This window comes from Chrysemys picta, chromosome 2 (genome assembly GCF_011386835.1).
Source record: "Chrysemys picta bellii isolate R12L10 chromosome 2, ASM1138683v2, whole genome shotgun sequence".
Taxonomy (NCBI): Eukaryota; Metazoa; Chordata; order Testudines; family Emydidae; genus Chrysemys; species Chrysemys picta.
The window spans coordinates 97,841,273-97,913,361 of record NC_088792.1 but is presented as its reverse complement, the minus strand read 5'-3'; the positions used below and the strand labels follow the sequence as shown (position 1 = coordinate 97,913,361).

Sequence of the window (72,089 nt, the reverse complement as noted above, 5' to 3'; positions counted from 1 at the left end):
TACTCAATAAACTTGTGAAAACATCCACCAAAGCTTCTTTATTTCTTACAGCCATTCTGTTTAGTGCTCTATAAGGTTTGTCGGATAGAAGACCTAGTGCTTGGTCCTTTGTAAGCCTTGGGGCAAATTTTTGACCTCAGTTACGATCATATCAATACAACGCAACTCCACTGCAGCCAGAGAAATTATACGAGAGTAATTAAGATCAGATTCTGGCCATCTCATATTTCAAGCAAAGTTTCTGATGCCGTGTGTAGCAGCAGCCACTGGAGTACCCCTGCCATGTGGTACAAACCTTTTGTAATCCCCAACCCATATTATGTGACTGGGGCCAAGAAAGAGGTCGATTTCTTATCAGAACTCTAATGTCACACCTGTATTACTTTACCTACCTAGGTTATTAATTTGCCATCTTCTGTCTTTATTAATTATATCCCAGATAACCTTAATTCTGCCTTGTCGTGGCACTATGATGTAGGCGAGGTAAGGGGGAAAAAATCGAATGTGTTTTAGCATGGTATCATTACAGGGCAGAGTTACAGTTTCTGCTGAGGGAGAAACTCCTATAAAAGAATATTTACACCTTCTTCATTGCTAAAGATGAATAAAATATAGCCGGATGGTGCTTCATCTAGTTCCTTAAAAAGAACGCTAATATATTTCCTACAGCTTACTAAAGTAATACAGTCTTAGGCCTGAGTTCTGAAACTCACTGCATAGCAATACACCTTCAGTGAAGTCATTGGGTCTCCATGGGATCTGTGCCTTAGCTGTGAAATTCTGTGCTAGACCACAATGTTTCAGTACATATTATTTTGGAAGGGGAAGTTTGATTTTCTCTGTTACTTTTTTATATTTGTGTTCACTTTTTTCTAATGATATACCCAGTCATCCAATTTGCCATCTCCTACGTGCTTTCTTTATATTTTGAATACCTTTCCATTCTTCTTTATAGGAGTTGTTTGCCTTTTATGGCCTTTATTGTCCTTCTTGAAATGCAAATATTATTTTTTTCAATAACAGTCACTGATTTCCAGTGACTTCAGTGGCTAATTGACTAAACACTTTTTTCATTTACACATGCATGAAACCAGACTAACTCTACCGAAGTCCATGGAATTACTCCAGTTTAATAGTAGTATGACAGCAGAATTTGGTCTAATTTGTCCAGAACTCCTTAGTGCTATTGTTATGCACAAGTCTTTCATTTGCTGCATTCACTGAGCTGCACAGGGAAATTTTAATATTAGTTGGAAATCCCAATTTACATAGGATTCCATAAGATGATTCTATTTTATATTCACATATATCCAACTGCTGTTCTTTCTCAAAATTTTGCCAATCTCCAGAAGGATCAACTATTAGCCATTTCTTTTTGAGGGTGAAAGTTTGAAGACCTAAATTACTTTTAATTCCTGATTACAGTCCAACCATCATAGGTCCTGTACTCCTTGCGCTGAATTTGGTCAAGTTTAAAGTTGCCCAATCTGGAAGAATAAAATAAAAGTAATTCTGAGTCTAAGGGTATGTCTACACTATGAAATTAGGTCGAATTTATAGAAGCCGGTTTTATAGAAATCGGTTGTATACAGCCGATTGTGTGTGTCCCCACATAAAATGCTCTAAGTGCATTAAGTCGGCCGCGTCCACAGTACTGAGGCTTGCGTCGACTTCCGGAGCATTGCACTATGGGTAGCTATCCCACTGTTCCCGCAGTCTCCGCCGCCCATTGGAATTCTGGGTTGAGATCCCAATGCCTGAATGATGCAAAACAGTGTTGCGGGGGGTTCTGGGTACATGTCGTCAGGCACCTCCCCCTCCGTCAGAGCAACGGCAGACAATTGATTCGTGTCTTTTTACCTGGGTTACCTGTGCAGACAACATACCACGCCAAGCATGGAGCCCACTCTGCTCAGCTCAGCTCACCATCACCATATGTCATCTGGGTGCCGGCAGACGTGGTACTGCATTGCTACACAGCAGCAGCTAATTGCCTTTTGGCAGTAGACGGTGCAGTATGACTGGTAGCCTTTATCGGCGATCTGGGTGCTGACAGACGTGGTGCTGGCAGACGTGGGGCTGCATTGCACACAGCAGCAGCCCCTTGCCTTTTGGCAGTAGATGATGTATTAAGACTGATATCCATCGTCGTCATATTGCATGTCAATCATGGGCACCTGGGCAGACATGCTCAGTCCTATCAAACTGTCTTGATGATGATGGCTATCAGTCTTAGTACACTATTTTCTGCCAAGCGCCCAGTATTTTCTGCCAAGCACCCAGAAGATGCCGAGGGCTATCAGTCATGCTGCACCGTCATCTGCCAACTTAAGATGTAAAAAATAGATTTGTTCTGTATTCATTTGCTTCCTCCTCCCTCCGTGAAATCAATGGCCTGCTAAACCCAGGGTTTTGAGTTCAATCTTTGGGGGGGCCATTCTGTGTGACAGTTGTTTGTGTTTCTCCCTGATGCACAGCCACCTTTGTTGATTTTAATTCCCTGTACCTGTACACCATGTCGTCACTCGCCCCTCCCTCCCTCCCTCCCTCCCTCTGTCCGTCAGATACTAGTTTCGCGCCTTTTTTCAGACCAGACGCCATAGCACTGGGATCATGGAGCCCGCTCAGATCACCGTGGCAATTATGAGCACTATGAACACCACGCGCATTGTCCTGGAGTATATGCAAAGCCAGGACATGCCAAAGCAAAACCAGGACCAGCCGAGGAGGCGATTGCAACGCGGCGACGAGAGTGATGAGGAAATTGACATGGACATAGACCTCTCACAAGGCACAGGCCCCAGCAATGTGCAAATCATGGTGTTACTGGGGCAGGTTCATGCCGTGGAACGCCGATTCTGGGCCCAGGAAACAAGCACAGACTGGTGGGACTGCATCGTGTTGCAGGTGTGGGACGATTCCCAGTGGCTGCGAAACTTTCGCATGCGTAAGGGCACTTTCATGGAACTTTGTGACTTGCTTTCCCCTGCCCTGAAGTGCCAGAATACCAGGATGAGAGCAGCCCTCACAGTTGAGAAGCGAGTGGCGATAGCTCTGTGGAAGCTTGCAACGCCAGACAGCTACCGGTCAGTCGGGAATCAATTTGGAGTGAGCACATCTACTGTGGGGGCTGCTGTGATCCAAGTTGCCAGGGCAATCAAACACCTGCTGATATCAAGGGTAGTGACTCTGGGAAACGTGCAGGCCATAGTGGATGGCTTTGCTGCAATGGGATTCCCAAACTGTGGTGGGGCGATAGACGGAACCCATATCCCTATCTTGTCACCGGAGCACCAAGCCACCGAGTACATAAACCGCAAGTGGTACTTTTCAATGCTGCTGCAAGCCCTGGTGGATCACAAGGGACATTTCACCAACATCAACGTGGGATGGCTGGGAAAGGTACATGATGCTCGCGTCTTCAGGCACTCTAGTCTGTTTTGAAAGCTGGAAGAAGGGACTTTCTTCCCTGACCAGAAAATAACCGTTGGGGATGTTGAAATGCCTATCGTGATCCTTGGGAATCCAGCCTACCCCTTAATGCCATGGCTCATGAAGCTGTACACAGGCAGCCTGGACAGTAGTCAGGACCTGTTCAACTACAGGCTGAGCAAGTGCCGAATGGTGGTGGAATGTGCATTTGGACGTTTAAAAGCGCGCTGGTGCAGCTTACTGACTCGCTCAGACCTCAGCGAAAAGAATATCCCCATTGTTATTGCTGCTTGCTGTGTGCTCCACAATATCTGTGAAAGTAAGGGGGAGACATTTATGGCAGGGTGGGAGGTTGAGGCAAATCGCCTGGCCGCTGATTACGCGCAGCCAGACACCAGGGTGGTTAGAAGAGCACAGCAGGGCGTGGTGCGCATCAGAGAAGCTTTGAAAACGAGTTTTGTGACTGGCCAGGCTACGGTGTGAAACTTCTGTTTGTTTCTCCTTGATGAACCCTCCGCCCCCCCCCACCCGGTTCACTCTACTTCCCTGTAAACCAACCACTCCCCTCCCCCCCTCGAGCACCACTTGCAGAGGCAATAAAGTCATTGTTACTTCACATTCATGCATTCTTTATTAATTCATCACACAACTAGGGGGATAATTGCCAAGGTAGCCCGGGTTGGGTGGGGGAGGAGGGAAGGAAAAGGATACACTGCAGTTTAAAACTTTAACTCTTATTGAAGGCCAGCCTTCTGATGCTTGGGCAATCATCTGGAGTGGCGTGACTGGGTGGCCGGAGGCCCCCCCACCGTGTTCTTGGGCGTCTGGGTGAGGAGGCTATGGAACTTGGGGAGGAGGGCTGTTGGTTACACAGGGGCTGTAGCGGCGGTCTCTGCTCCTGCTGCCTTTCCTGCAGCTCAACCATATGCTGGAGCGTATCAGTTTGATGCTCCAGCAGCCGGAGCATTGACTCTTGCCTTCTGTCTGCAAGCTGACGCCACATATCATCTTCAGCCCGCCACTTGCTCTGTTAATCCCGCGATTCAGCCCGCCACCTCTCCTCTCGTTCATATTATGCTTTTCTGTAGTCTGACATTGACTGCCTCCACGCATTCTGCTGTGCTCTGTCAGCGTGGGAGGACATCTGCAGCTCCGAGAACATATCATCCCGAGTCCGCCGTTTTCTCCTTCTAATCTTCACTAGCCTCTGTGAAGGAGAAACATTTGCAGCTGGTGGAGGAGAAGGGAGAGGTGGTTAAAAAAGACACATTTCAGAGAACAATGGGTACACTCTTTCACGTTAAATTTTGCTGTTCACATTACACAGCACATGTGCTTTCGTTACAAGGTCCCGTTTTTCCTCTTTTATTGAGGGCCTACCGGTTTGGTGTGAGAGATCACTCACGCAGTGCCAGGCAACAGATTTCGGCTTGCAGGCAGCCATGGTAAGCCACAGCCTTTTGGCTTTTTTAACCTTCTTAACATGTGGGAATGGTTTCAAACAGTAGCGCCCTCATTTCCCATACCAAGCACCCGTTGGGTTGGCCATTTAAAATGGGTTTGCAATGTAAAAGGAGGGGCTGCAGTTTCCGGGTTAACATGCAGCACAAACCCAACTAACTCCCCTCCCCCCCACACCCAATTCTCGGGGATGATCACTTCACCCCTCCCCCCCACCGCGTGGCTAACAGCGGGGAACATTTCTGTTCAGCCGAGCAGGAACGGGCACCTCTGAATGTCCCCTTAATAAAATCGCCCCATTTCAACCAGGTGACCGTGAATGATATCACTCTCCTGAGGATAACAAAGAGCCATAAGGAATGGATGTTGTCTGCATGCCAGCAAACACCGGGACCATACGCTGCCATGCTTTGTTATGCAATGATTCCAGACTATGTGCTACTGGCCTGGCGTGGTAAAGTGTCCTACCATGGCAGACGGGATAAGGCAGCCCTCCCCAGAAACCTTTTGCAAAGGCTTTGGGAGTACATGAAGGAGAGCTTTCTGGAGATGTCCCTGGAGGATTTCCGCTCCATCCTCATACACGTTAACAGACTTTTCCAGTAGCTGTACTGGCCGCGATTGCCAGGGCAAATTAATCATTAAACACGCTTGCTTTTAAACCATGTGTAATATTTACAAAGGTGCACTCACCAGAGGCCCCCTGTGTGCCCTCAGGGTCTGGGAGCACGCCTTGGGTGAGTTCGGGGGTTACTGGCTCCAGGTCCAGGGTGATAAACATATCCTGGCTGTTGGGGAAACCGGTTTCTCCGCTTCCTTGCTGCTGTGAGCTATCTACATTATCTTCATCCTCATCTTCCTCGTACCCCGAACCCGCTTCCCTGTGTGTTTCTCCATTGAAGGAGTCAAAGCACACGGTTGGGGTAGTGGTGGCTGCACTCCCTAGCATGGCATGCAGCTCCGTGTAGAAGCGGCATGTTTGCGGCTGTGCCCCGGACCTTCCATTTGTCTCTCTGGCTTTGTGGTAGGCTTGCCTTAGCTCCTTAATTTTCACGTGGCACTGCTGTGCGTCCCTGTTATGGCCTCTGTCCTTCATGGCCTTGGAGACCTTTTCTAATATTTTGCCATTTCATTTACTGCTACGGAGTTCAGCTAGCACTGATTCATCTCCCCATATGGCGAGCAGATCCCGTACCTCCCGTTCGGTCCATGATGGAGCTCTTTTGCGATCCTGGGACTCCATCACGGTTACCTGTGCTGATGAGCTCTGCATGGTCACCTGTGCTCTCCATGCTGGGCAAACAGGAAATGAAATTCAAACGTTCATGGGGCTTTTCCTGTCTACCTGGTCAGTGCATCTGAGTTGAGAGTGCTGTCCAGAGCGGTCACAATGAAGCACTGTGGGATCACTCCCGGAGGCCAATAACGTCGAATTCCGTTCACACTACCCCAATTCCGACCCGCTAAGGCTGATTTTATCTCTAATCCCCTTGTCGGAGATGGAGTAAAGAAACCGGTTAAAGGGCCCTTTACGTCAAAAAAAAAAGGGACTTAGCTGTGTGAATGTGTCCAGGCTTAATTCAATTTAACACTGCTAAATTCGACCTAAACTCGTAGTGTAGACCAGGCCTAAGGCTATGTCTACACTATGAAATTAGGTTGATTTTATAGAAGTAGATTTTTAGAAATCGATTTTATACAGTCGATTGCGTATGTCCACACTAAATGCATTAAGTCCGCGGAGTGTATCCTCAATATCCTGGCTAGCATCGACTTACAGAGCGATGCACTGTGGGTAGCTATCCAGCAGTCTCTGCTGCCCATTGGAATTCTGGGTTAAGCTCCCAATGCTGATGGGGCAAAAACATTGTCACGGGTGTTTTGGGGTACATGTCGTCAATCACCCCTCCCTCCATGAAAGCAACGGCAGACAATCGTTTTGCGCCTTTTTTCCTGGGTTACCCATGCAGACGCCATACCATGGCAAGCATGGAGTCTGCTCAGCTCACCGTCACCACTGCGGTTGTGAGATTTGTAAACACCTCGTGCATTATCCTGGACTATATGCAGAACCGGGCTAAGAGACGCAAGCACGAGGAGGATTTTGATGAGGACATGGACACATATGTTCCTGAAAGTACGGGCTGTGGCAATTGGGATATCATGGTGGTTCTGGGGCTGGTTGGAATGCTAATTCTGGGCCAGGCAAACAAGCACAGACTGGTGGGACCGCATAGTGTTATAGGTATTGGATGATTCATAGTGGCTGCAAAACTTTCGCATGCATAAGGCCACTTTCCTGGAACTCTGTGAGTTGCTTTCCCCCACCCTGAAATGCAGGAATACCAAGATGAGAGCTGCCCTGACAGTTGAGAAGTGAGTGGTGATAGCCCTGTGGAAGCTTGCAATGCCTGACTGCTACCGGTCAGTCGGGAATCAATTTGGAGTGGGCAAGTCTACTGTGCGGGTTGCTGTGATCCAAGTAACCAATGCAATCGTTGACGTTCTGTTATCAAGGTTAGTGACTCTGGGAAACGTGCAGGTCATACTGGATGGCTTTGCTGCAATGGGGTTCCCTAACTGTGGTGGGGCGATACACGGAACGCATATCCCCATCTTGGCACTGGATCACCTTGCCAACCAGTACGTGAACCGCAAGGGGTACTTCTCCATGGTGCTGCAAGTACTGGTGGATCACAAGGGATGTTTCACCGGCATCAACGTGGGATGGCCGGGAAAGGTGCATGACGCTCACATATTTAGGAACTCCGGGCTGTTCGAGCAGCTGCAAGAAGGGACTTACTTCCCAGACCAGAAAATTACCACTGGGGATGTTGAAATGCCAATAGTTATCCTTGGGGACCCAGCCTACCCCTTGCTCCCATGGCTCATGAAGCCATACACAGGCAGCCTGGACAGCAGTAAGGAGCAGTTCAACTATAGGCTGAGCAAGTGCTGAATGGTGGTAGAATGTGCCTTTGGACATTTAAAAGCTTGCTGGTGCTGTTTGCTGAGTAGGTCAGACCTCAGCTAAACCAACATTCCCATTGTTATTGCTGCTTGCTGTGTGCTCCATAATATCTGTGAGAGTAAGGGGGAGACGTTTATGGCGGGGTGGGAGATTGAGGCAAATCGCCTAGCATCCGATTTTGAGCAGCCAGACACCAGGGTGATTAGAAGAGCACAGCAGGGCGTGCTGCGCATCAGAGAGGCTTTGAAAACCAGTTTCATGACTGGCTAGGCTTCGCTGTGACAGTTGGGTGTGTTTCTCCTTGATGCAAACCCGCCCCCTTTGTTGATTTTAATTCCCTGTAAGCCAACCACTCTCCCCCCTTCGAAAAAAAGTAACTATTGTTTTGAAATGATGCATTCTTTCTTTATTAATTAAAAAAAATGAGATAACGGACAAGGTAGCATAGCCCAGATGGGGTGAGGGAGGAGGGAAGGACAAGGCCACATTGTTTATTGTAGCCACACTAAAAATCAAACTGTTTGAATGATAGCCTTCTGTTGCTTGGGCCATCCTCTGGAGTGGAGTGGCTGGGTGCCCGAAGCCTGCCTCCCTGCATTCTTGGGCGTCTGGGTGAGGCGGATATGGAACTTGGGAAGGACGGCATGTGGTTATGCATGCGGATGCAGCGGGGGTCTGTGCTCTTGTTGTCTTTCCTGCAGCTCCAACAGATGCTTCATCATGTCCGTTTGCTCCCCCATTAGCCTCAGCATCGCATTCTGCCTTCGCTCTTCGCGCTCACTTAATTCTTTCCTGGCCTCTGCCACTGAATGCCTCCATGCATTAAGCTGTGCCCTATCAGTGCGGGAGGACTTCATGAGCTTGGAAAACGTGTCATTGTGAGTGTGTTTTTTTCGCCTTCTAATCTGTGATAACCTCAGGGAAGGAGATGATAGGGGAAGCGTAGAAACATTTGCACCTGGGAGAGATAAAAAGGGAGAATAAAATTTAAGATGATACATTTCTGAGAACAAAAGGGAGACTCTTTCACAGTGAATCAAGCAATTCACAGCAGACAGCACATGTGCTTTAGGTACAAGGTCGTATTTTGCTTTTTATATTGAGCGCCTGCCAGTATGGTGACACATCACACACAGCTGGGCAACAGAATTCACTTTCCAGGCAGCCATGGTAAGCCTTTTGGTATGTGGGATTGGCTTCTTACGCCTTCATAACATGTGGGAATGTTTTCAAACTGCAGTGCCCTCCTTACCCAGAGCAAGCAATGGGTTGGGTTTCACATTTAAAAGGAGGGGGCTGCGGTTTTTGGTGGATGTTCAGCACATATCTACCCCCACCCCACAGCGTGGCTATTCTCTGGGATGATCCCTTCTCCCCTCCCCGTGCTGCGTGGCTATTCTCTGGGATGATCCCTTCACCCCTCACCCCTGCCACATGGCTATTCTCTGGGATGATCTCTTCTCCCCTCCCCCTGCTGTGTGCAGGGCCGGCTTTAGGCCGATTCAGCCGATTCGGCTGAATTGGGACCCGCGCTGCGAGGGCTGCGAGGGCCCCACGCTGCAGCTCTCCACCCCGCCCTCAGCTCACTTCCCTCTCCTCCCCTTCCCTGAACGCTCCGCCCCCTCCCCTGCGGGCCGGCAGCACCAGGTAAGCTGGGGTGGTGGGGGCGCGAGAAGGGCTCCGGGGAGGCGCGGCCTGTTCCCGCCGAGCACGCAGGCCCCAGCGGCTCTGGCCCGGCTTGGCTCCAGCCCGGCCCCTGCGGCGTGGCTCGGGTCCGGCGCGGCTCTGGCCCGGCCCGGTCCCCACGGCCCTGGCTGTGTGGCTATTCTCTGGGATGATCCCTTCTAGCCAAGCGCAAACAGCCCAGCATGAATGGGGTCCTTTTACTGTTCTCTTTAAAAAATTCCCCTATTTCAATCAGGTGACCATGAATGATATCACTCTACTGAGGCTAACACAGAAAGATATAGACCGAATGTTGCTTGAATGCGACCAAAACCCAGGACCATTCGTTGCCATGCTTTGTGCTGCAATGATTCCAGAATACTTGCTACTGGCTTGGCATGGTAAAGTGTCCTACCATGGAGGACGAAATAAAGTAACCTTCTGCAAAGGCTTTCAGAGTACCTCCAGGAGAGCTTCATGGAGATGTCCCTGGAGGATTCCCGCTCCATCCCCAGACATGTGAACAGACCTTTCCAGTAGCTGAACTGGCCGCGAATGTATCCCAATTCTTCAGGGAAAATCAAACATTAATACTATTGCTTTTAAACCCTGTACTGTAGTTACAAATGTGCACTCACCAGAGGTGCCTTCTCCGGCTTCAGGGTCAGGGATCTACTGTATTTGACCTTGTTTGGTCATTTACAAGGTCAGTTGTGCAAAGTGAGTACAAAGTGTAGTTGTAAAATACCACCAAGTAGTGCAAAGCAGTGGAGAATGCTGATTTGGTAGCATTTTACATTCACTTTGCCCCGGTATAAATTACTATACAAGGTGCAGGGTAGTGGAAAATCAGGCCCAGAATTCTCAACCAGTCTTTTCAACAAACAGAGTGAAGACAACTCTCACAAACCACCACCCTAAAGTTTACATAAGATCTAAGGCATGCTGGAACGGAACACTTTGGGGAATTTTAGATAGTTCCAGATTGACTCCTGGATATATCCAATGAAACTGCTTAGTCTTTATCCTAAAACACTAATTTATTTTGTTCAAGGCTCCTGCGTGTAGTGATTTGTTTTTTCATCTATTAAGCCAACTCTTGCATTGATTCAGAATTTTCTTCAAAATCCCCAATATACATATTTAGATTAGATTTTTTTCTTCCTCCTTCCAGGAACTGAATTGAGCGAAATAATACCAGGGAAGAGGCCTTCATGTGCCTTCCTATTAATGCACTGCATACTATCCACAGCCACTTCTTCAGAGAGAGTGAGATCTGCTTTGGGATTGTATCCGTATGTAGTGTTCCAGCGTCCAAATCCTCTTTTAAGAGGCTCCCTGAATTTGGGATGGCCACATTTTCTGTTACTAACCGTTCCAAATTTACCATCTGGTTGTTCTCAGAACTGGAGAGTGAAGATTACTGCCAGTATTAATGCAAATCATGGTTGTTTTCTTAAAACTAAACTCTAGTATATCCCAATTTTTTTCCTAACCGAATGGGTATGGATAATAATGTAAACACACATGCAAACACATATAAAATCTCAGCCACATCCCAGAGTCCTTACTTAGTTTTCACTGACTCCTCTGGTAAAACTCCAGTTGAGTTCAGTACAAATTCTGGTGGCATAAAGGCTGAGTAAAATTTGAGTAAGAACTTTGATGGAGATTTTAAAAGGCACAAATGGCCGTATGGCGTCTAATGCTCTTTAGTGTCTAATGTTCAACAGGAGTTCCATGCTGATCTGCCATTTGTGCCTTTGAAAATCCTTCCAGGATTTAGCCCCCTCTTTTCACATCATAACTGTTGAGTAACGTTTTAATTGCTAATACCTATGGGTGACATCCTGAAGGTCTTACTCTGGGACCCGCCTGTACTTGTTTAAATCAATGGGAGTTTTACCATTGATTTCCACAGGGGCAGGCTGTATCTTCACTTGGACAAAACTCTACTGAATTGAAATTAATGGGAATTTTGCCCATTTAAGGACTGAGGGCCTGATATGTTAAGATTTTTGCATAGTGAAAAGTGAAATCAACAGAAGTGGAGGGTGTTCAGCCTGTTGCACAATAAGATCCTAAACAGAGACTTCAGGATTTGGCTCTTTGCTAATAAAATATTAATAACATGTGTTGCTTCTTTATACACAAAAGGCAAACAGCTGCTTTCAGTCTGAATTAATTATTTTAAATATAGGCTAAGCCTATACTACAAAGTTTTGAGGCATAACTATGTTAGCTAAGAGTGTGAAAAAAATCACACCTTAGCCAACACAGACAGCTATGCTAGCAAAAAAAAACTCAATGTGGACAAAACTATATTGACAGAAGAGGGCTTCTGTTGGCATAGCTAATGTCATTCAGGTGGTAGTTTAGCTATACAGGCAGAAACACTCCTTCTGTTGGCTTACACTGCATCTGCACTAAGGGGCTCTGCTTGTATAGCTATACCAGCAAAGCATTTGTTTAGTGTAGATGAGCCCTAGCAGAACAAAGAAAGAAAGAACTAATGTAAAGACTGTCATGAAGTGTGTGTCTCTTCTATAACAGCCTGCACACAAAATGGCTGCTAGTCTCTAAAACAATTTTTAGAGATTTTGGGCTGGTCTACACTGGGTGGGGATCGATCCAAGATACGCAACTTCAGCTACGCAAATAGCGTAGCTGAAGTCGAAGTATCTTGGATCGAATTACCTGGGGTCCACACGGCGCGGGATCGATGGCCACGGCTCCCCCGTCAACTGCACTACCGCCACTCTCTCTGGTGGAGTTTTGGAGTCGACGGTGAGCGCGTTTGAGGATTGATATATCGCGTCTTAACGAGACACGATATATCGATCCCAGATAAATCGATTGCTACCCGCCGATACGGCGGGTAGTAAAGACGTACCCTTAATGTGCAGTGCACATCCACAGTCACAAGTTACATAGCTAAATGCATCATAATAGGGCCTTAATGATATCTCAGTTCTTAGTGATTTTTGATCAGTCAGCTGCATATTGTTATGTTTAATTAGTGAATCAATTCAATTAAGCACCAAAAAGTTTGGATACTAATCTGATATGCGAAATTGGTGTGAAAATCTGGAGAACAGGATCTCTCGCCAAATTTCTAGTATCCTTGTTTCCAGCACACATCGGGGGCTGCCATCAGTGACATTCTGTGAAGTAGATAGTTAGTGATGCTGGAGAAGGGAGGAGTTGCCACCCTTCTTCCCTGAGATTGTCACCCTGCAAATTTCTGATCTACTTCTACCTAACAGGCAAATGAGATCATTTTTCAGAGATGAGTTTTTGTCAATTAGTAGCATAGAGATTTTTTTAAAAAATTAATAACAAAACAATCTTGCAGAAGAGAGTATGATAACTGTGTCAGAGGAGCAGTTAAGGATCTGTTGGAGATCTTTGAAATTTCTTTTCTCCAGGATTTCCACGGTGATAAAATCTAACACTTTTTTTTACTATACACTTCCATTCTGCTAAGATATCCAATTTATCAATCTCTTGATTATAATATTCATGATACTCAACCAGTCCAAAAACAGTTCCGAAAATTTAATTTAACTTAACCATTTCTATTTCAGTATTTCTAAAGTAAAGTTGCTGATACAGTAATTGATTTCCTCTCTTTATCTCTTTTTATTTCAGAAAACTGTATTGGTACATCACTGTCTTCAATGTTTTTCTCTCTATCTGTTTTAGAACTTTGGGCCAGATTCGGATCTAATTTAAACTGGTGTAAACCCAGTACTGCCGTTTGATGTCAGTACCATGGTCCCAGTTTGCATTTTGTGTAATTCACAACAGAATCTGACTCTTTTTGTGGAGGAATATTTTTTGTGGTGGGCCGGAGCCTCAGCTGCTTTAAGTTGGTGTAGCTCCAAATCTGGCCTAGTGTTTCAGATTTGTCCACTCCGTTGTAAGGTCTCCTACCTTCTTTTGGTGATCAAAGTCCATTACCAGAAAAACTGCTCCTTGGCTGCAGTCTCAGTTTATTCCTTTATGTAATCTACAGAAGACTACTGGAACTCAGTCCCAATAGGATTACTGGAATTTTCCATCATGGAGTTCCAATTAGTTCAGAATACAACTGCCAGATTGCCCCACCACCCACCTAAAAAAAACAAGGAAGAGAGAGAGCCAGAGGTTCAACAGCACCACGCTAATCTGTCAACACAATCTCATTATAGCCCTATACTGTGAGTCTCTCGTACTGCTAAAACAAGCCTATTCTTGCCCCCACACTGCCTACCAGAACGTTCTCCCTTCTATTACACCCCTTAAAGATTGCCCTGCTTTGCTTCACATTTCAGGCTAGATTATTACAGCCTTATGCAGCTACTCATGGGAGTAAAGTCCCCCATACTCCCCTACCTGGCTCTGCTTAAATTGTGACTCTAGCCAGGAGGGAGGAGGGGAGCCAGTCAATCTGAGTTTAAAAGCAAATATGGTATAGAAACTGCATTCTGGCTTTGTTTGGGTAACTCTTAATGCAGGATAATGCCCAAGGTTTCATGCTTTTGCTGGATCTATCAGCTACCTTTAAAACTATAGACAACAAGATGTTGACTCAATTGTGGATAATAAAAGGAATGCATTCAGATGCTCTTCAGTGGGGGATTATCTCTGACACCAAGTATATGCTACTGCGTTGCAATGCTCCATCTTGTCACCCATTTTAGTTTTCAGTATGTACCTAGGTGATTGGGAAAGCTAGGACCTGATCCAAAACCTCTTGAAATCATTAAAAAGACTTCCTCTGATTTTAGTCAGCTTTGGAACCCCGTGGCTAGGCAGCAGTTCTGCAGAAAAGGACCTAGGGGTTACAGTGGACGAGAAGCCGGATATGAGTCAGCAGTGTGCCCTTGTTGCCAAGAAGACCAATGGCATATTGGGCTGTATTAATAGGAGCATTGCCAGCAGATCGAGGGAAGTGATTATTCCCCTCTATTCGGCACTGGTGAGGCCACATCTGGAGTATTTCGTCCAGTTTTGGTCCCCCCACTACAGAAGGGATGTGGACAAATTGGAGACAGTCCAGCGGAGGGCAACGAAAATGAGTAGGGAGCTGGGGCACATGATTTATGAGGAGAGGCTGAGGGAATTGGGCTTATTTAGTCTGCAGAAGAGAAGAGTGAGGGGGCATTTGATAGCAGCCTTCAGTTACCTGAAGGGGGGTTCCAAAGAGGATGGAGGTAGGTTGTTCTCAGTGGCAGCAGATGACAGAACAAGGTGCAATGGTCTCAAATTGCAATGGGGGAAGTCTAGGTTGGATATTAGGAAACACTATTTCACTAGGAGGGCGGTGAAGCACTGGAATGGGTTACCTAGGGAGGTGGTGGAATCTCCATCCTTAGAGGTTTTTAAGGCCTAGCTTGACAAAGGCCTGGCTAGGATGATTTAGTTGGGGTTGGTCCAGCTTTGAGCAGGGGGTTGGACTAGATGACCTCCTGGGGTCTCTTCCAACCCTAATCTTCTACGATTCTATGATTCCTGGCAGAATGATCAGGTGAAACTGCAAGAAAAAATCTCATGGAGTCCTCCTCTGCCATAGCTTCCTCCTATGAGTTTTGCCATGAGAGGGGGTAGACTGGCTCAGTGTGATTAAAAATATAACTGCTCTCAGCATAAATGTGGAGAGATTCTAGCAGCACAGGGAAGATATAGGGATTTGGCCCTATATTTGCATGTTGATTTGTACCATTGATTGCCAGCAGATTTTCACCCATTACCAAGTGCAGTTGAACCTGGGGGTACCATGGGAGAAACTGGTACATCTCTTCATAAAGGATCAATGAGTGGTGTTCTTATTTAAGCTTCAGAAGAATCAGGTTTAGTAACTGAACACATTTTTAAATGTCAGCAAAGCACAAGAGGAAATAGGTTAGCAATTTAAAAAAACAGTTAATTTGTCTCATTCCAATCATGGTCCAACCAACCACCTGATGATGAGGGTAAACAATGGATGAAAACAACTCTTGCATATTACATTCAGTGTGAAAAGGTAATTGCATATTTTATTGGCAGTGATGCTAAAGAAAATATACAGTATTCTCTCTAATTCATTTAGGGTAGGGATATATATATTTACATATAAAGTTTCCTGGGTTTCACAGCTAAGAAATGTATGGACTGAGGGTTGCATTAAAGGATTTGTGTTTATGAAAGAGGCAGTGTTTTCTGAACTGTGCATTACATAACAGTTGCAGCTAATCTGGTACATTACTAGGCATGGCTACAGCCAAAAATAAAATGATTTTGTGTCTGACCCTTTTGAGAAGGTCGATTATTTTGGGGTGGGGTGGCAGTGCAATACATTGTATAACAAAATCTAATTTTGCAAGACTCAAAAAGGTATTAATTTTGGTTCTAGGACTGCTGGGGGTGTTTTGGGTTCAAAGTAAAAAATGGAGCTGGAATTTTCAAAACAAAGCTCCATATCTTGCTATGCAAACAGAAAAAGGGCCTAATGGATGGATGTTTAGTTATTACACTTTAGTTAAACTACCCAGTCATTTTTAAATTCAGTCTCACTGTGCACGCATTCAAGAGCCTTCTTTACTGTGCATCTGCTTGTTTTAAGTAAAGCACTACATCATCTTAAAATGTGTGCCCTTAGTTCTTAGGCCTTTATAGAGAGGAAATAAAGCAAAGCTAAGATTCTCTTGACCAAGGTCAGTAGAACTGGGAGTTTACTTTGCCTGTTCTGTTGTACCAGAAAGAAACCTGTATCTAAAGCAACTTGTCTCTCTACCCAACTGTTAAAACAGGCTCATTTGTCAGCATGCTGACTCTACAATCTGCAATACTATACCTAAGACTTGACCAATCAGAGCTACATGTGGAGTGTGAGATAGGAGATGAATGCTATGGTAGAGTGCAAAAGGGTGTTCCCCTAGCAATACAGAAACTGAGGCTTGAGTCTGAGATCACTTTTACTAGGGTAAAATCAAAAAGTAAATATGTCAAACTCACTGGAGTGGCCACCACTGTTGGTGGTGTGAGATTCAAATCAGGTCCTGTGATTTCAAGGGCTGGAGGTAAGACTTCTGTAGTTGAAGGGTCTTTGGGACTCTGTCAGTGAGGGTTATTTAAGGGACTGCTTGAACAGTGATTTGGAGGCAGATTCTCTGCACTAATACACTCCCTTTTGCTGTTCAAATGGACCGGATACCTCTCATAAGTTCCCAGTTCGGAATACTCCTGGATTTGACGAGTCCCCAGTGGGTCTAGAACTGGCTCTTAGGCTCCCTCCTCACATCCAGCAATACAAAGAGTGTATTATGGGAGTGTCCAGAGGGTTCAGCTATTCCCAGCTGCCATATGGTGCCTAGACCACCATGCTCAGATGGTACAAATTAGAGCGGTACCCAGGCTTCATTAAGCTGCCTTGGAAATGGTCCGAGAATCAGGGAGCGACAGTACTCCCCTGTCTATCACTGGCCACTCTGCTACACCCTTCATGTGTAAGGATGGGTGAATAAATTTGGATGTAATAAAAAAATCCCTAAAGTACAACAGAATCCAAACAAACATTGTGAGGCTCAAAAAATTTTGATTAACTTTTTTTTTCTTGTTCTGTTTCATTTTTACATGCCTAGGCACTTTTGGAAGCAGAAGTACCAAATTATCACAAGGAAAGTTGTTCCCATGGTGGTTTTGGTCGAGACAAAAGCCCAAGGCACAGGCAATTTAACGAGAAAGCTTGTTCTCACAAGATTGGCAATACAAGAGTCTGATTTTGCAGTTTTTAATGGGACTACTCAGATAAGGATCTCATGCTGAATCATGGTCTGATTTTGCAGACGCAAGGAATCAAATAAGTGCTATAAATGATGGTGTAAGTTCCACATCAGTAAATTGGCAAGATTGTGAGTGCAAATGAATCACATTCTACTCTCTTATGCTGATGTAAATACAGGGCAACTCTATTGACTTCAGAGTTTAACTCAGTGGGCATAACTTACAACTTGCAATGGTGGGGTGATAGTAGGAAAAGCAACCTAGAGGAGGTTGAAGGAAGGTGTAAGATAAAGAAGCATGGAGAGGTTTGAGGCCTAAATGCACCCCTCCAATTTGAGACCGGGGTATGGGACCGCAACATAGTTCCCAGTCCATGAAGTTTTTCAGTATAGGGAAGAATGTTGGCTACAACATGTCTACTCTACTTGTGCAGGATGTTAAGGCTCCTGGATCTACATAATCATGGATCTCATACCCTTCCCCCAGTGTGCCCCAAATGCCACCCTATCCCTATCTCCATTTGCAGCCTTGCTTTAGACCCTCCACCCTGAGGTTGTAGGTACAGTAGCCAGGATACTGAAAGATGTCCTTCCGATTTCTGTGTACTGCATCTTTAAACAGAGGAGGTTCCTTACTTGCTGCAGAGACAGCTGTGAAATAGCCACATTCTGAGCTAATTTCAGATGCAGAACATCACAGTGACTCAACACCAACTTGCACTGTCTCTCAAAATGCAGGCTTTATATTTGTGCTTTCTTGCTTTTTCTTGTTCTAAACTAAAAAAATTCTAGACGGAAAAACATATGCTTTGGTCTTTGCATGTGAGTCTACATAGCCCAAGGGTGAATTTCACTCTTATTGGTCAAGACTTCCGTTTCCAGAAGTGCTGCTTTGTCATCTTATTTGTTCTGCTTCCCCTGGCTGAGGCTGCTCTGAGGAAAAGCCTTTTTATGGGCTACATTACTTATGCAGCAGGCATGAAACTGCAAACACCTGGCAGAGTTTCCCTGGTGTGAGCTGCAGTTCACCTCCGAATACTCTCCAAACATCTGAAACTCATTTTGGAGCTCTCGAAGGCCCTTTCCATCACTGATTGAATTTTTCTGTGCATTTCATTATATAGCAGCTGTGATTGATACTGGTGATCAGACAATGGGGGTCATTAATGTTTCAGATTGTGGTCACTGTCATCCAGAAAATTAATAAATGAAGATAAATATAACATGCACCCACGTCCCACTCAGATTACTCCTGCTCTTGGCAGGAATCTTCTGGGTGGGGGGTAGTGCTGGTTGTTTTCAGGGCCAGGAACGGCCAGAATACTGGCTCACTAATGTTTGCTAGTGAACTAAAAGAAGTGAATTAGCTTAATATGCTTCTAAATCAATATCAGACTCCGGAATAGCCAACCAAGAGCTGACTGGACTGCAGAACATTTCCTCTTGTGACTATCTGTCTATTTATTTAAATGCTTTCTGTGCAGTACAGGGAGAACTACTGATTTCTCACCCAAGGTATCTGCAGTAACTGGTGGTATCTCCCTATACTTACAAACTGTGGCACCAAAATTACAGTAGTGTGGAAAATGCTGAGTTTTTTCTAGGTCCCCAGTGTATGTCTTTTTCATTGTCTGATAGAAACACAAGGAGAATCCTGGCCAAATTCATACCTGGTGTAAGCAACAACTCCATTGACTTCAGTAGAGTTGTGTCTGTTTACACCAGATCTGATCGAGTGAGTATAGTCAGGCATTTGTACAACAGCAATGCTAGAGAAACCGGTCTTCATGTTTTGATCAACATGGGAGTTTCTTGGTAACTTGGAGATGAACGGTATGTGCTGGAGCATAGCCACTAGGAATTGAATAAGGCACCTTGGCACAGATGTCTGATTCGAGTGGCATCCTATGGAAGTAATACCCTTTGAAGGCATTCCAGGCCTGCTACCAAGAAGGCATGTAGTATTTTCTATAAAGAGGAAGTGAATGATTTGAACCTTTTCTTACTTAGCACCCCCAATAATCTTCAGTGAGTGTTACGCCTTTGATAACGATAACTACATTGACCAATAAAAACACAGTGTTTTCTAATGCTATTTTATCATTTTAAACTGCTTCATTCCTGGTAAGTAGGACCTTACCAAATTCACGGTCCATTTTGGTCAATTTCACGTTCATAGGATTTTAAAAATCGTAAATTTAATGATTTCAGATATTTAAATCTGAAATTTCATGGTGTTGTAACTGTAAGTATCCTGACCCAACTCTGAAGGCAGCAGCGCAGAAGGGTGGCATGGTATGGTATGGTACTTCTGCGCTGCTGGTGGAGCACCACTCTCCAGCCACCCAGCTCTGAAGGCAGCGCAGATGTAAAGGTGGCAATACTGCAACCCCCATACAATAATCTTGTGATCCCCACCATGACCCTCTTTTGGGTTGGGACCCCCAGTTTGAAAAATGCTGGTCTCCCCCTTGAAATCTGTATAGCATAGGCTAAAAGTGCACAAAAGACCAGATTTCACGGGAGAGATCAGGTCTCACGATACATGATGCGTTTTTCCTGGCCGTGAATTTGGTAGGGCCCTACTATATAGGAGAGACCCCAAAAACATCACCATGGTAAATTTTAGCAGTACAGTGTAAATCCTGTTGCACAGCACCATTCATTTACAACACTCTGGTCCAGATTCTCAAGGTGGTATAAATCAGTATAGCTTCAGTTCAGTGGAACTAGGCCACTTTACACCAGATGAGGCTCTGAACCACATGTCTTTATGTAGTGGTATCTGGTATAGAAATATCTCTTTTGTTTCAAGCTGCTTTGGAACTTTCCTCATTAATTTAGTTTCTTCCTCCAGAGTTTATTCTGTCCATTGAATCATGTTCTTTAAAAGTTAGTTAACAAGATAAGACCCTATAACAAACCATTTTTAATTATAAAAAGGAGCAATGAGAGACTATATTTTCCAAAATTCTTTAATCAGCATTTTTTTATAGGTAGACGATCCTCTTCTTACTGTTACCTGCAACCTACAGGCAAATAGGACTTCAAAGTCAAAGGCAATGTGATCAGTACTCATAAGGTGGGAAAAGAGCCGCCACTACTATAATATTATATTTTGCTAAGCAAGCAACAGAACAAATCAACTCTTTCTGGGTTTAATATTGGGACAAATTCTCCTTTCAGTTACAACACTGCACCCACATTGAAGTCAATGACATTTCACCAGTATAAAAGAGAATTTAGCTCATATCATATATATTTTATAAACGAATGAAGTATTTTACCAGGTACTCCTTTTCCACCCACTTGAAGCAGTCACACAGTACATAAAGAGACTCGCTACATCTGGGACTTTACATACTAATCCATAGTAAACATTGACCAATGTCAAGTTTATATTAGAAAAAATCTTTAAACATTCAACAGAACAGAAAGTCAAGGTTCAAGGTCAGAGAATTCATCTTTTTCCAGATGTAGCAAAAGTTGTTCATTGTAGATGCCATTGATTTATGCAGCTGAAAGATGAATTTATTGAAAGGGCAGCTCTGGCTTAAATTTTATATTCAGCTAAATTAAGGGTCCCATACTTGGTCTCTCCTCATTAAGAGGTGTGTTACACGTGTGCCAGGGGTAATGACACAGTAGCTAACACACTAGATTTTTCAAGTACAGACAAGGCCTCATTCTGCTGAAATTAAGAGCTAACCCATGAACTCATTCCTTGTAGGAAATTATATCAATCCGTTTCTGAGCATTGGTGGTAATAGATTGGTCATCTCTGCAAGAGCACATATGTTGAGTGGCACATGTTGAAATTGCCACTCCATTTATTTGATGTTTCATCCATTCCACAATTTTTCTAAAACCATGGATTAATGTAAGTCACAATGGTGATGGGATATGATACATTCTGTAGCAACCATATAACTTAATTTCATAAGGCTGTATGATTGCCTAATCAACAATATCCATACAACTTCACATTCCCCACCCTGGCATTTCTAACTCACCATTATTTGCTAGATCTGACTGCTTCATACATATGTACTAATGCTATAGATGGAACAATTTCAACAATATTTAGATTGGCCTATCTTGCAATATTACAAGTAGCTTGAGCACCTACTGTGTTTTCAAAAAAGTAGTCTTTACTTTTCTCTCCAATTTTGCTTTGAGGTTCATTAACTATAACATAGGATAAGTGTATTCTAAGATCATATAGAACCGAGAGATAATGGACAAGACATATAAAAGCAACTAGTAATCCTAGGTGCCTCCGTTTTTTTGGATGTCTAATTTGATACACCTTAAAGGAGCCTGATTTTCAGGTGCTCAGCCTTTTGGAAGATCAGCCCCTGTTGGGCTTGGAGTGAAGCTTAATGACATCAAAAGGAATAGGGCACTGAAAAACATAGGCCTTCAAAATCACTTTTGAAAACCTTGGTCAATGGCCCTGAACCAAAATACCCTAAAATAAGTGGGAGTCTTTTCATTGATGTCTATGGGCTTTTGTAAGGTTCTGTGCCATTTATACGTATGTGATCTGTAAAGTAAAGAGGAAACAAAGATGGCTGGAAGGGTGTCTCTGTGCATCTAATCCTGAGAGGTACTGAGCATTTGCAACTCCATGTTGGCTGTGAGTGCTCAGTACTGCTCTGGCGGTCCCATGCTACCATTTATACACTGCTGGATCTGAAGATACCTCAACCTATGCTGATAAGGAACGTGATATTATTGCCAGTTTTTTCCAAGCATACTTCCCTACAAATCCAAGCCATGCTTCTAAAACCTCCAGATTTTAATGTGTAGGTTTTTCTAACCTAATTACATTTCAGAAAGGATTTCTTAAATTACCTGAGATGAGGTCATATCCACAGCAAATAGATAGGAAGAACTTGCTTTTCATCATAGCAACCGGATGCTTGAAAAGAGTTCTCTTTCAGTCATCATTTCAAAAATCCTACATAATTTCATACACTTGTGTCAATTAACATGAGAACATAAGAATGGGGTCAGACCAAAGGTCCATCCAGCCCAGTATCCTGTCTACCTACAGTGGCCAATGCCAGGTGTCCCAGAAGGAGTGGACCTAACAGGCAATGATCAAATGATCTCTCTCCTGCCATCCATCTCCATCCTCTGACAAACAGAGGCTAGGGACACCATTCCTTACCCATCCTGGCTAATAGCCATTAATGGACTTAACCACCATGAATTTATCCAGTTCTCTTTTAAACGCTGTTATAGTTGTGTAATTCTACTTAGTTATGTGCCTTGTTAACATGATTCATTTATTTTTTGTCTTATATTATATGATTCAAAGGGAAACACAGTGCTGAATAGCTGCAGATAACCTGGTGAGGCCTGATGGTGCACACTGCAGCATGCCTCTGAGGGTCATGTTGAGTTTGAAGTAAGATTCACACTCCCTGCAGAGATGAAATTCAGCTATAACAAAAACTTTCTCTTCGTTTCACTCCAAAAGTCTAAGATAAATGCACATCGAGCAAGGACATTTGGAGTTAAGCATGCAAATCAGGCTTACCCTTAGCCTTAACGAAAAAGAGAGGTATGTGGGGATGCACAACAGCATGAGTTAAGGTTTTGTTAGTGTCAGGCCTGATTTTCAGCCTTTCAGTGTCTTTATAGCTCTAAATCAGACCATAATGTTGCTTAAGTATATTTTGTTATTGTTACTTAGGTTGTGGCAGTGACCTAAATGTGCTATGTACTGTACAAACACAGAGGTAGACACAGCTACTGCCCCAAAGAGCTTATGTTTTGTTGTTGGTACAACTAGAACAAAACCCCCTCACATTCTTGTTGTGATATATTCCTTACAGTTTAAAAAGACATCCTTTGAAAATTGGAAGTCAAATCTTACTGAGAAAAATACAAAGGAGCATAAACTCTAGCAATTCAAGTGTAAAAGTATAATCAGGCAGGCCAAAAAAGAATTTGAAAAGCAAAAGACACGAAAACTAACGGCAACAGCTTTTTAAGTACATCAAAAGCAGGAAGCCTGCCAAACAGTTAGTGGGGCCACTGGACAATTAAGGAACTAAAGGACAGGGCCAGCTCCAGCTTTTTTGCCACCCCAAACTCCAAAAACAAAACAAACAAACAAATAAAAACGATGAGCGGCGGCACTTCGGTGGCAGCTCAATCGCGCCACTTCTTTGGCCACAATTCACCAGCGGGAAGAGAGGGAATGAGGGACCTACTGCCAAATTCCTGCCAAAGACCCGGACATGCCACCCCGATGTCGGACGGAGTGCTGCCCCTTTTTATTGGCTGCCCCAAGCACCTGCTTCCTACGCTGGTGCCTGGAGCTGGCCCTGCTAAAGGAGAACTCAGGGAAGACAAGGCCATTGCAGAGAAGCAAAATGAATTCTTTGCATCGGTCTTCACTGCAGAAGATGGGAGGGAGATTCCCACACTTCTTTGTAAATGACAAATCTGAGGAACTGTCCCAGTTTGAGGTTTTGGAACAAACTGATAAATTAAACAGTACTAAGCCATCAGGATCAGATGGTATTCACCCAAGAGTTCTGAAGGAATTAAAATATAAAACTGCAGAACTACTAACTGTGGTATGTTACCTATCACTTAAATCAGCCTTTGTACCAGATGACTGATGGACAGCTAATGTGATACCAATTTTTTTAAAAGGCTCCTGATGCAATCCTGGCAATTACAGGCTATTAAAACTGACTTCAGTACCACGCAAATTGTTTAAAACTATAGTAAGGAATAGGATTATGAGACATATAGATAAACATGGTATGTTGGGGAATTGTCAACACAGCTTTTGTAAAGGGAAATCATGCCTCACTAATCTATTAGTATTCTTTGAGGGAGTCAATAAACATATGGATGAGGGTGATCCTGTCAATATAGTGTACTTAGACTTCCAGAAAGCCTTTGACAAGATTCCTCACAAAGGATTTTTAAGCAAAGTAAGGAGACATGGCATAAGAGGGAAGGCCTTCTCATGGATCGGTAACTGGTTAAAAGATAGGAAACAAAGGGTAGGAATAAATGGTCAGTTTTCACTGTGGCAAGAGAGGCAACCCCCTCTCCTGCCCTTCTCCCCCCCACCCTCTGGGGTCTGTATTGGGACCAGTGCTCTTCAACATATTCATAAATGATCTGGAAAAAGGATTAAACAGTAAGGTGGCAAAGTTTGCAGACGATACAAAAGCATTCAAGATAGTTAAGTCCAAAGCTAACTGTGAAGAGTTACAAAGGGATCTCACAAAACTGGGTGCCTGGGCAAGAAAATAGCAGATGAAATTCGATGTTGATAAATGCAAAGTAATATATATTGGAAAACATAATCTTAACTACATATACAAAATGATGGGTTCTAAATTAGCTGTTACCACTCAAGAAAGAGATATTAAAGTCATTGCGAATAGTTCTCTGAAAACATCTGCTAAATGTCAGCAGCAGTCAAAAAAGCGAACAGAATGTTGGGAATCATTAGGAAAGGGATAGATAATAAGAAAGAAAATATCATATTGCCTCTATATAAATCCTTAGTATGCCCACATCTTGAATACCACATGCAGTTCTGGTCTTCCCCTCTCAAAAAAAAGCTATATTAGAATTGGAAAAATGATTAAGGGTATGGAACAGCTTCCATATGAGAAGAGATTTAAAAGACTCGGACTGCTCGGCTTGGAAAAGAGAAGACTGAAGGGGAAATTGATAAAGAGCTGTAAAATGGAGTAGAGAAAGTGAATAGGGAAGTGTTATTTACCCCTTTCCATAACACAAAAACAAGGGGTCACCCATGAAATTAATAAGCAGCAGGTTTAAAACAAACATGAAGAACAAATGGATATAAACTGGCCATCAACAGGTTTAGGTTTGAAATTAGGCAAAGGTTTCTAACCATCAGAGAAGTGATGTTTTAGAACATGAGGGTTTATATCCTTCCCAAACTTTGTTATTCTTTTAATATCTATAATTAAAACATTGACTAGTGTTGTTATCCATATAAGTGTCTTGTCCTTTTTGAATCCTTTTAAGCGTTTGGCCTTAAATATGTGAGTTCCACAGGCTAATTATGCCTCATGTCAAAAAAGTATTTTGAATTTGATGCTTTTCAAGTCAATTGTCTTTCCACTGGTTTTTGTGTTATATGAGAGGCTACATAGGAGTTCCCAAACTACCTTCTCTGTACTGTTCATTATTTTATATAATTGTATCATATCATCTTTTATTAGTCTCCTTTTGAGGTAAACAGTAGAGCTAGTAAAAATTCTAATTTAAAAAAACTTTCAATGGAAAAATAGGGGCAAATTTTTTGAAGAGCTCTAGTAAACACCATCAGTCTTTACAGTCTCCCATGATGATTTTTTCCCCATGCCCCAATGCATTCCTGTTGCCTGTCTCTGAACCCTGTCTAATTACGCTATATCTTTTTTGAGCTAAAATGAGCAGAACCGAGCTCAGTATTCTATGTTGAGGTTTCATTGATTTACATAATGGCATTATAATACGTTCCATATTATTCTTCATCCTATTCCTTATGTGTCCCAATATTTTGCTTGCTTTTTTTTACTGCTGCTGTATATTAAACAGAAGTCTTCATCGTGCTGCCCACAATGTCTAGTTCCTTTTCCAGAGCTGATGAAGTTAATTTAGGACCCATAAGGTGTGTGAGGCATATTATGAATGCATTTTTAAAACTACATTGAAACACATGCAGACAACTGTGCTGGAAATTTTGGAACTCAAAAACAACTCTTATATCCTAACAGCCTTCCCATATAAGCTGTATACTGTGAAAAGAATGCATCTTTTAGCACAGGGGTGGGCAAACGTTTTGGCCTGAGGGCCACATCGAGGAATAGAAATTGTATCGCGGGCCATGAATGATCACAAAATTGGGGTTGGTGTGTGGGAGGGGGTGAGGGCTCTGGTTGGGAGTGCAGGCTCTGGGGTGTGTCTGGAGATTAGGAGTTTGGGGTGTGGAGGGTGCTCTGGGCTGGGACCTAGGGGTTCAGAGGGCAGGAGGGGTGGAACAGGGGTGCAGGAAAGGGTGCAGGTTCCGGCTGGGGGTGTGGGCTCTGGGATGGGGCTGGGTATGAGAGGTTTGGGGTACAAGAGGGTGCTCCAGGCTGGAATCGAGGGGTTTGCAGAGCAGGAGGGGGATCAGGGCTGGGGCAAGGGGTTGGGGCATGGAGAGAGGCTCGGGTGCAGGCTCCGAGCAACTCTTATCTCAAGCGGCTCCTGGAGGCAGTGGCATGTCCCTTCTCGGGCTCCTATGCCGAGGCGTGGCCAGGCAGCTCTGCACACTGTCCCATCTGCAGGTACCGCCCCTGCAGCTCCCATTGAAGCGCTGGAGGGGGCTGTTGGAGCATGTAGGAGCCAGAGGGGGCCCTGCTGCGGCTTCCAGGAGCCACGTGGTGCAGCCCCTGACCCAGCGCTCCATCTGGAGCGCCGGAGCAGGGCAAGCCCCAGAACCCGCTCCCCAGCGGGAGCTCACGGGCCGGCTTAAAATGGCTCTTGGCCCGAAGTTTGCCCACCCCTGTTGTAGCAAGAGAAATCATCAGTTTGTTATGTCCAAAGGCAGATGCTGAAGCACAAATTCTTACTTTATAATTTAGCAATAAGCAATATTCAATAGAGTTTTCCTTATGACAGTTTAGAATAGGACTGGTGATCTGCTACGCTGATAAATAAAGTAAGAGCAAAATACTGCACTCAGATGAAACAGCAGGTCTCTACTCCTATAGTCTGTTGTCACTACATATATACAACTCGTGAAGATTTTCACTTTTGCTCTCCTCTAGTGGCCCAAATCTGCAACCCTTGAGTAGCTGTTACATGAGTATCCCATTGTATTCAGTGGAACAAAACACATGAGCAAGGGTTGCAGAACTAGAAGCCCTATGGGCCTGATCCAGAGCCCACTAAAATAAATGGGAATCTTTCCACTGACTTTAATGGACTTTGGATCAGGCCCCATTTGCACAAAATAAATGACCATGGGAGAAGTATAAAGGTAGGGAGTGAATGATCTGAGAACTGAAATCCACTATGTGGGTCTGAGAACATAATTCTGCTCTCTGATCTTCAAGACAAGGTTCACTGATAATGTATGTGGGTCCTATGGGCCTGCTCCAAAACCTGTTGAATTCAATGGGAGCCTTTTTACTGGTTTCAGTGTGCTTTGGAACAGGCTCTATATGGTCTGCACACTACTGAGAAAAACCCTCTTCCCTAGAAAACAATTGATGTACCACAGAAAGTGTGCATTTTACACTAAATTTCATTTGGCATTCTCAAGCTATATCCTTCAATACAAAAATCAGTAAAATAAATAAATAAAATAATACAATAAGATACCTCTTTTTCTCCAGAAAGCTTAGAGTAATAAAAAGAACAGTGGGCAAAAGTGCTTTAAATATATTAACATTTTTAACTCTGCAAGCCTTTGTTCTAAAGAAAGAAAACTGCTGTTTCACTTCCCTGAAGCCATTGATAATATGATGCAAGAACATCAGAGAAAATCTAATCCAAGATAGGTGCAGTCCCCAAGGGAAAATGCTCTTCTTTGTTTTAGATTTCCACTGGAAATCTGGGAGATTTTGCATGCAAACATCTTATTTCATGGGGCTGCTTCTGAAATTGAGAGATTAAATCTAGCACTGTATAAAGGGCTTTTCAATAAAGAGGGTTTCACAGTCTTCTGTTTACAGAAAATTGATGCATCATCTGATATGTCTGAAATTGCTAACTTCTGTTTCACTAACACTGAAGGAATTTCAGCTGACCCATTATCTAATCAAGAAAAATATTCCCTTAGCATCTTGTCTTAACATGGCTGGTTGGCAAAGCAGTGTTTGAACTGGTATATATCACGATTTGTTACAGCAGCAAAATGGACTCTGATTTTCTTGAGAAAGTCATATTTACAGAACTATCCATCATCCGTTAAGTGCTCACAAATATATCAAAAGCTGTGAAGAAACTATTCTGTCCTAATTTCTTCTTCTTCTTCTTCTCTTTTTTTCCCCTATGAGGTTGATGCTTAAACATTTCAGATTGCTGAGAATTAGAGTCAGGTGAATATTGAAATACTATATTTCAGTGAAGACATTCTGTGCTAGCCAGAGTTGACTTCTCAATTCTCAAAACTCGAAAAGGGTTTTTTTCCCTGACATTTCTCATCACTGATAGATACTTCTATTGAAGCAGCAGCAGACTGATGTTGAGTGGATAATCCTAGACAGGCCTGGGTTTGCATTTCCTCCTAGACTAATATGTGACTGGACCACTACATCCAAGGAGCACTGCATTAACACTGGGACCACAATGGCCAGTATTTTCAAAAGGAGCTAGTGATTTTGAGTATCTCAATTTTGGGGTGCCAGATTTGAGACACTGTAAGGGAGTGTGATTTTCAGACAGTGTTGAACTCTGAAAATCAAACCCTTTTAGGGTGTTTCAAGTTAGGCACCCAAATCACTAGTTGCTTTTGAAAAACTGGGCCACTAATCTGTCGCTGTCAGAATAACTTCTAATATTCCAAAACTCTGAGCCTCTTTCAAACAGGCTACATTATTTAACAAAACAAAACAGCAACAACATGCCATAAAAATTCTTCATCCCAAATGTGGAAATTCCACCTAAAACCAGTAGTCAGTACTCAGCTCAATAGTTAGCCCACTACCATATTTAAGGTCAAATATCACAGGGCCAATTGGGATTACAAACACCTGAGATACAGCACTTGTTTCTAGCCCTGGCAAGTCTCTGGATATCAAATCTTTAATAACAATAAACAATACCTAGCTCTTATATAGGACTTTCCATCAGTAGATCTCAAAGTGCTTTACAAAGGAGGTCTGTATCATTAATGCAATTTTACAGATGGGGAAACAGAGGCAGAGAACTGCTGGGACTATTCAGAGTCAGGAATAGAATGCAGGGGTTACAGGTAGAGGGATAGAAAAAAATCATTACTCTTTAAAACTTTCTAAAATATGTTTCAGAGAAAAACTATGACAGACAAAATACACGGAGTGATGTATAAAGGTTTTATTGATTCTCATTCAGAGTGACTTGAATAACTCACTCATGCCTTCACCTTGTGTGAGTAATGTGGCTATTCAGAATTTATGACAATACAACCTTTATGCCACACCATCATGTCTCAGTCAACTCTGTCTCTCTGTCCCTCTCATATTTAATATCACTGAGTGATGTACATTGAGGTCCAAAGGCTACAAGTTCTGCCCTCATTTACATGGATGAATTCAATAAGAGGTTGCAGCTATCTAATTAAGGGCAGAATTGAGCCCCAGTTTTCCAAAGCCTTTATAGTAATTCCCATCATTTAGGGCAGGCCTTTGTTCAGGAAGGTACTTAGGTGCCTGTGTAATTTGAAGCGCGACTAGTTCCACTTAAGTGAATGGGACTACTTGTGCTTAAAGTTATGGGCATGCTTAAGAACCATACTGAATCATGGAAACTTGATTCTCAATGCACACTGCTCACTCTCATCAGATGGGGCTGTAGAACATTGCTTTAGTGAAAATGTAACCTTTGTTATCAATTTAAGATTCTTTTATTTGGTTAGAGAGCAAGTTTATGTGTTTGTTAGCCTAAAATTATTTGGAAATGAGTTAAATAGCTCCATGCCTCTTTAAAGATTTGCATTACTTAAGCATAAGTAAAATCTGAGAATATTTTCTTCACAATTGTTGGTAAAACAAGGGAAGTTGAGCAAGAAGACTGTAGGGGACCGGTTAGTATCCAAGCAAAATCACCAGTTGAGTTCAACTCATTTAAATTCAGGGATAATAAAACATCCCAAGTTTGGGACTAGAGGAAAATTCTAAAATTGGAGGTTTCTAGAAATACAGAGTGAGAATGTGGAAGTTATAAAGGGAATTGAGGGAACTCTTAAAAAGCTGGAAATTGGAACTCAGAGTTTGTACTTTATTCAGATTTTGCTTTAAGAAATTAAAAGCTGATCTCTTTTCTAAAATACAGAGACTAAAATTAGAATTATATGCACATCAGATGGCAGGCCTGCTAGTACCATCTTCATTTAAAGAGTATTTATATACCCATGCAAGACCAAGTGTAAAGAGATTACAAATAAATTGATTTAGAACCATGCTACTACAGTTGATTATTTTTATTTTAACCAGGGAAAAACAAAATTCACAAATTGCTGAGGTTTTTTTAATATTGTTCCCAAGATTCAGCAAGACTTAAGCATAACTGGAGACATTGAAGAATACGGAGATCCAAGCCTCCATCAATTCCTGTGACTCGTGCACCCGCATCAAGGCCCCATGAACCAAGCCTCTTGGCACCTTCATGTCCTTGGAAACCCCAGGATGTGGGCATCTATTACCACAAACTTCATTGTAGAACTCCATGAATCAAATAGTCAATCTATAGTACTCCCTGTAGTGGACCAGCTAACCAAGATGACATGTTTTATTCCTTGTGCCCAACTACCCTCTGCCAAGGTGACCATCCAGCTATTCATGCATGTCTTCCACCTCAACAGGCTCCCTGATTGCATCACATTGGCTCAAGGCCCACACTGTCTCATGTTGGTGGCACATGCTCCTCCAGCTGCTAAATATCCTCCTCTTTGTTTCATCAGTGTGCCATTCCCAGACAGATGGTCATTTTTTATCAAGTAGCACCAAGAAAACTGGTCTGCCCTCTTTTCCCTATGCTGAGTTTGCATATAACAACACTAACTATGCCTCTACTGGCCAAAGCCCCGTCTTTGCTAGCTTCATCCCCATTTCCACATCGCACTATCAATGGTCTCTCAAAATCCTGCAGCTCCCGATTTGATTTGGCAAAGCCACCAGAGCTAAAGGGTCACCTCAAGGATACGAAGGAGGCCTTTAAGCAACACACAGACTGCCAAAGACAAGAGGGTCTGGCCTTTACTCTGGGTTGGAAGGTATGGCTACCCATCAAGAGCCTCCACATGGCAGGCTGTCAAAAGTCACAAACTGGACCATCAATATGTTGGGCCAAACCAAAGTTGCCAAAAAATTAGCCCTGTAACTGTCAAGCTCCACTTACTAAGTCTCTCAAAATACAACCCATCTTTCACCTCTCATTTTTGAAACTATTCGCAAAAAAACAATTCCCTGACCAGCTGCAGTCATCTCCTGCACCTGTTCAGGTCCACAAGGAATACTTAGTCCATGCCATCCTGGACACTAAGGTGAGGCAAGGCAAGTTATGGTACCTTGTGAATTGGAAAGGTTATGGCTCTGAAGAACATCTTAGGAACCTACCAGTTATATACAGACTCTAGACCTGATGGAGAACTTCAACAAGATCTGCCCCAACAAACCCAATCCAGCAACAGCAGGGTTGCTAGAGCATGAGGTGAGTATCCATGGGTCTAGAACCTGTGTCTGCTGGTCCCTGAGCAACTGTTTCATCCATGTTATCACCAGAAGCCTCTGGTAGAACAGTGATTGATGACCTATGAGCCTTGTGGGCCTAAGCATAGGCTATGCCCACAAAGGTCCTGATTGGCAGTGCTCCCAGGATCCCTGATTGGTTCAGCGCACTACTTAAGCCTGGATGAGACACCAGTGCAACTAGCTGGATCCTCAGTCAGGTGCTATGACAAACCCTGCTCCTTTGCTTCTGGTGGTTGGTCCTTAGTTCTGGGTCTCTGGCTCCACCCACTAGGCTGGGCTGTCCATGACCCAGCCATGACAAAACCTTACTATAGATCTCTAAAGATTACCTAGGATCTATAGTCAAATCTTAACCCATTGCTTCCACAGGGGAAAGTATAAGTTACTAAGTAAACTGCATAGAGACAGAAAGACTAAGTAAACCATTCAATCATTGGTCTTATATTAACTTTGTGACTTGATTACTGATTATACTCATGTAATAATTTGACAAATTGTTGGTTTTAAATTGTTCTCTTTTAGTTAACCACTCCTAATTTTTATAACTGTTAACTCCTTGATTTGCACTGTACTTCCAATCTAATTTTCATATTGTTTAGTATTTTAGGGATGCACAGGAATGTAGTGAACCTTACAGTTTTATGCTCTTGAATAAAAGTTATAATAACACAACAAATTTGTTTTTCTCTGATCAAATGACAACTAGGTAGAACTACCTGTAATTAAATGGATTTTAATTAAATACTAATAGAGCATTTGACTCAGTCCTGAAAGCCCTATTAACTAATTAGAAGTACAAACTGTAGGGTTTCACACTGTCATCACTAGGATAGAGCTCGAGCAAATTGTTGCTAGTTATTGAAACAAGTCCCAATAAGATAACCAGCAAAACTTTGGGTTTACACTGCTGGGCTCCCATCCAGCTGGTTCTTTTGTGCATTAGCTTTCCTTATTTCTTCTGCCAGGTGTGACAAAGAGAGACTGCTGATGTCACCCTGCTGGGGCTGGTCTGGCTGTACACAAAGGTGAGTGAGCTCTGAAGCCTTCAGTTACAACCCATTAGTGCCTTCAAGGGGAGGTGTTTAGTCAATTTGGAACTAGCACTGGGATCACTTGTGAGGCTGGAAATGGAGGATAAGATAGGAATGGAATTCTGCAGCTGGGGAGCAGAGGGCAGAGATTTTTATTTTAAACATATGTATTAATCATGGCTCAAAGCAGGGATGGCAGTGGGAATCTGCATCTGGAAAGCTAAGGCAGGAGGAGATGATTTTTATTTCAGACATAAATTATGCATTAATTGTTGCTTGAAGGAGGGATCGGTGTGGGAATCTGTAGTGTGGGGAAGGACAAAAGGCAAAGATGATTTCAATTTTAAGTATATTTATTAAATCATAATTCAAACCAGAGATTGGGTGGAAATCTGCAGCTGGAAGTGATAGGGCAAAGGGAAAAGATTACATTTTTGTATTTTAAACATATTCATCAATCATAGCTCAAAGCAGGCACTGGCATGGGGATCTGCAACTTGAGGATGGAGAGGAACACTCAGGGAGGGACAAATTTTATTGATTTTTACATTTAAGTCAGTTTAGGGCTAGTGAAAGCTGCTGGAGTGACATTCCTGGAGACCAAAGTCCCTCCATTTATCCATAGAGCTGGAGAATGCAAGATTCTCCAAGAATGCAAGCACACTGGAGAATGCAAGATTCTCCACTGTGCTTCACCAGTGTGCCTCTTTTCTAAGACCTTGTCTACATTGCTATTTTTACCTGAGTTTGTAACCAGTTAGTGACACAGCTGGCTCTAAACATGGTTTGTGACGCCACTCAACATGGCAAGTATTCCCTCAGTGGACTGAGATTAAACATGGTTGTCTTTTTGTGACCAGTTTAGTTCACAAGTGTGGGTGAGGGGGTGTTTTTATTGTATGTATTTACTTGTAGGAAGACTCTCCTAACCATGTCTGTGTAATTGGTGTGGCCAGTCTATCTTCCTCCCATCTCCAGTGAGATAGATCCTCATAGTGTATTGCCCCATGTGTTACTGGTGTCGCATGTTCTCTGGGGACTCTATAGACCCTAGACTTTCCTATAATGCACTGACACAAAGACTGTGTGGGTAGGTGTGGATATGAATTGTGGTGTGTGTGGGGGGGTGGTTTTATTAAAGTAGTTAAATGCCCACTAGGAATTAAACTAAAACCACCAACACGGTTCACATAGGCTATCATTCTGGGGCTATTTGATAACAAGGCTAGGTCACTACCCAGTTGGGCTTGCTTCAAACTAGTGATGTAGATATGAAGAGCTCTGTATCCCATAAAAAGAGAAGCGAGTTTGTTGCAGAATATTTTGGGCGTTCTCATTGGCCCTATACTTTATAGTTCCCCCTTCCTGCACCACCTTTAGCCCTGGTTGGTGCCTCTTCACCTCCTTCTGCCTCTCTAGACAGCAGCTGCTTCTCCCTGCTCTCCAGTAGGAGAACTTGTGGAACCAGCAACTTTTCATCATTTTCCCCAACTCCCCACCAAGCAGAAGTTAACCTTTGGGACTGGCTGTTTTTCTTTATCCTCTTCCCTAAACAGAGGTCTACTGTTTACAGGGAAAGTGGGTCTTATGGGGAAAAAATGGGAGAGAGCACAATTCTCCAATTCCTTTGACCCAATTCCCTGCTCATTGCCATTGCTCTGAGCCATCTTAACTCATGGAAAAATAATTATTATAATAAATATGTTGCATTTAAATTGGGATGGAACAGGTTGCAAGGTAAAAGCATAGCAGTAATTCAGAGAAGAATAAAAAAGGAGAATCCTACATGTACCAAAAGAAATGAAAGTGCCATCCTACATACACGCTAAGGAGCTGTATTTGTCCTTTCCAGTGTGTTTCAGGATAATCCATTTGTTCAGGAAGTTGCATCGTTATTTAAATGTTGCATAATGCTGATTGCAAAGAGGGAATGAAAGGTTAAGTCTAGTGAACATGTAACAAAAGTGCTAGAGCTAATCCATATTTATCTTAGAAAGATCAGCTCTTTTACTAGCTATGATCTGAATCCACACAGCTGGCCAGTATGTTTTATATTATGGCCCAGGATAAGAACATTTGTCCATCCACAGGTTGATGTATATGAGTCACTAAACACTATGAATTTTCTCAATGCATCATTACAAAACCACCTGTGCTAAATAACTTTCTAATACACTGTGAAAACTGGTAGAGTGTTCAATGAGCTTCATAATATCTCATTTTCTTGGTGACTAGCTTTAGTGGTTGCACATTTGTTGTACAGGGTAAAACGAGTAGAAACACTTGTTTCAAGACTGTTTTACATCCTTTTCATGGTACACACCAGCATCTGTCTCTTCTGGCTGCACAATTCACACACTATAACAATAGCATTAACATTTGACCACTAAATTTCACTCCAAGCTCAAAACTGCAACTTAATAGCACTTGATCAATATATTTGACCAAATTAAAAAGCTGCTAAATTGAATTTTTTTAATCAGTTAAAGTGTAATGCCTCCCCTGTGCCTACTACATCCTCTTCCCTAAACAGAGGTCTACTGTTTGCTGCTTTTTTTTAAACCAATGCTCCTCTAAGAAAGATTGTCTCCTGGAAATTTTTGAAAAAACACTTTACTTTGAAACAGCTCTTCTTCAACAGCTCTACATATTCCCACTCATGGGGTACAAGGTGCCTGAACTCAGTGGTGCAATGGGGGGGGGGCAGGGAGCCCAGCCTCCACCCCTTTGGCTGTCTGAGCGGAGACCCAGCAGCTGCCACCTCATCTCCCAGCCATGTCTGAGACAGCAGCATGGGGTGGCCCCACATCCGGGGGCCCACTGCCAGCACAGCAGGTAACGGGCCAGGGTACCTGCATCTACAACCAATGGGGAAACCTCTGCAGGAGTCCTGGCACTGCAGACTGGGAGGGGAGGCCTTGGCACTTTCCAAAGCCCCCTGCCCTAGTGAGGCTGTAGCCCAAATGGCAGGGTTTTCCATGGGGAGTGGGGGACTGCATGATACCCTCCCCCCTCATGCTCACTGGTTTGCCCTGCCCTGGCACTGGGAGCTCAATATGGGCACATCCCAGTGCTTCCTTCCTTGGCTGCAGCCCCACAAACTGGGCTACAGCCCCTCAAACCTGCCTGCAGCTGGCTCTGTCCTCTGTGAGCTGTGTGCCAAACTGAGCCATACTTGTAGGGCACCGTATATCCCACCATCTTTTCTGCCCCAAGATAGGCACCCTCCTGGAGAGGGGAACTCTCCCTGGGTCTCCTCCTCAAGAAAATTCTGGTTTCACTCCTGCCTGAACTGCAGTCTACTGGAAACTTCTGGTAGGCTGTGATCTTAGGGGCACATGAGTACCACTTTGCAGAACTGAATGTTTGGAGTCTGTCTATATAAGGGAGATGCGAGACTTAACTGTCTCAGTTTGTTTTTGACCACTTTCCATGGTGGACATGAGAAATTTCACTGCTGTGCCTGAGTCTGACTATGTTGTACGTAGAGAGACAAGGTGGGTGAGGTAGTATCATCTATTAGACTCACTTCTGTTGGTGAGAGAGACAAGCTTTCGAACTACACAGAGCTCTACTTTTCCAGTCCAGAAGAGACTGAGTGTCCCAGCTAAATACAAGAACAAAACAGATTAGTAGGTAAACAGATAGAATCTGTTTTGTTCTTGTATTTAGCTGGGACATTCTTAGTACCTTTCCTGGAGCTGAAGAAGAGCTCTGCGTAAGCTCGCAAGCTTTTCTCTCATCAACCAACATTGGTCCAATAAAAGATATTACCTCCATCCTTGTCTCTCTAATATCAACACTGCATATGTTGTATGTATTACATGGATTTGGGGTAGTATTTGTTGTAAATGGGTAACTTTTTGAAAGTTTTAAAGTGAGTCTAGTTTTCTGTGTCCAGAGTAGTAGGTATATTCTTGAAATATTTACCTTAGGGCCCCTCTTGGGTTCATGCTGATGATGGCCAACCTGAAGAAAGATAGTAATAGGTGTGTTTCCTGCTCAGTTATTTCCTGAGTCAGACACCCACCCTCCTTGCCTTATCTATTTAGGAGATACACACCACCCCAACAGATATGAAGTCGGCTATAGTTACACTCCTTGAGCCCACTGAGACTGGCAGTTGGGACTTCAAACCTTTTTACTGAGGCAGTCATTGAGAGCTCAGTTTGAGGAGCCATCTGAGGTTCCCATTCAGGGCACTGTGCAGGGCCCACAATGAGTGTGGTAGGCTCCTAAGCCCTGCACCAGCAGACTTCAAAAGCCAGTCATGGCACTGCCAAAACTGCCTAACAGGAGGACAGATATAGCAGAACATGGAAGCCTTCCGAGGCTCATCAGTTGGCAGAGACTTCCTGGGGGGGGGGGGGGTACACAAATCCCACACTCACCATGATAGAGTTAATAAGATGTTGTGGACTCAATCAGCCCTGCCCCACTACACATGTAGTAAGTGTCAAGCTTTGAGACAGGGGTTAAAACAGAAAAGCACAGGTCAGGGAAGGGAGGCCTAATGTGGAACTTGTTGAGACTTGCTTCTAGTGCCTTGCTTGTTGCTGCTGGGTATAATAGCAACAGGTGATGTCCTATCTGAATGGGGCAACAGCCAAATAAAACCTTTTTGTTTTGTTATACCTGACCAAGGTTGCTGTAGTGATTTGTCCCATGCTCAAGAGTGACCTGGGCCATACTTCCTCAGTTATGAGGGCATCAAAAGCTCTACCTTAGGCTTGGTTCCTGGCTCAAATTTTCATGAAAATTTGTCAGCTGAGGCCCAAATGTATTCAGTTATCCTTTACCTTGAGGATGAGTGCTGAGTAGGAATTTAAGGCCAATATACAATCTGAATTTCTCTTACTCTGTGTTTTTTCCATTGCTCTTACTAATTAGAGAGAGACTGTAGATTTGCCTTACTTTTTAGGTTATAAGTAGGATCCCGGCGTAAGGTTGACTTTTGAATCCCTTTGTTAGTCTAAACCCCAAATCCTCAAAGTTTGCTTCATTTGAAACTAGTATAAGTTCAATCTTGAGAAAATTGAACAGCTACTCTGATACAAAGCCTTAAAAATGACTCTTTAGACAATTTGCGAAAAGTTTAAAATTTCTTTGCATCCCTTTATCTGCTCAACCAAATCAATGGCCTTAACTCTTAACAAAGGAAATATGAGTACTTCTGTATGGTTTTAGATTTACCTTGAACTATGTGAACCTTTTATTGAGGTTTCCCAACGGTAGATTCTTCCTCCACTGTAGCACACCATCTAGTGCTGGATCATGAGACTCCTGAGTCCTAGATTCTATTACAGATAATACACAAGGCAAAAATGTAAAAAAAAGATGCTAAGTTCACTTAAAATTCTGTGGTTTCAGGTGTGTAGAAGATAATCCAAGCAGCTGGAATAGGCCCAAATCAAGAACAGTCCATATTGGACAGGTGAATAGGTTGTCTCTCAGTATATACTATCCAGTAGAGTGGGTAAAGAATGGTTTTCCAGACTCATGAAAGTGTGTGGGGTGGGTGGGTGGGTTGGTTGGTTGGTTTTGTTTTTTTCCCCTGTCCTGAATTGGAATACAAGTCAAAAACTTATGAACCAAAAACAACTTCAGTTTAGGTCAATTGAAAAACTTTGATTTTTTTTTTAGAATAGAATAAATTAATCTGGAAATGAAAAGTTATTTTGTACTTAAAAACAGAACTTTTCATTTAGAAAATGTTGAAAGGAGACAGATAACTTTTGAAACATTTTTCAGTTTTTTCAAAATGAGAAACTTGTCAAAACTGACCCATTGATTTCAACAATATGGCTTTTTCCAATTAAAAAAAAGTCAAATTCCTGAGTATACCTACTAACTAGCACTTTCTCAAGCTGATATTTTCATGATGTTCAGCATAATAATGTAACCTCTGGCTCCTGGGTTTAAGATTTTTCTCTTGACACATTTGTATCCTTTGTTAATAAAAGCAAATGTCTCGAAGCAATGCTACATGTTTCACTTGATCTTTACTTTTACCTTCAACTCTTTTTTCCAGTTACCAGTTAAAGCTAGAGAGTTCCGGATCAAGATATTTTTACTCTGTAATACTCCAGGGATTCTGCACATATAGGGCTTTAACTATTCTATTCTCTGTAACTCAGGAAAGGATCAACTCTAACTCTTTGAAGCCAAACCAGGACATAACATAGCCCATGTTGTTTTAATTCACACCTTCTTGAGACTTTCCTTAGTTCCCTATACCCTTTCTTCACATTTTAGTTAGCTTGTATATTGAATCTTTCAGTTCCTAAACTTTGACATCTTAGAGTCCACCAATTCTGGATTGCTACAGTACTCAACCTCAAAACCCTATCTGTTTATATCCTCTGTATGGTTCTTAACTGGGGATTTTGACAGACAATTGATTATTCACTTTCAAATCCTCTTCTTAGTTTCTGGTGTTTCTTTGAACATTGAATTGTGCAGAAAATGCTCTCTGCTGCTGTTCATTTATGTTTAAATTATGCTAACTTTTAAACATTTGAAGAGATAAGAAACAAATATCTGATCTTTTTGAAGTTAACATAACCAAATAAAAATATTACACCTAAAAAATAAGAACTGTAAAAATTGAGTTTGCTCAATCCAAAGCAAAATCACTATGTCCCATTATCTAGTGATGGTGAGAAGTGTACATTAGAGCCAAGTTTCTAAATAATACTAGTATCCAGATCAGCATTTGAAATTAGATTGGGGGCGGGGGGAGGGAGGTGAATGGAGAAGATAAAACGTGCTTTTAAAGTTCTGTAACGCAAAACTGCTTTCATGGTGATGCAAACAGGCAGCTACCCCCAGAGAGAAATTCTACAAGGCAAAGCTCATACAAGACGAATACAATGAAGTATTAGCTTCATATCACCATAACCAAGTAAACAATACTATATTCTTGCCACCTCTTTATCTGGTAGAATGTTACCAGTTTGCCAGGACAAATAGGCAAGCTAGGGAGATCTACATGTACATCCAAAGAAAAGGCGGTTGGCAATATCAAAAAGGAACCCTGGGCAAAGAAGCATGAATGTTAATAATCTTGCCAAAGATCCTTTCTTCAAGGCTAATAGTTCAGTAACCTCCTTTGATGTATCACTTGAATATATCACAGCAACTGTATGCCTCCAGCACCTCCCCTAATGCAGATGACTGCAGCCAAAATTAATTAGTAAGCAGGAGCAGGAAGGAACAAATGACCCAGTAGGATGCAGATCAGTTTGTTATTACTGGTAATGTAATGCTGCCAATAATTTAAGCAGAATTTTAATGGGGTACACATAGTGGTTGGTTCTCAATATGCAGTAGTGTGCAGTACACTTCCAGCCCCTATAGCCTTTAATTATTCATCTCTACCCACAACAAAAACAGAGATGCCTAAGGTACCCAACAAATCCTTTGACCTGCTCAAACAAGAGCTGATTATCCACTGGGTTCATTTTGCTATTTGCCACTAGGTTTCATTACTCCTAATTCTAGAGAATTCTGCCTGCACCAGGGGGAAGCCCTGTCTACCAGGTGAGTCACATCAGTTACACAGAGAATTCAGCTGTGTTTAATCTGAATTGTTGGGAGAGAAGAGCTGAATTTCTGTTCGTGCTAATAATTAGTTAAAGTTCAAATGTAAAAGGCTCAGTCCACCCTCTTGGCTGCTGAGTGTTATCTGCCATCTGGTAGCCAGACAGAGAGCATAGCCATAGTCATTTAGCACACTTTTCCTTCCTAACCCTGGAGTCACTGAGAAGGAGATACACACCACTACATCTATGAGCAGCACCTAAATCTTGGTTAGATCCATCACAGGCACAAGGTCATTTAAATGAAGTAAACAGAAGCTTCTCAAAGTGGGATAGTGGAGGCTGAATCAAACTTTTTTCAGATGGCCCTCAACTTGCAGGTGCTAATCATTAACTTCTTAGTTTTAATGGCCAGCAACTCCTATTGAAAAACATTCTACAATGGCCTAAGTGAACATGTCTTTCGTTGAGTATCCAATCTTGCATTACAGCACTGCTATGTGCTACTGCTGATATTTTCAATAGCTGGATTATACCATAGCACTACCGCTTAATAGATCTGCATAAAACAGAGTACTGACAGGCCTTAATATCACCTGAACAGTGCTGTTCAGAATCATTGCCACCTACTCACAGGTGAGAGAAAATCCTAATGGCACTTACAGCAGTTTCCTGTGCTGTGCATTGTGTAATGATGTGACGGTTATGTATTATAAGTTGTCAAGGAGCCACTTATATCAAGGCACTGAATCGCAATAGGGAGGTGCATAACTATTAGCTTGGTTGTTTGTCAGGGCTCTCTGGGCATTCACACAGCACTGACTAAGCTCCCAAAATCCTGTCCTGGCATGTACAGGGTCCCCCTGTTTCAATGCTTGGATGGATTCTCCAAGGGCAGTATCTGGAAGAGAGATTCTCCGGGACATTGCACTCTGCTATTTCAACTGTAATCACACTGGGGTATGTACTGATGTGCCCAGCATTAATAAGCCGAAAAAAAATGGAAACAAATTGCCATTTTTAATAGAAGTGGCAGGACCAATAACAAAATCTAATGTAGTCCTCTCAGTGAGTTCAGGGAACAGGGCCACCCAGAGGATTCAGGGGATCTGGGGCAAAGTGGGGAAGCGGACATAAAAAAAGGCACCACCGACTGCGGCACTTGTACTCACCGGGCGGCGCTCCGAGTCTGCGGGCCCTTCGCTCGCTCCGCGTCTTCGGCAGCACTGAAGGACCTGCCACCGAAATGCCGGTGAAGACCCAGAGCAACTGAAGGGCCCGCTGCCAAAGTGCCGCCGAAGACCTGGACCGCCGCCGGGTGAGTAGCCAGGGAAGGTATTCTCGCCCAGAGCTCGCGGGGTCCCTGCGGGGCCTGGGGCAAATTGCCCCACTTGCCCCCCACTCTGGGTGGCCCTGTCAGGGAAATGCCATTATGGGATTCCCTACTTATTCTCTCACAGTGACCTCCATAGGTAGTATTCTCACTTTACTAGTGAAAAGGTGACTTTTCTAACTGCCAGCCCTGCAAACAACACTTGGCTCTGACGGTCAAGTACAGCCTTTTTTGCCCATTACATCTTGTGCTGGGGCATATGTCCCCCATTGACAAAGGGTTAACGGGGAGACTGAGGGCCTGACTAGCCCATCTTGGAGGCATCTGAATGAGAGACAGCTAATTGAGGATTAGCTCCAAGAAGGAAGAACCAGATTAGTAGGGTACTTTAAAGGAAGGACTGCAGGGCCAATGGAGGAGAACTGAGAGAGGAAAACAGCAGTAGGCAGCTTATATCCTGGGACTGGCCCTGAAGGGAGAGGGTAGCTGCCAGAGATGCTAAGAGACACCCTGAGAAAGTCCTCAGCAAGAGCCTGGGCAATGCTGTACAGAGAGATGAAACTCCAGGAAGATTGGACTGGAGAGCACAGCTCCACAATAGATGTGTGCAAGCGGACAAAGGTAAGAAGCAGCCCAGGGAATCAGAGATGGATCGGAAGAAACAAACTCTAGCTGCTAATTGCAAGGGCCTTGGGCTGGAACTCAGGGGAGAGGGCAGGCCTGGGGTCCTCCACCATCCCCTTACAGCCATGTAACCCTCAGGAAAGGGGCAAAGCTTATTGAGCCCAGATAAACCATGAAGGCCTTCTATGGGGTCACTAGGACTTTGGGGGGGGGAAGGGGTTGGAGTTTTTTGGTTACCCCAGAAAGGGCCAGCACTGGATGGTGACCTGGCCAGAGGTCTAGGACGTTGAAGACACTGGCAGCAGCAGAACTAAAATCAACAGAGGGCACCAGAAGTAAAGATCCCTGCGCTGTCCTGATCTGACACCAGAGGGCGCTATGGCAATGATGGCAACTACTTACAGTTGACCACCAGTCTTAAAGGTTCTGTTAATGGAATTTAGCAGGAAATTTTGTTGACAGACCAGACGCCTCACTTCATTTTCTTATAACCTTAACTTTGCAGTGCTAATAGGAATAAAAGCATGATGAGAAGAAACACTGAGTAAGAAGGCAACATTTTTACAGTCTTGTCTTTACCTTTTAAGTCTTTTCATAATTTAGCTCTACCCTGCCTAGCTGACTGATTATAATGTTGGCCCCCATCACTGCTCTGTCAGTATTTTCAGCTTTTACTGTCCACCAGTCAACTTCTTCCTTAAACACCCCTCTGCTTTCTCCCATGCTGCCCTTATGCAGCGGGGGAGAATCTCCCTGATAAAATCTGAATCTTCTCTTCCTTTAAATACCTCACCCCTGCCATGTTGCCTGCCAAGCCCAACCTGCAGATCATGGTTATAGACAAGTGACAAGCTGCGACTACTTTCTTTTCCTTTGTACTCCCTTTCTCCCTGTCTGTAACCACAATGAAAAAACAAAACATAACCTTACACTACATGTAACTAACAAATCCATGCCAATGCCTTATTTCTTTGTTTGTATGTTGTATCCACATTTCCTACTCTTAGACTGCTTGTCCTAGATTGTCTCAGAACAGGGGTCTCTCTTCGATGCCTGTAGAGCATCCAGTACAAGGGGGGATACGCAGCCAGACGATGCCCTTTGGGCACTTCTATAATATAAGTATTAGTCACTTTTCTGATCATAACCAACATATATATCTAAGCCTTATGCAGTCAGTAAGATTGCTATGAACCACATTTGCATTGCATAACTGTCGTCACTACCACACAGATATGCTAAAACTTCAGGAGAATAATGAAATACCTTTGAACTGAAGATTCCAAGAGTAAGGAACTCAGTTGTCCTGATTTAAAGCAAACTAAGGAAAAACCAGTTGAGGTCAAAACTATCACTGAAGCAATGTCTGATTCAGTGGGCCATATTCACTGAATGGAGTACTCTAGGGGTGAGTTTGTCCTGTTGCTTTTGTATTTTCTACATGTAACTCTTGCCAATGTACTATCCCGCTAAGAATTAAATGCACTCATGAATTTCTGTCAGTGTCAATGTCCAGGTGCTACAAAGCATGTCCCTTTTGATGAATGCTTAGATCTCAGTCTCTCATGACCTGGATAAGAATGAAAATGTGAAGGCTGGTCCCAGGAGACTGTCTAACCACAAACATGCTGGCCATGGAGTCGTTTTGCAATCAAATGGTTCATACCGTCCTTGTCATGGAACAGCCACAGAACACAACAGGATTGTCTGTCTCTCTGTCTGAACACTCTTTCCAGCCTGACTTATTCTTGCCACTGCATCATTCAGAGCTGGAACCATAAATTGGGCTTGTTGGATTAAAGGTTTAAAAGGCACATTCACTGCTGCCTTCAGAGCTCAAACCTTGTTTCCTGTCTTTATTACACTTTGTGAGTTCTGTGGTATGACATCCATTGTCATGTTGACATATAATTAAAAACAGATGTTTAAATAAAGTTGGGGAAAGCTGAAACCTGTCCTTAAAGCAAATGGAAATTTTCATAAACTGCTTCCATCCTGGGCCTGGGCCATGGCTTGCCAGATTGTGGGTGGTGTGGGAAAAGATGGATGGAACGCCAAAAAACCATATTGGAGGCAAGGTCCCACATTGAAAGTTTTTTGTTTTTTTCTGAAGGGTGGGATGGAAGGCTGTACAGATCTACAGAAGTTAAGGTGGTTGAGGGAGTTTCCACCCAAGGTAGAATCTGAGAAGTGGCACGAGAATGTCTGAGTATGTTTTGTTATCTATTATGCTGAACCAGGGTCAGTTGAAGCTCAGGACTGATAGGGTTGAAGCTCAAGGAGTGTTTTGAATGGGTGGAAATCCTTCCACTTGGTACTGTATTTGGAATGTATTCCTACTTGGTTCTGTCTGAATGTAAATCAGACCCCAATAGATCACAGAAGATAAAAGTTTTCTCTTGATTCCTGACTGAATCCAGGAAATAATATACAACAATTCCCATCAACCCCCAGACAGGGTTCAGCAAGATCAACCAATCTTATTTAAATCCCTGCATGACAAAGTTAACATAGATGTCTTGTTGTAGATGTGCCTTAAATGTTTGTCAAAGAAAAGAGACAAGATCTGGTAGCAGCTTACTGTGGTAATACCTTTATTATCTATGGAGACTAGGAATCTCTATACAGTCAAGTAGCTTCTCTTATACATACCGGTAGCCTGGGATCCTACAACCATGACCTGGAGCATTTTTGACACTAGCAACATTTTTAGTACACTGCCTGCTCCTTCCTCTGCATTCATAAGGACAAGTGTCCACATGCTCAACAAAGATTTGCTTAACTAAAGCTTGCAATTTAAAATGTGATTGTGTAGCAGGAGCAGAGAGAATGCTCCCTCCTCTGGAACAACTTGAGTGTAACTGACCTTGCTGTTTGCAGAGCTGAGTGTTAACTCTTTGAGTGCATGTGACTTGCTCTGCCACGCTGACTGCTGCACTGAGTGTTTTTACCTACTCTACCACATTAATAGTAAAATTGAATATTCTTTCTCTCTCTCTCTCAAGTGGTTAGGTAAGGGTTAACAAATATTTTAGCAGTTGCTCTAGTTGCTCATTGCTTGTTTGAATGAAACATTAAAGCTTGGCACTAGCGGGAAATCTCTCCTAACAACTGTCATAGCAAAGTTATAAATAGTTAACGGGGGAGCTGAGTGAGGCGGAGGCAGAAAGATCAGCCTGAGGAGCAAAGGTCCGGACAGTGAATCCATCTCATCCCACTAAGCTCTCCCATCACTGTAGGGAAAGACACACAGTGACTGTTACAGATAGCTTATAATCAGGGAAATGAATATATGATTACCCTTTGCTATTAACTAAAGGTTTGAAAGAAGACCTAGACCAGGGGTCGGCAACGTTTGGCACTCGGCTCGCCAGGGTAAGCACCCTGGCGGGGCGAGCCAGTTTATTTACCTGCTGACACAGCGGGTTCAGCCGATCACGGCCCCCACTGGCCACGGTTCGCCATCTCGGGCCAATGGGGGCAGCGGGAAGCCACAGCCAGCACATCCCTTGCCCGCACCATTTCTCGCCACCCCCATTGGCCCGGGACGGTGAACCGTGGCGAGTGGGGGGGCCACGATCAGCTGAACCTGCCGCATCAGCAGGTAAATAAACTGGCCCAGCCCGCCAGGGTGCTTACCCTGGCGAGCCGCATGCCGAATGTTGCCGACCCCTGACCTAGACTATGTGTAGTCAGCCCAAATCACCACCAAAGATTAAGCTACTGGAAGAATCCTGGGTGAGTTGGTAATAGATTGCCATCTACAATTTTGAAAACAGCAACATATGCTACAAGCTCCGGATGAATGTGGTTGACACACCCACCAATCACTGAAATCCTCCTTTTCTGTTGCTTCAGGCTCTGACTTTGTTCGGGTGCTGGTATAATACACCAAAGCAGGAATGGATGTTTTGCAACATGGCCTGTAAATTTTCACAATGAAAAAAGAGAGAGAAATGAATACCGGATCCCTATGAGATAATATATAACCTGCAGAGATTCAGAGTATGCCTTTTTTTAGAAGTAGAATTCTCTATGGTATTTTGTGGAAGAGTAGTATCCTTTTAAAGACTTCATCTAATCAGACAAAGACCTGGCTATAACACCTATGGGTGAGAGGCTACAAAAACACCTCCTTTATTGCCAGGTTTGCCCACTGTACACTGTTTCCCAATGTATGATAGATATTTGTATTTGGGTAAGGGAGAGTTGGCAGAAATTCAAGACAAATAAAATTTAAGCAATGCTTGTAGGTCGGGGGAAGTGCTTTAAAGATCTTTCTATTAGTTTATGTACCCTTGTTGTTCAGGGAGTAAGGACGCCATTCATGAGATGGATTAGGCATTTGGGAATCCCTTTGAATTCTCAAGCCCATGTTGAGACAGTTCTTTGGAGCAGATATTATCACCTTTATTTACCTGGAAAGTCCATGCTTTCCTCTCTTTAACAAGGCCCCTGTCACAGTCATCCATGTCTTCATCACCTTCATGCTAGATTACTTTAATTCTCCTATTTGGACTTTCTTTGAACTTGATCTGGCGGGCTAAAGCAGTTGCGGGACATGGGAACCCATTAATCCTTGGAACAGAGGCAAGGGACTCAATAATGTCTTCCCTCTCATATTTGTACTGGATACCAGTAATCCTATATATGAAGCTTATATTGATTACATTGGTCTACAATTTTTGAGACGTTGTCTGCGTCAGAGATAAAATGTGCTATTTATTATGTATTTTGATGTGCTGAATTCAAATATGACAATTAAAACAACTGATTGGCTACTGTTTCTAAGATATTTAAGTTTTTACATTTTATGCCTATGTATATTGTGTAGATAGTAGAGTTTTAATCATAAATTGTAAACCTAGGTCTTTTCATGTGTTTATGGTTGCTTTACATGATAATATTTCACCTGTCCTGTTTATGTAACACTTTAAAAATCAGCAAAAGGGTTATATAAATAAAATTTATTATGAAACAAAAGGCAAAAAATCCCTGACAAGGTCATTCAGTTCACCTTGTGTTATGAGGTGTGGTTCAGAGGAGGAGGATGGGAGAAAATGTGGGTCCTGTGACATTGATGGTTCAGGACCAGAAGTTTCATCCTCTTCCTCTTCCTCGTCTGACTCAAGTGAGAATGATTCTGGTGCATCAGGAAGCAGCAGTCCTTCTCCGTGGGTTACTGGGCGTATAGCTGATGGAATGTTTGGATAATGCACAGTCCACTTTTTCTTCTTTGACACATCTTTCCCAACTGGAGGCACCATGCAGAAGTAACAATTGCTGGTATGATCTGTTGGCTCTCTCCAAATCATTGGCACGGCAAAAGGCATAGATTTCCTTTTTCTGTTCAACCACTGGCGAAGATTTGTTGCACAAGTGTTGCAGCATATGTGTGGGGCCCACCTCTTGTCCTGATCTCTAATTTTGCAGCCAAAATAAAGGTGATAGGCTTTCTTAACCATAGTGGTTATACTGCGCTTTTGTGATGCAAAAGTCACTTCACCACAAACATAGCAGAAGTTATCTGCACTGTTCACACAAGTACGAGGCATCTCTGCTCACTTTGGCTAAACAGAAATGTGTCCCTTTGCAAAATCAAATACTGACAAATAAGAGAGCACAACACTGTATGATTTCTAGAGCTGATATAGGGCAATTTGTTCAGCAGAGTGATGTAAGCTTCATTATGATTGCATCATCCATGACTTCTAGGAATAACATGATGCAATTCATATCATGTATGATGCAATACCAGCTTCAGATTGCATCATTCATTGTTTTGCTTAAAAAGCAAGTACTGTCCAAACCCAGTCATAGATTTTGTCATAGATCCAGTCAAAGATGTATTTTAATCATTTCTGGTTTAAATTGAGATCCCTTCCCTTTATAACTCACTTATCCTCCGCCATTCCCAAGTCAAGGGTCATATATACTGACCCAACAGCATATCTTGAAAACTAGAGCCAATCAACAATTTTAAGCATCATTTTCGTTCTCAGTGACCCAGAATTAGTAAAGTTTGACTACATTTATTTCAGAAGCATTTTGGCAGTAGAGCAGTGTTATATGAAAAGCATTTAGTAATACAGGTCTGTCGCATCTTAGGCGCATTTAACCTGTGCGATTTCAGCTTTATGCGGTCAGCAAAAACAACAACAACAAAAAAACAAAAAAAGAGAAAAATAACAATTTAAATACTGTTTCTGTAGTGCGGGCGATTCCACCTGCCATTACACTCAATGTAATTTTGACTATATGTGATTTTCACTTTAGGCGCTGACTGGAGAACGTAACCCCAGCATGAGGTTCTAGAGTGGCCATCTCTCTTTCTCTGTGTTCTTTCAAGGTAATTATGATCAATTTGTGACTGCTCTGTGCTCTGTTTCCCCATATGAATTGGGCTGTCAGCAGGGCCATCTCTGTTTGTGTACCCCATCTTTGGAACTCAGAGATGTCCTTGAGCTGTATTTACGTGACATTGTCAGGATTTTCTATTTGCGTGAGTTCATCCTTGACCTTTTCAACCTCCCGTTTTATGCTAGTTCTTCCATTTCTTTTCCTTCTCCCCATTTTTGATAGGCAGATTAGCTATTTTCCCCTTGGCCATTTGGCCCAATTTAATTTAATGAACATTGTAAATACCTTTTGATTGGTGCTGCACAAAGCAATGGATACTATTGAAATAAATACAGTAACAGCATTACCAATATCCAATTCAATGCTTTGTAGAAACTTTGAGAGTCAAAGGTAATATATAAAACCAAATTCTCCTCCTTTCTGTCAATGATATGGAACAAATGTAAGGACTAAAAAGGGGAAAATGTAGTAGTGTCCATACTGATTCCAGATGTTCATCTAAAAGGTGCTATTTATGAGAGGATATTATTGGGAACAGTCCTAACCTAATATGTAAAAGATTACACAAACTATGTTTCACTTGTGTGTGCACACACATTTCTCCTCACAATGTGAGAGCTCTATAAATCTAGAGAGGAAGAAGCGAGAGAACTGGATCAGCAGTACTGTAATAGCAAAAATGGCTCTATTTAGATTTTAAAGTAGAAGTCCTCCGTTTTAGTGAGAACCCCCAAACTTCACAAAAGTAATGTCTTGGTGTAACTTATATCAGTGGCAAGAAGATCTCAAACTTGAGGTCCTTTTCTGTTTGGATAATTGTTTGAAAATGTGGATACTTATGTGAAAATTTCTATCCAGTCTTCAGAACTAGGCTGGAAATCTCAGGAGAGGAGGCTTTCTTGCAAAATTTCTGATATTGCTTCCAATAACTGGAGCAGAATTACTGTAAGACTGGCCTTCCTTATAGTGTTTAGGCACCTCTGCTGCCAATCCCAGGTGGAACAAGAAGTTCAAAGGGAAGAAAAAAGTGAACTTGTTGAAATCATAAATAAAGCTTTAAATTGTGGGTGAGGTTTAGAGAAGGGTGGAAGTTTTCAGACTCTCATTTAATACTAACCTGCTCATCCATTTTTAATAGATAAATTACAAAATTTAAAACAATTTTAATATATGTGAAAGATCTTTAAAAATCTGATAGAGAATAAGCAATGGGTGGGTACAATTTCCCTGTCTTCACTTTAAAAATGCCACGCTTTTGAGGTGGGCTCTACGGGAACATAAGAGTGTGTGGTACTTTACAGATGTATAGGACGATGCAGTCCCTGTCCTGAAGTGCTTACAGTCTCTTGAAGTCAATGGGGATCCAGGTCTATGCATAGGCTGTCTGTGCATCACTCATTGCAGCAGAGGTTTTAAATACTAGATTTAGAAATGGAAGGCTATCTGGAATTGATAAATCCACATGTATTAGTGATGTGTTTGTTCTAATGGCAACTGTGTGCTGCATCACCTTCCCTAATAGGGAAGCTATTAAAACTTCAGACTTGTGCATTAACTACTGATGGGTTGATTTCCTGTTTGTTAGTGTACCATTAGAGTGTCAAATGGCTCTGGAAAGTTTCAAGGCAGTCGTCTGGACTTTTCACACTTTGCTTGATTCTTGATCCTTAAATATCAGCTGAAGACCATGAGTGGAGGAGAAGTCAGACTTCAAACCTGAAAAATTGCCGAAAGTGAATTGCTGCTTAATTATGATCTTGGAGTCAATAAAATCACCTGATGGCAGATTTAGAGGAACTCATTAGGAAATGGAATTCAGTCCTACAGAACACAAGCTGCAATGGCTCTGGAACCAGGCCATTTCAATAAGGTCTTCAAATAACATATGAGGGAGGGTGCCTCCAGGGCACAGCTCTCTGAAAGCACAACTGTGAGGAATCTATATGTATGCAGCAATTGGAGTAGTAAGACCAAAGGTGTGGAGTCTTAGATGAAATTTAAAACTAAGTAAATAAAAAGGAATTTAGGCCATTCATGCCCACTTATAAGTAGGGTTGACAACCCTCCAGGATTGGCCTGGAGCCTCCCGGAATTGGCATTGATCTCCTGTTATCTGTTGAAAGTAATCCAGGAGATTTTAATAGGGTATTTTAAGAAACTGACATTACATCATGGGGGGGGGGAGAGGAGAATCTCCTGGAATAGCTTCAATCAGAGTTGGCAATCCTACTTATAAGTGACATTTTACAATCTTGACTTGTAGTGCAAGTTATGATATCCAATGAGGATCTGGTGTACAAGGCCTCTTATTACATAATTTTGGGGTTAGTGTATTTATTTTGCCTTTTAATTTAACAATTCCAGTTTTAAAAGGCTGTGTTAAATAATATGAAGGCTTATCATAGGGCCAAACCCTGATTCCTGCACACATTCCTTTCATTTATTTCTCCAGGCCTTGCTATTGTTGCATCTAGATGTTCCACTGTGTTTGGCTCTGGTGGAGTGGTTCCCATCTCAAAAACTCCTTGACCTTCCCCCAAAACCTCCTTTTACACTATGATGTATGAAGCACCTACAGAGCACAGCTCCATGGCACACAAGAAGTAAGGATCTCCTGCAAAGCGTTCTATAGCCTTCCCTACCTCTTCTGTGGTTCAGTAGTTCTGCTGCCTTTCAGGCAGGGTGCACCCCACATAGGTGATGAATGGGATCTTTTCCCTAAAGAAGCAAAAGAATGTAGGGGAAATAAGGGCTACCTGATCTGGAAATATGGAATATTATCTGCAATTTCATATGGAATATAGAGAAAACAGTCAATAACCATCTTATGGAACCTCCTTTTAGTAAACTCAGATGCAGTAAAGGTCTAATGAAGCAAAATAGAGTTGTTTCAATGTGGACACTGCAATTCTGGTTATAGCATCCTTCTTAAAATGAAATTGTGCTGTGGGAGGAAAAAACTATGTGCTTCATTTGTAAAAGTATTCCTTGTACTTTGCTTAGAACCTTGAGTCTAGTTTTAAAATATTCTTTCTCCCACCTCCCTCCTTTAAAATGTAAGAATGACAGCAGTGGTCTGCACAACCCCCAAGGAACCTGCAGTCAGTGCTGTCCACATTCTGCTTCAGCCCAGACCCTGTATTTTTCAGTCTTGTACATCTGTCTTCAAAACGTATTGCAAACTTTGCCCAATAACATTATGGGCTCAAATGCAAAGAAATACCAACAAGGGACAAGATTAAGATAATCAAAGTCATTTTGCTTGTTACTTGAGTCATGTGATGCAGTGGAAAAAGGAGAGCTAATTATTGTATCATTTTACTGTTTTGAAATGCTTGGGTCTCAATTCTATTCTTGTTTTTAAAAGTGAACGACTGGAGCAACCTAATCTTAATTGTCTGCTGCTGTGTTTGCTGCAGCTGATCTGGCTCTGAGCAGGGTTTCCAAAGCCATATTTCTAGAAAATAGAGTCTGTGTTTAACTTTTATACCTATGAATATGTAAACGTCTTTTCTTATGTATTATTTGTCTAGTACATGCCTCTGCCTGGCTATCCAAATTAGAACAGGCAGCTTAGACTTCTTTACTGAACTGCATAAATACTGCAAAATATTTTATTCATGCATTCATTCAGAGTGTTAAATGATATCGCTTCATCTGTGTTCACACTATTTGTGTGCTCACTTTCTACAAGTAGGCTAGGACAGTGCTTCTCAAAGCCGGTCCGCTGCTTGTTCAGGGAAAGCCCCCAGCGGTCTGGGCCTGTTTGTTTACCTGCTGCGTCCGCAGGTTTGGCCGATCGCGGCTCCCACTGGCCGTGGTTTGCCGTCCCAGGCCAATGGGGGCTGCAGGAAGCGGCGCGGGCCAAGGGATATGCTGGCTGCCCTTCCTGCAGCCCCCATTGGCCTGGAGCAGCGAACCACAGCCAGTGGGAGTCACGATTGGCCAAACCTACAGACACGGCAGGTAAACAAACTGGCCTGGACCGTCAGGGGCTTTACTTGAACAAGCGGCGGACCAGCTTTGAGAAGCACTGGTCTAGGAAACCAGGTTACTTTTATTTGTGTATTTGCATTACCATAGGAGCCCCAGTCAGGGACCAGGATCCCACTCTGCCAGTTTCTGTACAAACACAGAAAAAAGGTGGCCCTGTCCCAGAGAGCTTACAATCTAAGTGTAAAACAAGAGACAACAGATGGATACAGACAGATGGGGCACTATGAGGACAGTACTGGACAGCATGATAGACTGTGCTCTCAGCACACCCGCAGCCTATCCATTGTCAAGTTTTTGTAGGCATGCAGCAAATGAGAGTTTTAAGGAGGGATTTGAAGGATGATAGCAAGGTAGCTTTGCAGATGCTTATGGGGAGCTCTTCCCAAGTACAAAGGGCAGCACGGGAGAAAGCACAAAAGTGGAAGTTTGAAAATTTAACAAGTGGAAGTTGGCATCATGGGATAGTTGGAGGTGGGAGTTGACAGTTTGATATAGATAATGCATAGGGTGGGGATGGGCCTTGAAGACAGGCAGCTTTATGTTCGATGCACCACAGATGGGGGAGCCAGTGGAAGGGTGCAAAAAAGAGGGATGGCATAATCAAAGCAATGAGCTAGGAAAATAATCTTTGCAGAAGCATTCTGAATGGATCTGAGCAGGGCACAATTGCATTGGTCAAGGCCAGTGAAAAGGATGCTGCACTCAAGGCAGGACTCAGTATTGAGACGTGAGATCATAGAATTGTAGGACTGGAAGGGACCTCGAGAAGTCTTCTACCCCAATCCCCTGCACTCAAGGCAGGATTAAGTATTATCTAGACCATCCCTGATAGGTGTTTTACCTAATCTGCTCTTAAAAACTTCCAATGATGGAGATTCCACAACCTCCTTGGACAATTTATTCCAGTGCTTAACCACCCTGTTTTTCCTAATGTCCAATCTAAACTGCCCTTGCTGCAATTTAAGTCCATTGCTTCTTGTCCTATCCTCAGTGATTAAGGAGAACAATTTTTCACCCTCCTCCTTGTACAACTTTCTATGTACTTGAAAACTGTTATCATATCCCCCCTCAGTCCTCTCTTCTCCAGACTAAACAAACCCATTTTTTTCAATCTTCCCTCATAGCTCATATTTTCTAGACTTTTAATAATTTTTGTTGCTCTTTTCTGGATTTTCTCCAATTTGTCTACATCTTTCCTGAAATGTGGCGCCCAGAAGTGGACACAGTGCTCCAGCTGAGACCTAATCAGCAATGAGTAAAGCAGAAGAATTACTTCTCGTGTCTTGATTACAACACGCCTGCTAATACAGCCCAGAATGATGTTTGCTTTTCTTTGCAACAGTGTTACATTGTTGACTCATATTTAGCTTGTGATCCACTATGACCCCCCAGAACTCTTTATGCAGTAGTCCTTCTTAGGCAGTCATTTCCCATTATGTATGTGTGCAACTGATGAGATGATAGTCTGGACAAGAGTTTTAACTGTACGATTGGATAGGAAAGGCTGTGCCTTAGACAGATTGTGCAAAAAGAATCTGCAAGATTTAGACATAGCTTGGATGTGAGGATATAGAGGGAGGTCCTGGTTGAAGAGGCCACCCAAGTTACAGGTCTGAGTCACAGGCAAGATGGTGGTGTTGCCCACCATCGGGAAAGCAGGTGGGGAAAGGGCTTGAGAGAAAAGACTAAGAGGTTTGTTCTAGCTATGCTGAGCTTGAGGTGATGGCTAGACATCCATGAGGAGATGTTAGAGAGACAGACGAGATTTTAGTTTGGACAGAAGGAGACAGGTGTGGAGTAGAGAAGTAGATATGTAAGTCGTTGGTATAGAGATGGTAGTTGAATCTGTTTATGATGAGATTACCCAGAGGTAAGGTGTAGAGGAAGAAGAGAAGAGTATTAAGGACAGAGCCCTGTGGAACCCCCACAGAAAGTTGGTGTGGGGGGTGAGGAGGATTGTCTGAATGACATGCAGGAGGGGCAATTAGAGAAGTAGGAGAAAATCCAGGAGAGGACAGGGTCATGAAAGAAAAGGGAGGACAAGATTTGAAGAAGAGCCTGGTTAACTGTCAAAGGTGACTGACAAGTCAAGGAGGATGAGGGTCGAGTACTGATTCTGAGATTTGGCTGAAAAGATGTCACTAGAGACTGGCTAGAAGATTTTCAGTGGAGCGTAAGGGATGGAAGCTGGATTGGAGAGGGTCTAGGATACAATTGGAGGAGAGGAGCTCCAGACAGTGACTGCAAGCAGAATGTGCAATGAGTTTAGAGATGAAAGGGAGAAGGACTGTAACTGAAGAGACAAGTGGGGTCAAGGGAGGGAGAGATTATAGACTGCTTGTATTGTGAGGGGAAAGAGCCAGAGGAGAGTGAGAACTTAGGGAGGGAACTAGAGGAGATGAGAGCACACAAGGGAGATCTGGAGATGGGATAGAATCCTGGGGCAAGTGGAGGGGTTAGGGAAGGAGAGAAGACTAGACAGTTCTGCATATGTGACAGAAAAGAAGGAAGAAAAGGTTGAGGGAAGGCAAGCTAAGGCCACTTAACATTTTGTCAATTTTCTCTTAGGCAGAGAATGTAGTGGACCAATATATTTTGCAATATTTTGGATTTAGGAATGCAGCATTTAAGTGAAAGGTCCATCATAGGGAGGAAGCTGGCTGCTGGTTACTTCTGGCAGCAGGCAGTGCTCCACCCTTGCTCCCAACCCACCATCCATAGAGAGAGAAAAACTGGTATGCTGCCCTGGGAACAAGGAATGATAGAGGAGGAGAAATCCCCCAAAGATAGAGGAGGAGAAGCCATTCACCCCCAAGCCAGGAGGATCACACCCGTCACTCAAAGAGGTGAAATGAAGGGAGGTGGTCAGTGACTTCCTTCTGGGGGAGGATGGAGCATCCATCTGCCTGGCTGACCTCGCATCCCAGGAGGTGTGCTGCCTGCCAGTGGCCTGTATCTGAGACATTACAGTAGGATTTCCAGGGATCATTCATCCCTTTGATTACTATCCAGTGCTGTTCATCCATGTGGGCACTAATGATACTGCAAGGTATGACCGTGAGCAGATCAGAAGTGACTACAGGTCTCTGGGAGTGAGGGTGAAAGAGTTGGGGTGTGTAGGTGGTGTTCTCATTGATCCCTCTGCCCAGACAGAGACAGATAAATCCTGGAGGTAAATGCTTGGCTGCATGGATGGTGTTTCCAGGAGGGTTTCAGTTTCCTTGACCGTGGGATCTTGTTCTGAGAAGATTGACTGCTGAACACTGATAGGGAAGCACTGTTGAGGAAGGGGAAGAGTATCTTTGGATACAGGCTGGCTAACCTAGTGAGGTGGTCTTTAACCTAGGTTTGATGGGGACAGGAGACATAAGTCCACAGGTAAGTCTGAAACATGGAGACTTGGGTTGGAATCTGGGGGGAACATGTGCAATCATGTGCGGGGACAAAGGAGTGACAAGAGGGAATATAGAGGGGGAAACTAATGAATATCTTAAATGTCTGTATGCCAATTCAGAAGTATGTGGAATAAACAGGAAGAACTAGAGATATACTAGTAAATACAATTATGACATAATTGTCATCACAGAAACTTGGTGAGATAATTCCCATGACTGGAATATAGGTAGAGAAGGGCATAGCTTGTTCCGGAAGGACAATGAGGGGAAAAAGGGGGCGGCATTGCCTTGCATATCAAAAATGTATATACGCTTGCACTGAAGTTGAGATAGAAGTGGGAGGCAGACCTGTTGAAAGTCTCTGAGTAAAGATAAAAGGGGTAAAAAAACAAGGGTGATGTAATCTATGACCTACCATGACGTAACCAGGAAGAAGAGGTGGATGAAGCTTTTTTAAACTCCTCCAAAACACAGGACATGGTGGTGATGGGGGACTTCAACTACGCAGAGATCTGTTGGGAAAATAATGCAGCAGGGCACAGATTACCTAACCAGTTCTTGGAATGCACTGGAGACAACTTTTTATTACAGAAGGTGGAGAAAGCGACAAGGGGAAAGGCTGTTATAGATTTGATTCTGACAAACAGGAAGGAAATAGCTGAGAATTTGAAGGTGGAAGGTAGCTTGGGTGAAAGTGATTATGAAATGTTAGAGTTCATGTTTCAAAGGAATGAACATGGAAAACAACAGAATAAAGATAATGGACTTCAAGAAGGCAGACTTTAGCAAGCTCAGAGAACTGGTAGGTAAAATCCCATAGAAGCAAGTCTAAGGGGACAAAAAATGTTGAAGAGATTTGGCAGTTTTTAAAAGAAACATTATTAAGGGAACAAGAGCAAACTATCCTAATGCTTAGGAAAGATAGGAAGGATGGTAAGAGATCACCCTTGCTTAACCAGGAGATCTTCAGTGACCTGGAAGTCAAATGAGAGTAATACAAAAAGTGGAAATTGGGTTAAATTATGAAGGATGAACTATATAACAACACAAGCATGTAGGGACAACATCAGAGAGGCCAAGGCAAAAAATTAGATTGAACTAGCTAGGGACATAAAGGGTAACAAGAAAATATTTTATAAATACATGAGAATCAAGATTCCAAGGACAGAGTAGGCCTGTTACTTAAGAGGAGTGTTAAATGGCTTTTTTGTTTGTTTTCACCAAAAAAGTTAGCAGTGATTGGGCAACTAACATAACGAACATCAAGGCACATCTACACTGGCAAAGTTACAGTGCTGGCAGTTACAGCACCGCTCAGAGAGAACAGAAGGAAAACCACTGTTGTGTGTTCACACTGACAGCTGCCTGCGCAATAGCGTGTTCACACTTGCAGCACTATTCAGAGCGGTGCATTCTGGGCAGCTATCCCACAGAGTACCTCTTTCTTTTTTGCCGCTAAGACTTGTGGGTAGGCGGAGGAGGTCACGGGGCTTCCTGGGTCCAGTCCCAATGCCCCATGATGCATTGCTTTGCATCCCAGAAATCCATGTTTCTGTCCTCATTTGGCACCATCTTTCAACGGTTTCTGTACTGCGCACGCTGCCCTCTTTCAAGCTGCAGGAATGGATCTGAACTGCTGACCAGTATGCTGCTCGCTCTGACCAACACGTCATAAGTGGCAGTGGAGTTATTCCTTAAACTACAAAGGCAAGAGGCATGTGACATTGATCTCACCACGCATACTAGCTACGACATGAGAATGCTACGACATAGAATCATAGAATATCAGGGTTGGAAGAGACCTCAGGAGGTCATCTAGTCCAATCCCCTGCTCAAAGCAGGACCAATACCAACTAAATCATCCCAGCCAAGGCTTTGTCAAGATGGGCCTTAAAAACCTCTAAGGATGGAGATTCCACTGCCTCCCTAGGTAACCCATTCCAGTGCTTCACCACCCTCCTAGTGAAATAGTGCTTCCTAATATCCAACCTAGACCTCCCCCACTGCAACTTGAGACCATTGCTTCTTGTTCTGTCGTCTGCCACCACTGAGAACAGCCTCACTACATCCTCTTTGGAACCACCCTTCAGGTAATTGAAGGCTGCTATCAAATCCTCCCTCACTCTTTTCTTCTGCAGACTAAATAAGCCCAGTTCCCTCAGCCTCTCCTCATAAGTCATGTGCCCCAGACCCCTAATCATTTTCGTTGCCCTCCGCTGGACTGTCTCCAATTTGTCCACATCCCTTCTGTAGTGGGGGGACCAAAACTGGACGAAATACTCCAGATGTGGCCTCACCAGTGCCGAATAGAGGGGAATAATCACTTCCCTCGATCTGCTGGCAATGCTCCTACTAATGCAGCCCAATATGCCATTGGCCTTCTTGGCAACAAGGGCACATTGCTGACTCATATCCAGCTTCTCATCCATTGTAATCCCCAGGTCCTTTTTTGCAGAACTGCTGCTTAGCCAGTCTGTCCCCAGCCTGTAGCCGTGCATGGGATTCTTCCTTTCTAAGTGCAGAACTCTGCACTTGTCCTTGTTGAACTTTATCAGATTTATTTTGGCCCAATCCTCCAATTTGTCTAGGTCACTCTGGACTTTATCCCTACCCTCCATCGAATCTACCTCTCCCCCCAGCTTAGTGTCATCTGCGAACTTGCTGAGAGTGCAATTAATCCCATCATCCAGATCATTAATAAAGATGTTGAACAAAACCAGCTCCAGGACCAACCCCTGGGGCACTCCGCTTGATACCGGCTGCCAACTAGACATCGAGCCATTGATCACTACCCATTGAGCCCGACAATCTAGCCAGCTTTCTATCCACCTTATAGTCCATTCATCCAATCCATACTTTTTTAACTTGCTGGCAAGAATACTGTGGGACACCATATCAAAAGCTTTGCTAAAGTCAAGATATATCACATCCACAGCTTTCCCCATATCCACAGAGCCAGTTATCTCATCATAGAAGGCAATCAGGTTGGTCAGGCATGACTTGCCCTTGGTGAATCCATGTCGACTGTTCCTGATCATCTTCCTCTCCTCCAAGTGCTTCAAAATGGATTCATTGAGGCCCTGCTCCATGATTTTTCCACGGACTGAGGTGAAGCTGTAGTTCCCCGGATTCTCCTTCTTCCCTTTTTTAAAAATGGGCACTGTATTTGCCTTTTTCCAATTGTATGGAAAACTCCCCTGATCGCCATGAGTTTTCAAAGATAATGGCCAATGGCTCTGCAATCACATCAGCCCTCAGCACCTTCAGATGCATCAGATCTGACCCCATGGACTTGTGCATGTCCAGCTTTTCTAAATAGTCCTTAACCCTGTTCTTTCACCACTGAGGGCTGCTCACCTCCTCCGCATACTGTGCTGCCCAGTGCAGCAGTCTGTGCGCTGACCTTGTCTGTGAAGACCGAAGCAAAAAAAGCATTGAGTACTTCAGCTTTTTCCATATCATCTGTCACTAGGTTGCCTCCCCCATTCAGTAAGGGTCCCACACTTTCCCTGACCACCTTCTTGTTGCTAACATACCTGTAGAAACCCTTGTTTCTTGTTACCCTTCACATCCCTTGCTAGCTACAACTCCAATTGTGCCTTGGCCTTTCTGATTACACCCCTGCATGCTCTAGCAATATTTGTATACTCCTCCCTAGTCATCTGTCCAAATTTCCACTTCTTGTAAGCTTCCTTTTTGAGTTTAAGCTCACCGAAGATTTCACTGTTAAGACAAGCTGGTCGCCTGCCATATTTGCATAATATTGTTTGTGGCATTCATGGAGGTGCTGACCACAGTGGAATGCTGCTTTTGGGCTCAGGAAACAAGCACTGAGTAGTGGGAGCTCATCGTCATGCACGTCTGGGATGATGAGCAGTGGCTGCAGAACTTTCGGATGAGGAAAGCCACATTCATGGGACTGTGTAATGAGTTTGCCCCAGCCCTGCACCTCAAGGACATGAAAATGAGAGCTGCCCTGTCACTGGAAAAGTGCGTGGTGATTGCACTGTGGAAGCTGGCTACTCCAGACTGCTACCGATCGGTCGCTAACCAGTTCGGAGTGGGAAAGTCAACCATTGGAGTCATGTTGATGGAAGTGTGCAGGGCCATTAATCGCATCCTGCTCCGAAAGACCATGACTCTGGGCAACGTGCGTTACATTGTGGATGGCTTTGCACAAATGGGCTTCCCTAACTGCGGAGGGGTGATAGATGACACATATATTCCAATTCTGGCACCAGACCACCTAGCCACTGAGTACATTAATCACAAGGGGTATTTCTCAATGGTTCTCCAGGCGCTTGTGGATCACCGTGGACGTTTCACAGACATTAACGCAGGCTGGTCCGGAAAGGTGCACGATGCACACATTTTTTGGAACACTGGCCTGTTCAAGAAGCTGCAAGCAGGGACTTTCTTCCCAGACCAGGAGATCACCAGTGAAGCTGTATTTGACTTCTGTATTTGGATGGGCAGCTCCAGTCAAGCCAGTGGTGCTGTGCTGTGTGGGAGCAAATTCTGCATCTGCCTGAGGCTTGCAGTTTGGGGGGGAGGGGGCAACACCACCCTGCTCCCCCAAACTATGCCCAGGCCTGGATGATGTGGCATAATAACATATAGCCAGACACTCGCTGTTGAAAAGACAGCTTAATATTATTGTTTTATTACTAATAGTGATTTACCATATGTAGCATCATAAACACATATGGTACTTTAAAAAAGTACATTTCCAATGTCCAAAAGCATAGCCTAAACTAGATAAGACAGGACGTGGCACAACAGACGAGTATAGGAGGGCATTGGGATTACTGCTGAGAAGGTGTAGGGAGGATTGCTGAAAGAAGTGAATTTTATGTAAGGAGAGAGAGAGAGGGAGAGAAAGAACCTTTCCCCATTTTCAGGAACTTTAAGCCCAGATAAATGAAATAGCTGTATCTGGCCCGGTGCTTGCTCTCATGGAGCAACAGTTGTGTGCAGTGCTTAATTTGTAATGAAAGAGGTGTTGGGGCTCAAACAATTTTTTTACATTCATAACTGATGCAGCAAGGTGCTGGGGCTCTGAACTGCCAAGCCTAGAGGTGCCGGGACTCAGTCCTGGCAAACCCTGGCACAAATTAAGCACTGGTTGTGCGTGGTGGCTGATATCAATAGGTTGACTCTATTTTTTTCAAGGCAATAATGTACACTATAAGAATAAATTTAAGGGACCGCACCCTGAGGTGTTGTATTCAAGCTACAAAATCCTAGACAATATACAATTATAGAATTGTATGTGAGCGTGTGATCCTTGCGTGGTTACTGCTGAAACATTGGGCAAAATATGCCCTATATAGACTTGATACATTGTGTTAAGTACATAAGGAACAAAATAAGGGATGGGCGGCTACCTTAGTGTGTTGCTTTGAAACAACATGAGGAGTAGGGGTTAAGGAAGCTTTTCTTTGTATTGTATTATTTTCATTTCTTTTTTGTCCTCTTTTAATTTATGTGTTAGCATATTCCCCTCCTAAAGTAAACCGATTTCAGGAAAGTCTGGGAGAATCTTCCCTGAATCAACTTTTTTTGTTGAGAAACAGTATAAAGCAGTGTATTTGGGAAATAAATTCTGAAGATAAGTCGTTGGAAGGGTAACATCAAGGAACTGGAAAGTCAGTCAGAGAATCGTTTTGCAGAACCACCAGGTGATACATGGGAATCACAATGAGAACATTATCCATCAGCAACCAACTTGGAGTTGGTTAGCACCTGAATAATAGGCCTTTGTGTCAAATACTATTATCCAGCCCTTCCTCCTTAGCAATATGTCCACCTTCTCCCCACTATTGTTGAACCTCTTTTAAAGCTGTTTTAGCAGCTGTTTTTGGCTGAAACTCTGTCCCATTTGGTGTATATTTTTGGGTCGGGGGTGGGGGAATATATTCCTTAAAATCAAGGCAAATTCTACAGAGAATTGGTGGCTGTTTCTAATTGCCAGATGATTAGAGTTGTTTCTGTGATGTTAAACAACAGTGCCATATACACATTGTTCAACCTCAATAAATGTGCTTTTAATAATTATGTTGTATGTAAATAATACAACATGACTCTCATCAAAATCTTAAGTTAATGCATATTTTGTCCTCTTAATGTAAAGCACTACCACTGTGAAAGGAAGAGAACTTTTATCTTGTGCCATCTTTTTAAAGCTGAAACTTCCAATGATGCAGTAAAGACAACTGCCTTTTGTACTGTGTTTCCTTTTATAAAATCACAGCGTTTGACTCCTCAGGGGAAATTACTCAATGATAAACTCTTGTCTTTAAACTTTTTCAAATCTAGCAATGATATATCTATCTGTGTGCATTTGATATGCCATTGACTGAATCATTTCACCAAATAGGATTGCAGTACACAGAATAATTAAGGAGATTAAGGTGAAAAAGGAGAAGACAAGATGGGTGAAAGAAAAGACAAGAATGTGGAAGTGGAGAAGAAAGAAGGGGAAGCTACTTTTGATGTCACAGTCCCACCAACCGTGGACTTATGACAAGGACCAACTAGTAAGGACAATATACTAGTTCGTGTGTTTTATAGTAAATCCTATGTAAATTAAATAAGAAACTAAAGTTACTCGGCTAAACTCTGTGCTGATTTACGTCCCATGCCAATCTCCACTGACTTCAAATGATCTCAGAAGCTGAAATAAGCAGGAACAATCATTTTAAGTTATTTTAATAAGCTTGACTCTTGCAGTGATCCAATAACTTGCTGCTTAAATGTTTAAAATACTAGTAGTTTCCAAAAGTAGTGAAAGACCAAAGACAAAATGGACCATGAATACTTCCCAATCATGGCATGCTAGAATGTGACATAAAATAAAACTAATTGGACCAAATTGTGGCCCAACATGCACCCATTATAACTGAGTGCAGAATTTAGCCAAATTACTTGACACATTACTGCTACCTGAATTGTATAGCCATAACTATTAATTAAATTATAGATGGACGTTTTTGGATTAGGAAAAAATACTTTCAGAGGAAAGTTGGATTGGAAATAGTCAGTAATGGGACTAGTTACATGACAAGTGTTTCTATCTCTTGATTAATAAAATAATCTGATTTATTCTTGTTAAAATATAACTCTAGGAAGTTTTTCTAGGAAATCAAACTACAGTCATGCTATTTGCATGTGTTTTTTTAAAAAAAGCACCATGCTATACAGTTCTTGGAAAACTAGCCTGACTAATGGAAGGAAGGTATCTTAGGGAAGACTTTTTTGGGTGACTCCTGTATTGATTTTAATTATTAGTTTATTTTTCCATAGAAAATGTTTAGGATCAAATTCTGGCCGTTCATGAACAGGAGCACAAAGAGGCAAATAATGTAGGTAGTCCTTTCCAAGCCTCCACTTTGTCCTTACACAACGGAGCAACCAGAATTCTGCACTTTATGCTTCTTGCACACAATTGGGAAACATTAACACTTCCCTGAGGAGGTGGGATCTTGGTCCTGGCTCTCTCTTATACAAAGGCTGATGGTCCAGGCTAAGGCATTATGTATGAGTGCATGCTGCATCCCTTAAAAAGATATAGCATTACTGCTTCTGTGTATGCCACCTCAACACACGTGGAGGCATTCTGGATTGCTTCAGGCTAGGTCTACACTACCCGCCTGAATTGGTGGGTAGAAATCGATCTCTCGGGGATCGAATTATCGCATCTCGTTGGGACGCGACAATCGATCCCCGAATCGACGCTCTTACTCCACCAGCGGAGGTGGGAGTAAGCGCCGTCGACTGGGAGCCGCGGAGGTCGATTTTGCCGCCGTTCTCACAGCGGGGTAAGTCGGCTCCGATACATCGAATTCAGCTACGCTATTCGCGTAGCTGAATTTGCGTATCTTAAATCGACCCCCCCTGTAGTGAAGACCTGCCCTCAGATTGCTGCCACTGGCAGTATGCACGCAGGTACACATACTACAGATATAGCAAGAGCCACCCTTCAGCATGCTCTTCCCCCGTACCTCTGGAAATAATGGGCCTGGTTCTAATCTCATTCCATTTTTACATCAGTGTAACTGTATTGACTTCAGTAGAGTTACTCCTGATTTACACTGGTAAAAATTAAATCTGAATTTGGTGCAGAATACCTGGCACAAGTATAATGGGCCTGATTCTGATCAGTCACACTTTTGCAAATCTAGGGCAACTCCAATAGAGTTAAATACCTCCTCCTCCCCACCTCTTCTCCGTGAACCATAATAGAGCCTAAATATTGTACACTTCACTGTTTGATCTGTGTTTTTCTTTTTGCATTTCGCTCAGCTTAGATAATGAAACTGGACTGGGCTGTTTTACTTATGAACAGATCTTTGTGTGACTTTTCTAGTTTTTATGCATTCGCCTAATGCTATTGGGGTTTCAACACTACAAGAGAATCCTTCTTTTTTTCTTCTTTAAAAATGTCATTTAAATGTACTTAAAATCACAAAAATAATTCCTGTTATGCTTACATTTCATAAAATCCTTTTTCTTTAATTAATTTTTGGTCCTATACTAAAGTAACAGTGTCCCTTTGACATTCATAGGATTTACAGGCATACATGGAGGGAAAATTCATCCCTCTCTTGGATTTGAGTCAGAAGGATCCCAGAGGTATAAACTGTACTTGTGAATTTCCTTCTGGTTTTCATTACTATAATTCTTGTATCCTCTTTTGCATACATAATTGATTAATCTGTATTTTTAAAGGTTTACCACACTTCCTTGTTTTAATCCAGAGGTGCACAATCTCATTTTCATAATACTTCAAGGGTCTGTGACTTCTGTTTTTGATTTGCCTATGCTGTTATTTGTAGGAACACATTAGGTAGAAAATAACAGTTTCAGCTTATTAGGATATGGACAGAATAATTCAAGCAGCAAAAAAAAAAAAAAAAGAATTACTTGAATAATCAAGATATTGAAATGGAGTCACTGAAGCAGGAGCAGGGAGATTTTAATTACACCTCTTTGTGCCACCATATCACTTAAACCACAGTGGAAGACAGGCAGTGTTTCCACTGCTGCTTCACTTCCCAGTTTCCTTTAGTGAAGAGCAGATGTACTTTCTGGCCAGGGCTTCATAGAACTCCCATTGGTGAAAGTTGCTTAATCAGCACATTCCTCAATTTCTCTGTCCATGCCTCTTCCTATGGTCTCTTCATTAGAGGAAAGGCTATTGCTGCTTTGACACTGCAACATTCTCTTTTGGTGGAATTTCTACCTCTATGACCCTACTCCAGGGCTTATGTCCCTGGAAAGCGTCATAAGCCTAGACTGAATTTTGTCCATTGTTAATGGAGAAATTTGGCCCACTTCTTTCCCCTCAGTTGCAGCTCCACTACCCAGAACAAAAGAATAGAAATGAATTGGTGTGGGGGGGGGCAAGCTTTTCTAAAATAGAATGAATATTCTGATGTACTGTTACCAGAAGAAGTGAGTGTAATTCTCATTGAATAAATGCCAAGGATTTTTTTCAGAAAATGGCACGGTAGACTTTGAGGAGAAAGTTGAGGGCTTGTCTGCACTTAAAATGCTGCAATTGCAATGCTTCAGTGAAGACACTATCTATGCCAATGCTTGGAGGGGTTCTTGTAGGTATGCCACCTCCCTGAGAGGCATAGCTAGGTTGGCGGGAGAATTCTCCCTTCAACCTAGCTACCGCTTGTTGGGTGTGTGTGTGTGGGGCACGTGGAGGAAGGGATGAGGGACACGCAGACTGATTAAATGATTATTATGTGGAGTGATAGCCAAATTGTCAAGGGAACTTCTACCATGTGGGAGTGTGACAGAGTCACTCACTCACTCACTCATGCCCGTCACCCCAATCGGGGTATGGGCCGCCAATCACAGATCTCCAGAGTCCTCTATCCTGGGCCATTTGCTCTAACTGATTCCAGGTATAGTCCATTTTTATGCTATCAGCCTGAAGGTCACGTCACCAGGTGTTTCTTGGATGGCCTCTTTTCCGCTTGCCTTGGGGATTCCACCACAATGCCTGTCTAGTGATGTTGGTTGGCTGCTTGCGTAGTGTGTGTCCTATCTAGCCCCACCTTCTCCTTCTAATTTCTTCCTCTGCTGGAAGTTGACAGGTCCTCTCCCAGAGGTAGATATTGCTGATGGTGTCTGGCCAACGGATCCGGAGCATCCTTCTAAGGTAACTATTTATGAAGGTCTGGATCTTCCTGGTGGTTGTTTTAGTTGTCCTCCAGGTTTCAGCTCCATACAATAAGACTGACTTCACATTGGAGTTGAACATTCGAATCTTTGTTGCCAAAGACAGCTCTCTGGAGCTCAGATGTTCTTGAGCTGTAAGAAAGCTGCTCTTGCCTTACCGATCCTTGCTTTGATGTCTGCGTCTGTGCTACCCTGTTGGTTGATGATGCTGCCTAAGTAGGTAAAGGACTGCACTTCTTCCAGAGGCTTCCGTTCAGTGTGACTGGGTCATTACTGATGGAGTTAATCTTGAGGATCTTGGTCTTGTCCTTGTGGATGTTGAGGCCAACCTGTGATGAGATGGCTGCCACTACATTGGTCTTCTCTTGCATCTGCTGTTTCCTATGCAAAAGGAGTGCAAGGTCGTTGGCAAAGTCCAGGTCATCAAGCTGGGTCCACAACGTCCACTGGATTCTGTTCCTGTGCTCATAAGTGGATATCTTCATAATCCAATCAATGACAAGGAGAAAAAGAAATGGTGACAACAAGCATCCTTGTCTGACTCCGGTTCGCACCTGGAAGCTGTTTGTAAGCTGCCCTCCATGGATCACTCTACAGTGTATGCCGTCATATAAGTTCTTAATCAGGTTAACCACCTTTACTGGGATGCCATAGTGCTGAAGGAGCTTCTAGAGAGTCTCTTGATCCATGCTATCGAATGCTTTCTCATAGTCAACAAAGTTGATGTACAATGAGGAGTTCCACTGCATAGACTGCTCGACTATGATGCGGAGCGTTGCTATCTGGTCCATGCATGATCTATTTTGCCGGAAACCTGCCTGCTCATCTCGTAGCTGTGGATCGATGGCATCCTTCATTCTCTCTAAGAGGACTCGGTTGAAGACCTTCCCTGGCACCAACAGAAGTGTGATTCCTCTGTAGTTGGCACAATTGTTGAGGTCTCCTTTCTTGGGGATTTTAATAAGGTATCCCTCTTTCCAGTCTGCCGGAATGACTTCTTCTTCCCATATCTTCTCCAAGAGGGGGTACAGCATTTCCACTGAAGCATCCAGATCTACTTTCAGGGCCTCTGCTGGGATGTCGGCAGGTCCAGCCACCTTCCTATTCTTCATCATAGTGATGGCTTTTCTGACCTCCTCTCTGGTTGGTCTGTCACAATTGATTGGAACTTCAGAACTAAAATGAGGAGGATTAAGATGAATGTTGTACAGTGCTATGCTCCAACCAATGACAGTGAAGAGGAGGACAAAGACTATTTTTACAACAGACTTCAGAAAATATTAGAGATTCTCCCAGACAAAGACATCACCATCCTGATGGGAGACTTTAATGCCAAAATTGGACCTGACAACACAGGATATGAACAAGTCATGGGGACCCATGTTCTGGGAGAGATGAGTGAGAATGGAGAGAGATTTGTGGATCTGTGTGCACTTAATAACCTGGTCATAGGAGGTAGCATCTTTCCTCACAAGTGGATCCACAAGAGTACCTGGGTATCGCCAGCAGGCACGATAGAAAACCAGATCGATCATGTCTGTATTAGCAAGAAGTTCAGAAGATCTTTGCAGGATGTTAGAGTTAGAAGAGGAGCAGACGTAGCGTCTGACCATCACTTAGTGGTGGCCAGATTGAAGCTGACGTTGAAGAAGAACTGGATAGACGTGTCAGATAGAAGAGTGAAGTACAATGTCAGCCTTTTGAAGGATCATAAGACCAAGGAAGATTTGGGACTGACGCTGAAGAATAAGTTTTCAGTACTACAGGATCGGTCTGAGGAAGAGGAAGACAGTGTATCCAACAGATGGCAGAAAGTGAGAGAGACACTTAGGTCAGCATGCCAGGAAGTGCTTGGAATCAAGAAATATCAGCAGAAAGAGTGGATCACAGCAGAGACCTTGACTAAGATAGAAGATAGAAAGAAGAAGAAGGCAGTAGTTAATAACAGCAGGACTAGAGCAGCAAAGGCTAAAGCGCAAGAAGAGTATGCTGAAGCCCATAGAGCAGTGAAGAGGAATAGTAGGAAGGATAAGAGAGATTATGTGCATGGACTGGCAGCAGAAGCGGAGCAGGCAGCATACAACGGTAATATGAAACAGCTGTATGACATCACCAAGCGACTGTCTGGAAAGTTCAGCAAGCCAGAATGTCCTGTCAAAGACAAGCAGGGAAAGTCTATAACAGAAATAGAATAACAGATGAGTAGCTGGGCGAAGCATTTTGAGGAACTCCTGAATAGACCAGCACCACTAAATCCAGATATTGACCCAGCCAACGAAGACCTTCCAATCAATTGTGACAGAGTGCAGGGTGCAAACAGGTGAGCCTGCACTCTGATCACTCAGATGTTAATTAGTTCCCCTTGAGATAGCTGATGAGGGTAATTAGACAATCAGGCTGGTCTGCTGGATGGTCTAAGGAGCCAATTACCCCATCTGCTCAAGGTTGAGAAAAAGGCAAGAAGGAAGTGCGGGGGAGATGGGGAGAAATGGGGAGGGGGACCAGGGCTACTTGAGCTCAGTAACATGGAGGCATTCAGGGAGAGAAACCTCTGTTCCCCTCAGGTCCTGGGGAGAGGGTCAAAAGAACTGTTGGCACTGTAAATAGACTGTTGCATGGAAATTGTTGTAGAAGTAGTGGAGGGAACTTAAAATAAAAGAATATGGTGAAGGCATAAGCACTGGCATCCATGTTGTTTCCATGGGAAAGAAGGCAGAAGAGGAGCCACGCCCTGTGACAGGGAGTATATGAATACAGTACAAGTGTTCAGAGCCCACTCTTCATCTCACCTACTCCAATGTGCTGCTGTTTTGAGTCTGCACATAGCAGCAGAATCTTTACCCCTTCTATGATCCATGTTCTTGAATATAGTTACCAGGTCCAGGTGGGTGGGTCTGGCTTGGCACTCCCACGAATGTTCTGTTTTTAGGAGACAGCATAATTTTCTAACAAACAAGAGATTGAGGAACTTATATTCCCTAATGGAAGAGGAGTGAAAGCCCCCACTCTCCCATTCATTGCAAATGTAGACCATTCCAAGATTCAGAAGTAAGATGAGGTAGCTTCCACCTCCACCTCCTAAAAAAGATAGGGTAGAGGCTCCCCTGTTTGTACATGTGACCTCTCAACCCCAGATACTAGGCAGACCTTTGCCCTGGACCCCAGCTACTTGTAGAACAAGTCATATCTGACTTCAGACCTGTGCAGCTGGCTTTTCGTGTGCTTGAGCTGTACAAGCTTTCCGCTCACAGCTAACAAGCCTTTCAAGTTTTGGAGGCAACTTTGGTAAAAGAAATATTTGTAGGTTCATAGATTTTAAGACCATAAAGGACCATCAGATCATCTAGTCCAATGTTTCTCAATGATTGGTCCGTGGACTGGCACGAGTCCCTGAGATTTCCTTGACACAGATTAGGAAGGCAGTAAGCCGGTCCCTACTATCAAAAAAAGTTGAGAAACACTGATCTAGTCTGACCTGTATATCATAGGCCATTTAATTGCATCCAGTTACCCTGCACTGAGCCCCATAGCTTGTTTGACTAAAGCGTATCTTACAGAAAGTCTTGATTTGAAAAAGAGATGGAGGATCCACCATTTTGCTTAGTAGCTTGTTCCAGTGGTTATTAACCTCACTGTTCAGAAATAAGGCATAATTTAAAAAAAATAATTTGAATTTGTCTTACTTCAGCTTCCAGCCTTTAGTCTTTGTTATGCCTTTCTCTGCTAGATTGAAGAGCCATTTAGTACTTGGTATTTTCTCCCTGTGAAGGTACTTACACACTGTGATCAAGTCAGTTCTCAGTTGTCTTTTTGATAAGCTAAACATTTGAGACAGACTCACTTGAGAGAAACTGCAGTGAGGAAAAAACAAAGGAACTTCAAACAGAGAAAGGAGAGAGAATTGGGAATGAAAAAAGGGGAGAGACAGGGTAGAAGACCTGTGACCTCAGAGGAAGAGAGAGGAACAGGGGAGGTGCTTCCTGAGGGGCAAGCGAATACAGTTGTTCAGACTGCTTTTTTTTATGTAACTCTTTTAGCACACGCATGCCACAGCAATGAGCATATTGTAAATAGCAAGATAGACAGAAGTGGTGGGGTGTGTAGAAAAAAAGCCTCCTGTCTTACCCAAAGTACGGTGGAGATGGAGGAAGGGACTTACTGGCCACTCCCTGAACACATCAGAAGTAGGGAAGAGGCCATTTGGGTCTACATGTAAGAATCCAACCACTAGCAGCTGGAGTCTGTTGAGTGAGGGTGGTTGTATGGAGATAGAAGGATTGTGGCACCTCATTGAGTTAGATAAGCGTTCTGATTTCTGGGTGCTTTTCTGAACCCCCAGCCTGTTTGAGGTTCTCTCAACACTCATTTTAATGTGTCTTTTTACAAATGTAGATAATATAGGAGGTTTAGTATGAGGGTATCACTTTTTTAAGACTCACTACAGTTAAGAAGTTCATGTTCTAAATAACTGAAAATTCATTAGAAAGCATGCATGAATCTTTGGCAATTCAGAACATAGAGGAGTTGGATCCCCACTGGTGACCCTCCTGTTGAAACATTTCCAAATGTAGGCAACTGTGACCGGTTTCTTCCCTTCATATTGCTGATCTAGGGTGAGGAGGAAAGAGATTACTAGACAGGTAAACTTGGTATTTGTTGTACATGGCCATATGCCTGGGTTGGCTGTAGCATATCTTCCTGTTGGGATGTGTGAAAAGGAATTAGTCCAGGTTTTGAGTATTGGAGCATGCTCTTTGGCCTGTGGGACAGACGGAACAAATACTTGCAGAGCATGGGAGGAGAAGCTAATGTACATGAGCTTCCCATTGTGCTCGGAGGTGAGTTAATAAAGACAATAGTTATTTTTCTAAGACAGATTTATTCAACCGTTTAAGTGAAGATATACATGCAAGCGTTAAACTGTAGAGAGGCAGTTCAAAATAGTTCCAGAAACTCCATACCCATCACATTTCCCCAGCAGGACACCAAGTTACATGTATTACATCATCAGAACAACTCTCACTGGCCTAATGATTTCACTTTGCAGAGCTTGAGGGTTTCGGTTTTGGGGAAGCTTTTTACTGTAACTTGACCCTTCACCTTGAATAGACTGGCCTTCTGCAGACTTGGCATCTGTTGTCTTCCAAGACCTGCATGGACTAGAGGCAGCTGATGTTTTCTGCTAGATATGTTCTATTTGCTTTTTGTCTCATGTTATAACAGATATAACACCAGCCTTATAAGGAAGATTTAGTCACTCTTGGGGGCTAAATGTATTTGATCTAGTAAGAAGGTCACTTTTCTATCCCCTTTGAAAGTCTGGTTAGTGTTGTCATCACAACATTTAATCAAACTTGGTTCCTGGCAATTCTAGTAACAAAATTGTTGGAAGTGTTGCTAATATTAGTTCTGTATTATTCCATAAGTGTAAGGCCCCCATCCTGCACATTCAACATTGCCACTAACATCAGCGAGAGATTTGGACGTAAATGAATGTAGAATTGGGGCCTAAATTTGGAGGAGTTTATAACTTTAGATTTTAAAACATGTTCTCTGATTAAATCTGATACCACTGGGCAGGGGCGGCTCTATGTATTTTGCTGCCCCAAGCACGGCAGTCAGGTGGCTTTTGGCGGCGCGCCTGCGGGAGGTCCAGCTAGTAACGCGGATTCAGCGGCATGCCTGCGGGAGGTCTGCCAGTCCCGCGGCTTTGGCGGTAATTTGGAGGCAGGTACGCCGAAGCCGCGGGACTGGCGGAGCTCCCGCAGGCATGCTTCCGAAGGCTCCCTGACTGCCGCCCCCACAGGACCGGCAGGCTGCCCCCCGCGGCTTGCTACCCCAGGCACGTGTTTGGTGCGCTGGTGCCTGGAGCCGCCCCTGCCACTAGGGGCTATATGTTGATC

The 72,089-nt window shown here is 43.2% G+C and overlaps 1 long non-coding RNA gene across 1 annotated transcript; it reads left to right on the top strand.

Moving 5' to 3' along the window:
- Positions 1-40,170: 40,170 nt before the first annotated feature.
- On the top strand, positions 40,171-62,935 carry LOC135981107 (uncharacterized). The gene is made up of 3 exons (XR_010598069.1): positions 40,171-40,282; positions 48,515-48,587; positions 62,369-62,935. It is a non-coding gene; the product is annotated as an uncharacterized LOC135981107 (long non-coding RNA).
- Positions 62,936-72,089: the final 9,154 nt, after the last annotated feature.